Source organism: Eptesicus fuscus, chromosome 1 (assembly GCF_027574615.1).
Source record: "Eptesicus fuscus isolate TK198812 chromosome 1, DD_ASM_mEF_20220401, whole genome shotgun sequence".
In the NCBI taxonomy this organism is placed as follows: Eukaryota; Metazoa; Chordata; class Mammalia; order Chiroptera; family Vespertilionidae; genus Eptesicus; species Eptesicus fuscus.
In genome coordinates this window covers 92,396,351-92,468,439 of record NC_072473.1, presented here as the reverse complement: position 1 = coordinate 92,468,439, position 72,089 = coordinate 92,396,351, and the positions used below count along the sequence as shown (strand labels likewise).

Sequence of the window (72,089 nt, the reverse complement as noted above, 5' to 3'; positions counted from 1 at the left end):
TAGGATTATTATAAAGATAACAGAAAACTAGTTGAATCACCTTTGGGCTAAAAGGCTGCTGAGGCAAGTGAGCAGGCAAGGGCCTTAGAGCTCCCTGACTCCAAGGAGATGGGAAGTGAGACCCAAGCTCACCAAGGAAATTAGAGGCATGTGCTGGACATGAATGTATGGCTGTGAGTCTAGGCTGAATGTCCTGCACCTGGTGAAGCTGGCATTGTCAGAGCCCTAATCCCAAAAGCCTCTGAACAGAACTGAGAGTGTATAGCCAGGGCTAGGTGGGGCGGCTGGGGTGTTGCCTGAACGGCTGCTCGAAAGAAATAAAGAACCTCTGCCAACATTCTTCCTTTCCCTGCCAGGGAAGGAAATGAGGGAACTGGGCTTCATTTACCTATTTTAGGTTCCAAAATTTTTGACGGTTTTTAGGCAGTAAATGAGCAGCTGATTTTTTTAATTGAAGGAAAGGGTTCAGGACATGGCCAAGTACACATCTTACACCATAGCCTTGAGTCCATGTCCTTCATTGAGAGGAGAGGACATCTCAGTTGACAGCATCCTGTAGCAGACCATGGGTAAAGGCAGCTCAGCTGCAAAGCCATTGTTTCCTGAGTCTGTGCCCTAAAAGGGAAATGTCACCATGTCATGCAGAGCTCTCTTCTGTGAGGTCCATATTTCCATTTGTCCCCGAATACTATTGAATTTTGGTCCCAATTATAATAATAAGTGCATATACACTAGTTTCTTTTATTTAAGAAATAAGGAAACAGTAGAGCAATTAAGATAATCAATTGCTTTTGACATTTCAATCGCATAATTTTCTCAATTTGTACCTTGGCCTCAAAACTCGCTGTGTCCCAGAGTCCTGCTCCCAGAAAGATTCACACAGCTGTTTGTAAGCATGCATCACCTGCTCACACCTGCTCCCAGCGCTACTACCCTCACTCTTCCTTGCTACCTCCCTTAAGCAGCAGCAACCTCAGCAGAGTCCCCATGTTCCACACTTATGAATTTATAAGACTCATGCACCTGTTAGTGCATGTGACCTTTCAACAGCCCTGGGTGGGTGGCAGATCTGGATTCTTGAGCCTCAGTTTACAGAAGAGAAAACTAGGACTTAGAAAAGTGCAATAGCATCAACAGCACACACCTCAGAGGTGGAGAAGCTAAAGGTCAAGGCCAGGCTCTCTGCCTCCCTGCTGCATACTGCAACCTCAGGAATGTTGGGGTCTCCTAGAGATTAAAAAAAAAACCTTGTATTTTGTTATTGTTGCTGTGATCAAGGCTTCCTCAGAATCAAATACTACATGGTAAAAGAACACGTTGATATTTGGACATCCATGTTCATAGTAGCATTATTCGCAATGGCAGAAGATAGAAGCAACACGTGTTTATTGACAGAAGAATGGACAAACAAAAACTGGTCCATCCATATAATTAAATACTATGCAGCCACACATAGGAAGGACATTCTTTTTTTAAAATTTCTTTATTGATTAAGGTGTTACACATGTGTCCCTATTCCCCCATTATCCACTCATGCCCTCACCCCCCTGTTGTCTGTGTCCATTGGTTAGGCTTATATGCATGCACACAAGTCCTTTGGTTGATCTCTCCCTCTTACCCCCACCCTCCCCTAACTTCCCTCTGAGGTTTGATGGTCTGATCAATGTTTCTCTGTCTCTGGACCTGTTTTTGTTCATCAGTTTATGTTGTTCATTATATTCCATAAATTAGTGAGATCATGTGATATTTATCTTTCTTTGTCTGGCTTATTTCACTTAGCATAATGCTCTCCAGTTCCATCCATGCTGTTGAAAATGGTAAGAACTCATTCTTTTTTATAGCAGCATAGTATTCCATTGTGTAGATGTACCACGATTCTTTAATCCACTCATCTGCTGATGGGCATTTAGGCTGTTTCCAAATCTTAGCTATTGTAAATTGTGCTGCTATGAACATAGGGGTGCGTATATCCTTTCTAATTGGTGTTTCTAGTTTCTTGGTATATTTTCCTAGAAATGGGATCACTGGGTCAAACGGGAGTTCCATTTTTAGTTTTTTGAGGAAACTCCATACTGTTCTCCACAGTGGCTGCACCAGTCTGCATTCCCACCAGCAGTGCACGAGGGTTCCTTTTTCTCCGCATCCTCACCAGCACTTGTCGTTTGTTGATTTGTTGATGATAGCAATTCTGACAGGTGTGAGATGGTGCCTCAGTGCCGTTTTGATTTGCATCTCTCGGATGATCAGTGACTTTGAGCATGTTTTCGTATGTCTCTTGGCCTTCCTTCTGTCTTCTTTCAAAAAGTATTTATTTAGGTCTGTTGCCCATTTTTTTGATTGCGTTGTTTATCTTCCTTTTGTTAAGTTGTATGAGTTCCCTGTAAATGTTGGAGATTAAACCCTTATAGGAGATAACATTGGCAAATATGTTCTCCCATGCAGTGGGCTTTCTTGTTGTTTTGTTGATGGTTTCTTTTGCTGTGCAAAAGCTTTTTATTTTGATGTAGTCCCATTTGTTTATTTTCTCTTTAGTTTCCATTGCCCTAGGAGCAGTATCAGTGAAGAAATTCCTTAGGCATATGTCAGAGATTTTTCTGCCTGTGGATTCCTCTAGTAGTTTTATGGTTTCCTGTCTTATGTTTAAATCCTGTATCCATTTTGAGTTTATTTTTGTGTACGGTGTAAGTTGGTGGTCTAGTTTCATTTTTTTGCATGTATCTGTCCAATTTTCCCAACACCATTTATTGAAGAGACTGTCTTGACTCCATTGTATGTTCATGCCTCCTTTGTCAAATATTAATTGAGCATAGTGGTTTGCGTCGATATCTGGGTTCTCTATTCTATTCGATTGGTCTATATGCCTGTTCTTGTGCCAGTACCAGGCTGTTTTGAAAACAGTGGCTTTGTAATAGAGCTTGAAATCTGGTATTGAGATCCCACCTACTTTGTTCTTCTTTCTCAGGATTGCTGTGGCTATTCGGGGTCTTTTTTTATTCCAGATGAATTTTTGGGAGTTCTTTCTAGGTCTGTGAAATATGCCGTTGGTATTTTAATGGGGAGTGCATTGAATCTATACATTGCTTTGGGTAGTATGGACATTTTAATGATGTTGATTCTACCAATCCATGAACACGGTATGTTCTTCCATCTGTTTATGTCTTCCTCTATCTCTTTTTTCAGTGTCCTGTAGTTTTCCACGTGTAGGTCTTTTACCTCCTTAGTTAAGTTTATTCCTAGGTATCTTAATTTTTTTGGTGCGATGGTAAATGGGATTGCTTTTTTAGTCTCTCTTCAAAGGAAGGAAATTCTGACATATGCTACAATATGGATGAACCTTGAGGATATTGTCCTAAGTAAAACAAGCTAGTCACAAATGACAAATACTGTGTGATCTCACTTACATGAGGTCCCTAGAGACTCAAATTGTCAGAGACAGAAAGTAGAATGGTCATTCCCAGGGACTGAGAGAAGGGGTGATGGGGTGATGGTGTTTAATGGGGATAGATTTCAGCTTAGAAAGATGAAAAGAGTTCTGGAGATCGATGGTGGTGATAGTTGCACAATAATGTGAATGTAATTAATGCCACTGAGCTTAAAATATACCTGAGTGTTCACATCTTCTCTTTTCCACTTATTCTATCACCTCTCTGTTCAAAACCTTTTGTGTCAACTCTCTTCATGGAGAATAAAAGCCATACATACACCTCTGATCTCAGTCTGCAGACTTACTCACTTCTTTTTCCTTTTGTGCTTGCCACACTACAGCCAATCTGACTTCTCCAGTCTCCTGCCTCAGAAGTTAAGAGCTTAGGTGCCAGTGTTCTGGGAGTCAAGCTGGGCAAAGGTGGTAGATACCTCTGCTTTCAGTATTCAGGCCACATATATTTACAAAATCCACTATTTGAGGTAGAGGCTATTGTCCTCAACCATTCCTGGTGTCCTCCAGTACAGAGATACTCTGTTTAATTCTCTCCAGAGCATAACTTATCCACACCCCAGTTCCAGAGATACCTGGCCCTGCCTATTAAGGATTCTGTGATGTAAATTAGATTGGTTCTTAGCTGTCTCCACTGTCAAACTGGATTCAGCTTCTTTGAGTCTGTTAAGTCAGCTATCCCTGGTCCATCTCTCAGCTTTTACAACGTTGCTATACTTGTCTCCCTTTCTATTCTTCCTTCCATTATAAGTTTATGTATTTAAAGGAGAGAGTCAAATTAGAGGTACATGATGATACCACCCTCTTTACCTGAAGCTTGAGCTGAGTAAAAAAATGACTAATAGATGCAAACCAGAAGGAAAGCATTTAGATAGAGGAAGCAGCATTAGTAAGATATTGGAGATAGAAAACAGTGTGGTGTGTGCAGGAAACCTAGGGCATGGAGGACCTATGCTCTTCTTAGTCCTTTATGGTGACCTTCCTTAAAGAGCCTCAAAATTGGTCATGAGGGGTTTACGAAGCTGAGATGATGGCTGGTGGGGATCAGACCAGTATTGTACTCTGTACTAGTAGCACGTGCCTCCACTGTCATCTCAGGGGCCAGGAACCACTGGTCACTGGTGTGGCTTGAACTCTAGGCAGAAAAATACTAGCTGAACCATCAGTTTCCTGAGCAAGGACTCAGGGAACGGCCCCAGGAACAGTTAAAAAGATGAAGCATAGTACCAGGAGAACATCAAGCCATCCACATGGAGGAGGCAGATCCAGAGTAATGACGATACTGTCAAGTAGGCATGGCCTGGCCACAAGAAATTCAGAAACAGGTAAGTTCAGAATTTTCTTAACTGTTATGGTTGAAGCTTATATACAGGGAAAAGGTTTGTGGGAAGAGAAAGAACAGATAATAATTTGATATTTATTGCCTGATATTTTAGAGAATGTAAAAAAACAAAACAAAAACACCCCCCAAAACTAAATAACCAGATAACTAGTAAAATATAGAGGGCTCTCTAATCTTTTAGTTGGTAAATGGAATTTATAAAGTTTAGGAAAATGAAAATACAGTTTATTCTGGACCAGCCAAATAAAATGCATCTAGCCAATTCCTCAGCAGATAGGAGGGCCAAGTCATTATATTGGCTTTGAAAGGACTCAGGCGATGGAAGAGGGCTGTGCAAGAGCATGGCATGGTTATTACTTTAGAGAAACTGGACTGCATTCGAAGATATGGCCTCAGTCCTGGACACAAAATTCAGTTATAACAACTAGAGCAGGAAGGGGACTTGCTCTCCAAGGGCACCATGCTTAAGGCTTGGGCATAAGGTAGGAGGGAACTGGAGTGGGAGCAAGGAGGACTTGATGCTGAAGACTAGCTGTTGCTGTCCCACCTGCCTCAGGACACTGGCATCCCATTACTAGGTGTGTGCCCAGGTAGACCAAGCTCTGGGCAAAGCAGAGCTTCTGAGGCTGCCATTTGGACAACTACCTCTGTTTGTTAGTTTTCTAAAGCTGCCATAACAAAGCACCACAAACTTGGTGGCTTAGAACAACAGAACTTTATTATCTTATAGTTCCTGGAGCTACAAGTCTGAAATCAAGGTGTCAGCAAAGCCACACTTTAAAAATTCTAGGGATACAAAGGATTGTTAAAAAATATTATGAATAACTCTATTCCAACAAACTGGACAACCTGGAGGAAATGGACATATTCCTAGAAAAATACAACCTTCCAAAACTCAATCAGGAAGAATCTAAAAATCTCAAAAAGCCAATAACTATAGAAGAAATTGAAGCAGTCATTAAAAAACTTCCAACAAACAAAAGTCCGGGGCCAGATGGCTACACAGGGGAGTTTTACCAAACTTTCAAGGAAGAACTAAAACCTATCCTCCTCAGACTATTCCAAAAAATTCAAGAGGAAGGAACACTTCCAAGCTCATTCTATGAAGCCAACATCACCCTAATACCAAAACCAGATAAAGACAACACAATGAAAGAGAATTACAGGCCAATATCCCTCATGAATATAGATGCCAAAATCCTCAACAAAATTCTAGCACATCGAATCCAGCAGTACATCAGAAAGATCATACACCATGTCCAAGTAGGATTTATCCCGGGGATGCAAGGATGGTACAATATCCGCAAATCAATAACTGTGATACATCACATTAACAAATTGAGAGATAAAAACCACATAGTCATATCAATTGATGCAGAAAATGCATTTGACAAAATCCAACACCCATTTTTGATCAAAACTCTCAGCAAGGTGAGAATAGAAGGATCATATCTCAACATAATAAAAGCCTTATATGATAAACCCACAGCCAACATCATACTCAATGGGCAAAAACTAAAACCATTTCCCCTAAGAACAGAAACAAGACAGGGATGCCTGCTTTCACCACTCCTGTTCAACATAGTACTGGAAGTGCCAGCCACAGCAATCAGACAAGAAGAAGAAATAAAGGGCATCCAAATTAGAAAAGAAGAAGTAAAATTGTCATTATTTGCAAATGACATGATACTATACATGGAAAACCCTAAAGACTCCATCAAAAAATTATTAAACTTAATAAATGAATTTGGCAATGTAGCAGGATACAAAATTAATGCAAAGAAATCTATGGCATTTCTATACACCAACAGTGAACTTACAGAAAGAGAGACTAAGAAAACAATCCCATTTACCATTGCACCAAAAAAATTAAGATACCTAGGAATAAACTTAACTAAGGAGGTAAAAGACCTCTACTCAGAAAACTACAGGACATTGAAAAAAGAGATAGAGGAAGACATAAACAGATGGAAGAACATACCGTGTTCATGGATTGGTAGAATCAACATCATTAAAATGTCCATACTATCCAAAGCAATGTATAGATTCAATACACTCCCCATTAAAATACCAACGGCATATTTCACAGACCTAGAAAGAACTCCCAAAAATTCATCTGGAATAAAAAAAGACCCCGAATAGCCACAGCAATCCTGAGAAAGAAGAACAAAGTAGGTGGGATCTCAATACCAGATTTCAAGCTCTATTACAAAGCCACTGTTTTCAAAACAGCCTGGTACTGGCACAAGAATAGGCATATAGACCAATCGAATAGAATAGAGAACCCAGATATCGACGCAAACCACTATGCTCAATTAATATTTGACAAAGGAGGCATGAACATACAATGGAGTCAAGACAGTCTCTTCAATAAATGGTGTTGGGAAAATTGGACAGATACATGCAAAAAAATGAAACTAGACCACCAACTTATACCATACACAAAAATAATCTCAAAATGAATAAAGGACTTAAACATAAGACAGCAAACCATAAAGATACTAGAGGAATCCACAGACAGAGAAATATCAGACATATGCTGAAGCAATTTCTTCACCGATACCACTCCTAGGGCAATGAAAACTAAAGAGAAAATAAACAAATGGGACTACATCAAAATAAAAAGCTTTTGCACAGTAAAAGAAACCATCAACAAAACAACAAGAAAACCCACTGTATGGGAGAGCATATTTGCAAATGTTATCACTGATAAAGGTTTAATCTCCAACATTTACAGGGAACTCATACAACTTAATAAAAGGAAGATAAACGACCCAATAAAAAAATGGGCATCAGACCTAAATAGATACTTTTTGAAAGAAGACAGAAGGAAGGCCAAAAGACATATGAAAACATGCTCAAAGTCACTGATCATCCGAGAGATGCAAATCAAAACAACAATGCGGTACCATTTTACACCTGTCAGAATGGCAATCATCAGTAAATCATCAACAAACGACAAGTGCTGGTGAGGATGCGGAGAAAAGGGAACCCTTGTGCACTGCTGGTGGGAATGCAGACTGGTGCAACCACTGTGGAGAACAGTATGGAGTTTCCTCAAAAAACTAAAAATGGAACTCCCGTTTGACCCAGTGATCCCACTTCTAAGAATATATCTCAAGAAACTAAAAACACCAATCAGAAAGGATATATGCACCCCTATGTTCATAGCAGCACAATTTACAATAGCTAAGATTTGGAAACAGCCTAACTGCCCATCAGCAGATGACTGGATCAGAAAACTATGGTGCATCTACACAGTGGAATACTATGCTGCTATAAAAAAGAAGGAATTCTTACCATTTGCAGCAGCATGGATGGAACTGGAGAGCATTATGCTAAGTGAAATAATCCAGTCAAAGAAAGATAAATACCACATGATCTCACTCATTTATGGATAATAAGAAACATTATAACCTGATGAACAAAAAGATTGATACAGAAGCAGTGAAGCATCAAACAGATTGTCAAATTACAATGCGAAGTTTGGGGAGCGGGGGGGGGGGGGGAAGATAAGAGATCAACCAAAGGACTTGTATGCATGCATATAAGCATAACCAATGGACGCAAAACTCTGGGGGTGAGGGCATGTATGGGAGTGGGGTGGGGGGCAATGGGAAGATATGTACACATGTAATACCTTAATCAATAAAAATAAGAAAGAAAGAAAGAAAGAAAGAAAGAAAGAAAGAAAGAAAGAAAGAAAGAAAGAAAGAAAGAAAGAAAGAAAGAAAGAAAGAAAAAAGAAAGAATTCTAGGGAAGGATGCCCCAGGCATCCCGTGGGTTGTGGCTGCATCACTCCATTTTCACATCAACTTCTCCCCTGTAGGTCTTCTCCTCTTTTGCCTCTTATAAGGACATCCTAATTCCTGAATTATCTCATCTTGAGGTTCTTAATTACATCTGAAAACATCCTTTTTCTGAATAAGGTCATATTCACAGGTTTGGGGTAAACATATCTTTTATAGGGCTACAACACCCAGGATTTTGAGTCCTTATCACACATTCCTCTGGGTGGCAGATGAATTGTCACAGTTGCTGTTGTGGTGCAGCTGCACAGAAGTTTTTAGAGTATTCAAAGACCTTGTGGAGAACCAAGAGTATTGCTCAGTGGGCCACAATGGGAAAGGAGGCCAAGGGCCCAAACATTTCAAGACAATTGCACTTCAGGTGCAGATCAGTGAATTTTCCTTCCTTCCATTAGTCTTTATCTCTGAGTTCCCACAAATCAGCTGCTTTGATTTTTCCACTTTTTCGCGATTCACCACATCTTGTCCTGGGAATCAGTTGAGGGAGACTGACTCCCACTGATTAGTGCATATCTTTTACAAATGGTCTCCTTGTTCTTCAGCCTGGTGCAGAATAAGCACCAAGAAATATTTGCAAAAGACAAAAGTAATAATAGAAGAAAGGGAGGAAGGAAAGCAGTCTTCCTTTGTCCCTCCAACCTTCAGCCATTCAAGCTCCCTCCTACTACATGTCTCTCCTGGACCATATCTCTGAAAGCCCCATCATACTGCAATTGGCATGTTTGCTATAACTGACATGAACCACGGTGAATGCTTTTTTAAAAAATAATCTTCTGAAAGAGGAATTGTTCCTTCATTCATAACTAAAAGTTTTATTGGGGAGGGGAAATTATCTGCACCTACATTTCTATTCCTTCTAAATTAGGGAATACATACAGTGCAAGGAGCCTTGGCTTGGGAGTCAGCAGAGCTACGTTCTAGTCCCAGCTGGGTCTCTACTAAGGTATGTGACCTTGACCAAAACTCATTCCCTCTCTGAGGTCCAGCTCTTTGAATGTGAAATACTGGATTAGGTTAAGTAGTCTCTGAGGACCCTTCTACAACCACGGTTCTTTACATCTCCTTTCATGATGCTCCTGGAAAAACGTTGTACTGGTCGAAACCAAGCTGAATTTAGGCAAAGATGTGAATTTCAATGTCTCCTACACTGGGAATTAACCTCACTCTACTACCCCACTGGTGCCCCCAAAGCGACAGTCATTTGGGATGAATAATCATTTTCTACAGTGGGTCTACCTTGATTTAAATCTCAGCCCCAAAACTCCAATAGCCTTGCTTCATAAGACACCTCACACCAACGAACAGACCTTTCCTCTGGGAGAGAAAGAGCAGAGACTGAAGCCAGAAGAGCCATGTGCATGACTCTAATAACTCTTCCCACATTCCAACCATTCACACACACCCATATACACAGCATACACAGAAATCTTTCTGGAGCCAATTCCTGGAGATAGTTTACAATTTTGTGTCCAGTTATCTGAGCTTGATTCACCCTTTTACAAATAAATAGATGTTTTCTTGTAGCTAATTTTTCTGAGTGTTCTTTCAAAATTGAAGTTGGTAATATATATTCACCAAAGAGGGAAATACTATTTATCTTTTACAAACTCCTACAAATTACATCCATTAACACAGATGAGAGAAAATCAAGATGCTGTCAATATTTTCTGTATAAGAAAACCATACAAATGTTTCTCTTCAAAGCTGTCATGACAGTTCTCTTCCCATGGGCCTTTGCATGTGGAGGAGCATTTGCTTCTACAAATTCAAAGGGCTCTAAGATGATTAGGAAGTGACACCTGGATTTCACATCCACCTCTCATCACTTTTGAGCTTCATGACCTTGGGCAAGTCATTTTCCATCTATAAGTTTCAGTTTGCTGCTCTGAAGATGACATCATGGCATACCTGGCCTGGCTACCTGCTCAACTCACAGGGCCACCAGGACCATTATACAGGAAATCACTGTATCAACTGTCCATCATTGGTCACTCTATCATGTGATCCTCAAAGGGAGAGCACTTGCAGGGCCTCTGAGTTATTTGTCTCAGGGATACCATCCACATCAAAAACAGTATGAACAGTGCCCCCTGAAGTTGTGCCACTGGGAGAAGTGCTGGCCTGTACCACAAACTGATGTGGACAGAGCTGCTTCTGGAGACCGTGGTTGAGTGGAGGAAGAAACAATGTGATTGGCATATGAAGAATCTAACTGACTCTTATACTTGGATAGCACTTGGATCTCTGTAAAGTGGCTTAAAATCAATTATTTTATCAATCTAGGTACCCTGTGAGGCAGAGCTTATTATCTCCATTTTTGAGAAGAGAAATGTAAGGATCAGAGGGATTTAATGTCTTGTCTGAAGTCTACAGCTTATAAGGGACAGTTGTGGAGCTTACACCTCAGTGTTCGGGTTTCTGGAAGCTCTTACCACAATTCAAATAAGCTTTGAGTTTGAGGTTATCAAAGATAGAAGTGTGGACAATGCCATTTTTACATGTAAGCTTAGAGGAAAATTTATCCACATGTTCATGTATTTATTTATTCATCTAATATTTATTCAGAAAATATTAACTATACGCTTCTGCTGTGCCAGGAGTAGCACTGGGCTCTTCACATTCTTCATTTAACATGGGGGTCAATCAAATAAAATGTCAGGGGTTTTTATTTTTTATTTTTAGTCAGCATTTAAACTTGTAGTCAGAGTTTCAGGACTTGGTTTTAGGATAATGTGAACATATGTTTGCAAGGGAAGGATTTTCTTTGAAATTTTTATCTTCTTTATTTTTCAATATGGAAAGGCTCTCTTTATAGTGATTAAAAGCACAGACTTTGGATTAAAATTGTCTGTGTTCAAATCTTAACTCCATGACTTCCTACCTATGTGACCTTAGTCAGGTTAATCTGCCTCTGTTTTCTCGTGTGTAAAATGTTTTTTTAAAAAATATATATTTTATTGATTTTTTACAGATAGGAAAGGAGAGGGATAGAGAATTAGAAACATTGATAAGAGAGAAACATTAATCAGCTGCCTCCTGCACACCCCCATACTGGGGATGTGCCCACAACCAAGGTACATGCCCTTGTCAAGAATCGAACCTGGGACCCTTCAGTCTGCAGGCCGATGCTTTATCCACTGAGCCAAACCGGTTAGGGCGTAAGATGTGTTGTGTTTTTTTTAAAAAAAAAAAACCACACAACAACAACAACCCAGTATTCACCTCAGAAGACTGTAGGGAGAATTAAATGAGTTTGTATTTGCAAAAGGCTTAGAATAATGCCTGGCGCATGGTAAGGACTATATGCCATATTTTTCGGCGTATAAGATGACTGGGCATATAGAAGATTTTCCTGGGTTAAAAAGTCGTCTTATACGCCGGAAAATACGGTAAGTATTTGCCATAACTGCTATTATTGTCCTTGCTGATGAGAAGGTGGGAAAGAAATATGGACATTCTCAGGAAAAACTAAGGGGAAATGGGAAGTGTAGCAAAGTGGTACAATTAGACATAATTAGATAACTTATTAAAGTATCTACAAGTATCCCAACATCCAACAGAAGTAGCAACATATTCCCTAGAAACAGATGCCTGCTGTCTTTCCTGCCTTTCATTCTTTTATCATAGAAGGTGAAGCCCAGCCATTAGAAAGGAAACAATCAGCAGAGGCTGCTTTTGACATATGCAGTGCAGTGAGGAATATAGCAACTCAGCTGGAGGATTTCACCTGGAGCTATCATGCTCAAAGCTATGTCCTCTCTGCTCCCTACCCATCTGTGACATATTGGATCACAAACTTACTTAATATAAAAAATACAAGTTTCTTCCTTCATTCAGCTTTTTATGTCTCAGTAGAGTTCTCAGTATGGTTCCTCTTTTTGAATCCATCACCCCTGTGGAAAAGAGGAAAGAGAACTAGACTGCCCAGGGGATGAGATGATTTGAGATTGAGTACTGGCTCCACCACTGGCTGGCTGTGTGACCTTTAGCAAATTGTCTTCACTTTCAACACCTCCGCATCACATTTTTAGTAGAGTTTATAGCTTATGCTCAGCTCTGATGTTGAGGATTTTAGTGATGAACACATCTAAGGTACCTTTTGGGATGAAGATTTCTCCTATCCAGACTCACTCCCAGGTTTCCTGCCAGGCTGAAGTAATTGCTTCAGCAGATTCCCCCATGCCTGTATTTGTATCACTTTTCAAACATTGTCTAATCTTGTATTCCAATCACGTCTTCTAGTCCTGTTGGACTACTCTGACAATAAGGGCTGGGTCTGATTCCTCTCTCTGCCTTCACCTTCTCCTATAGTACTTGATAAATATTTGTGGTGTAAATGACTGAATGAGCAAAGCCTAAAATGCACAAGCTCAAACTGTGGTGTGGTATGGACATCCTTGGCTGGGAACAGACTGCTTAGCTGACACTGGTGTTTTTGTTGTCCATGTGACATTGAGCCCAATCTGTCACTCTAGGTCCTAGAGTCTAGGCCTTACTTTCTGCATTTCTGGCATCCCTATGGCTTCTTCTAATCGATCTTCTGTGTTTTCCTCTCTCAATATGAATCCATGTCTCCTGTTCCAGTGATCATGCATCTTTTAAAAATGTTTTTATTGATGTTTATAGAAGGAAGAGAGAGAGAGAGAGAAAGAGAGAGAGAGAGAAGCATTGATGAGAGACAAACATCATCAATCAGCTGCCTCCTGCACGCCCCCTACTGGAGATTGAGCCTGCAACCTGGGCATGTGCCCTGACGGAATCAAACTGTGACCTCCTGGTTCCTGGGTCGACGTTCAACCACTAAGCAACACCAGCTGGGCTTCTTCCAGTGTCTTTGAAAGCTCTTTATACACACACTGAGTGTCAACTGAGGAAGACTTGGGCTCTCTTCTGAGATGGCCGCTCTGGTCTTTCTCTTCCACAGAGAAAGCAGTTCCTTTCTTGGAATTCAGTCACCAGATAGCAGTTTGCAAACCCCTGAACATGTTGACCCCATAGGCAAAGGACATCTTCCTACCAAGATCCATTCTTCTTCTCTGACCTCCACCTCTGACCCAAGTGGTTGGTAGACCAGTCAGTGATTCCCAAAATTGGCTGCATGTCAGAATTCCCAGGATCACATACATAAGAATGGAGATAACTCTAGTCTTCACCAAGCCTCAGTCTCCACCAAATCCAGCTTTCTGGTGATATAACCAGAGATCTGTATTTTTAACAAGTCCTTTAGGTGATTCTTACCATTTGGACACCGGGTCACTAGTTGCCATTTGGGACTCATTGGCCCATATCACTCCTAAATTTATAACATCCAGGATGACAGCTTCTTTACCTTACTTGTTCTAAAACAAGGTAAAATAGACTCTTCCCTTCTATCCCATGCCACCCCTCAGAGTTCACTGTGGCCAAGACATAGCATTTGTGCTCTGTACTCAGATATGTGGTCCAGCCACTCTTCAGGGGAAACAGGGGAAAAAACTTGGGTTACCCACAAATGTTACATTTTATATTATATGGCAGCTTTGGCTGGTGGTCTCAGGTTACAGAGGGATGAGTTCTTACTATATCTTTGCGCAAATTTTAATTAAAGTTTACCAACAAAGACAGGTGCTCTGCAATGAATGGCTGTCCCCAGATATCATGTCCTGTCGTCCAGCTCTTTAGGCTGCTCACATTTGAAACCATCACTGCATATCACAAGAGAGTGTTCTGAGAATGTACACTCTCCTGGCCATGGATATATCTGTAATGGAAATTAATGGAACCTGTTTTTTAAAATATGTTTATGAGAAATGCACCACCTCCTCCCATATAACGATGTTTAAGATGGGTGTGTTTTTTGGGGGGATGGGAGAATGGGCAGAATTTAAGTGAAGAGGACTTTTTCAATTGAATTTATTTGGGTGACATTGGTTCGTCAACGCAAAACCATATAGGTTTCAAGTGAACAACTCAATAAAACATAATTTGCACACTGCATTGTGTGCCCATCACCTAAATCAAAGTTTCTATCTCCATTTCCCCTTTGCCCACCTACCCCTACCCCACATCCCTATTTTCCTCTGGTTGTCACCACACTGTTGTCTGCATCTATGTGCTATATATGTATGTTTTTTAGTTAATTCTTTCGCCTTTTTTCATCCAGTCCCCCAATCCCTCTCATCTGAGATTCGTCAGTCTGTGCATGCATGACCTATTTTGTTCATCATTTTATTTTGTTCATTAGATCCCACATATAAGTGATTTTGATCAATGATCACAAAAGTAAGTTTGGCAGCACTGGCAGGGAAGGGCAATGAACCAGGAGTCTGCAGGGCTGAGACACAATTCTAGTTCTGCAACTAGTGTGCTTTAAGGCCTTGGGAAGGCTCCTTGCCTTCTTTAGCATTTGATGAACTCATCTGTAAATCTGTCCTGCATGAAGTATAAGGCAAACATCAATTCAGGCAGAACTGTCCCTGGTCTATCATTGGCCCTCATCCCCTCTGCAGCCTCTACTTCAAGACAGTGACCCCACACTCCACTTTCATAGGGACAGTGCACATTATTGTTTCAGAACCAGCACTCATCAGCTCCTCTTGGGAAATCAAATGAAGGCTTCTTGAAAGCTAGCGAGATACTGCAGGCAAGCAACAAAATGGGAACTCATGATGCCTCCCCATTGCCTGCCATCAGCAGAAAGACTGATTCTCAGACACAGAAAAACATGGCATGGAGTACCTATTTTCTGACCCCATCTCCCCTGCAAAACGAAACAAAACAAAAACCATTCACAAGGCAACCCTGAAAACAAAAGCTAGCCTGAAAGTTATGTCTTCTAGAAAGAACATTTTTTTCTGTTTTTATGTTTAGTGATGAAGATGGTGAGTTGGGGTGGGGGTGGGCATTACTGGTATTCAGAGAGGAGAGTGTACATTCTCAGAACACTCTCTTGTGATGTGCAGTGATGGTTTCAAATGTGAGCAGCCTGAAGAGCTGGATGACAGGACATGACATCTGGGGACAGCCATTCATTGCAGAACACCTGGGCCTGACTCATGTATAAAAACCACCTCAAACTTCTTGGCTCCCACTGACAACCTGGCACGCACCATTATCCCCAGATAATGACCTGAAGATTGTTCCACACAGAGGGGTGTGCATCCAAGTGGAAAGGGGGACCTCTGAGCCACATGGCTTCTGCACTTGCCTTTCTCAGAGGCCACTCTTCTGTCTCCACCTTTCCCTCTCTTTGCTCTCTCTGTGCCTAATATTAGATGTGTTGAGAAGGTGGTCAAGTCAGAAGCATTATCAGAGCATTTGCTTCATTTATTTTATTCCCTAATCATCACAGAACATAGCAACTCAAGTGCTGTCTTTTGAGTTAGCCATAGCAGTTCTCCTAGAAGTACCCATTTTATTAAACAAACATTTGTGTTGTGTTGAAGTTGGCACAAATTGTAGGAAGACTGCTCAGCTTATAGGAATCTGTTAGGTTTTCCTTTTGCTTTCTAATTGATCTACAGGTTAACAACAACAGGCTCATATATTTACATGCCGTTTTTTCTGTGTGAAACATAAATAATAGCTTTTGTTCTGTTTGTTTGTTTGTGGGGTTTTTTATTTATTGTCTAAAGTTTTACATATGTCTCCTTTTGCCCCTGATTGACCTCCCCTGCCCTGCAGCCATTCCCACCCCAGGCAAGCCCCCACCGCCCCAGTGTCTGTGTGTTTGTGGGTGTGTGTTTTTTTTGTTGTTATTAATCTTCACTCGAGGATATTTTTCCATTGATTTTTAGGGAGAGTGAGAAAGACAGAGAGAAACATTGATGTGAGAGAAACGCATTGATTGGTTGCCTCCTGCATGGCAACTGAGGTATGTGCCCTTGACCGAAATTGAACTCAGGAACCTTTGGTCCTCAGACCAAAGCTCTATCCACTGAGCCAAACTGGCTAGGGCAATAATAGCTTTTGGTTCCCTGATTAAGTTGAGGAGAAAGTACTCAAGTTTTCCCTGTTCAGACCCATAAGAAGAGACCAATTCCAGACACAGACACTGCACATACCTCAAAGAAGTGAAAGTTTACTATGAATTACTAGTTTGGAGATCATATTTGTCACATGTTTTACTCAGAGAAGGAGTTGATTAGAAGCTAAAATTAATTACAAGCTGGGATTAACCATTTGCTTTTATACCATGGCTGAAATTGATTTTTTAGCTGTAGTTGCCTTAATGCTTTTATGCCAAGGTTTTTCTTTACTATACTGCTAATTCCAGGAAATTCTCCCCAGTGAATGGAGATGTCTGCCCACTCAGTCATTCAATAAGAAACCTAAAGCAATAAACTAAACACTGTCTTGGATTAGCAGAACCACGTCAGAGTAGAAGATGTTTAATTCTTAATCAGAAATGGATTAGATCGCTTCAGAGGTTTGAGGGTAAAAGCTGGAGCAGCTACAGAGAGGGTAATTTACAGTGGCTGAAATGTAAAGAACAACAGGAACAACAACCACACAACAACAAATGAAGGAGCTCAGTTCACAGCCGGTTTAACCTGAAGCCACAAAGGAAGGTGGTCACCCAAAAGTGGATGCACTTTTTGACTGCCTTGTTATTGATGATATAGATTGTTCAGTCAAAAGAAGGCTACACTTTCTGCACTGAGCAAACACCATTTGGAATACTGTGAGGTGTTCAGGGATCACTCCCTTAAAGAGAGTGGAGCAGCCGGACTGTTGCAAGGTCCAAGAGTGTTACTGAGCATATCAGAAAGTGTGAGGTTCCATAGGAAACCCTGAGTTTATTTATATTCATTTTTCCATCTAAGGAACACACAGTAATAAAACAATGCTAAGTAGTACAAGGGAGGCCCAGGGAAAGTGTGAGGGGCTTTCAGGGGAGGAGGGCTCACGTCCACCTCGCTGGGCTTTGGTAATTGCTCTCTCCTCTGACCTCCCACAGCACATTGTTTACTTCTTTCCCTGAGTGCTTGGTAAGCTGGACTGCAATTGTCTGTTTATGTGTCTGTCTCTCCAATTAGACCTTGAGCCCTGGGAGGGCAAGGGGCACGCTTTGTTCAAATCCCTATTCCCAGAGCCAGACACAGTCTCTGCACACAGAAGGGCCTCAGGAAAGCTTTGCTGAACCAAACAGGAAAAACAAGTTTCTCAAAGATCAGCACTTTGGTTTTCTCTATAAGGAGGGAGGTGATTCATTACAGCCAGAGAAGCAGAGGTCTGAAATATCTGTGGTGTCCTTGTATCATTTCCCCAACTTGACTGTGGGATCCCTTAGTGAGGGTTGTGCCCCTTTTGTCTCTGCATTCCCTAAGTACCAATCCTTGTGTCTTCCCAGCTCAGGAGCTCACCAACATAAACTACCAAGCTAATGGGATCCCTCCCACAATTTCTTAGAAACATGGATAAAACACAACCAAAATCTGCTTTGAATACATAGTCAACACCTCACAGATTACTTGCTTATCAAATGAGAAAAAAAATGTAACTTTACAACAGAGAGATTGGGCTATCATCACCTTAACTCAGATCCCTAATAATGGGACAACTATACCTTGTGTCCCTCCTATTGTGATACAATAGGAAGGACACAGCACCCCTTATGAAATATTTTTGCCAAACAAATCAAATCATTGGATCTGACTTTTGATTTACAGAACATATAGAAACAGGATAAAGTTAAACAATCACAAAGAAATAATCAAACAAAGCCAGAATACTGGACAATATACAGCACAAGTAGCCTGGTTTCTTCCAAAAGTCAATTTCATAGAGATGATTACAGACTAAAACAGAATAAACAGATATAACAAAAATGCAACACGTGATTCTTGTTTGGATCTGGTTTTTTAAAAGCAGCTATAAAATGTAGTTTGCAAACAATTTGTAAAATGTGAATATTACTTGATAATAGGTTGATTTTCTTAAGTATAATAATGATAAAGTTATATAGGAGAATGTCTTTATTTTTAGGAGATGCAAACTGAAGTAACTGGGAGCAAGACACCATGATTACTGCAACTTATTTTGAAATGGTTCAGAAATCTAACAGATGAAATAAATGTGGCCACAAAACACATACTTTTAAATCCAAGGTCTGGGTATTTGTTTATTTATCAAATAACTCTAAACACCCCAAATACAGAGAAATATTAAAGCCAGAGCAGTAAAGATAAACTAATCCTGGTGTAACCCTTAGGGAATTTGAACCTGATATAAGTCCCAGAGCCTGGATTTTGGGTCCCAAGCATAGAGAAGAGATATGTCCAAGGAGAGATGTCCATGTTAGGCAAGGGAGTTAGAACTGAGCTCTTTGCATAAAGCCCAGAACCTTCATGTATCCCCTTTCTTCACAGACTAGAAAAAACATGATCATCCCAGAAAAGAATTAAGAAAACTTAAAATCAACCTAAGCTGTGGATGAAGAAAAATGTCCCACATGAAAAATCAAAACCCCCACAGTCCACATGTCTCATGGATATGGGGTTATGATTTATACTACTTGCATGGGACATGGACCATAAGTCAAAACATTGTTATAAAAGTTGGTCTAGAACCATCAAAACCCTGGGACCTTGAGAAAAAGAAAACACTAAGCTAGTATACAATGACACTTGCACAAAGCAGGACACATTCTCTGACATAATGAACAACCCTCACCACATATGACTTTACCCTAAAATTAAAACTTCAAAATACAGTAAATCTTCATAAGGGAGAATCAGCAGATACAACAACAAATTTAGCACTCTAAAATTCTTGAAATAATAGAATGATCTGAAAGAAAGTATAAAGTAAGTATGTTTAAAATAAATACAGTGATAAAAAAAAATAAGCCATAGTGAAAGAACAAGGCAAAGTGGTTAAAAAAAAAAAGAGTTGAGAAATAACCAGGTAGGACTTCTCAAAATGAAAAATGTAATTTTTAAATTTAAAATCTCAGTGGATGAGATAGCAGATAGGACACTGCTGAAAAAAGAAAAAGTGAGCTAGAAGATAGAGCTAATGATATAACCCAGAATGCAAGACAGACATATACCAAGAAATAGGGAATAAAAAGCATCATTATGAAATTTAGAGAACAGAATAAAAACAGGCAACATATCTAATAGGTGGTTTAAGAGGAGAAGATATAGACAATGAGACAGAGAGAGAGAGAGAAAAAGAGAGAGAGAGAGAGAGAGAGAGAGAGAGAGAGAGAGACAATATTTGAAGTGATAAAGTGATAAAGGCCAATAATTAAAAAAGATACAAGTCCTCAAATGGAAGAATCACACTGAGTCCTAAGGAGAATAAATAAAAATAAATTTACCCCCAGACACATTATGATGAAATTTTAGGACACTGAAGAGGAGAAAAAAAATCTTAGTAGCTTCCATAAAGGAAGAAATAGATACTGCCTTCACAGAAATAATACTTGAATGGAATCATCACAAATAGAATGTAAATGACAGGTGAATATCTTCAATGTTCTCAGGGGGAAAATGTCAACCTTGAATTCCATATTAAATTATCATTCTGAAGCAGAGAAAAATAAAGATATTATCTAGCAAATAAAGTCTCAATAAAATTAGCAAGTCAACTACAGCAATTATAAAAAGCATAATATCTCATGACCAAGTGAGGTTTATTCCAGGAATGAAAGGCTGGTTAATATTAAAAAATCAACCAATTTAATTCACCATGCTAACTGAATAAAGGGGGAAAATCATATCATCTAAATAATTCAAAAAAAGAATTTGTAAAGTTCAACACCAATTTATTATTTAAAGTTAAAACAACTCATAAAACCAGGAATAGAGATAATCTCATAAAAGCTATATATTCAAAACCAACAATAAATACCATTCTTAATGAAATAATGAATGCTTTCCCCTAAGATCAGCAACAAGGCAAAAATGTCAATTCTCACCATTTCCATTTGGTACTGACCTAGATGTTCTAGAGTACAAAATTTCAAGAAACTGAAATAAAAAAGAATAGAAAAGAAGTAAAACTATTTTTATTCACAGAAAAAAAAAATGATTGTGTACACAAAAATTTCTAAGGCATGTAAAAAATTATTAGAACTAATAAATGAATTTAGCAAAGTCCCAGATGCAAAACCAACATACAAAATTATAACAGACAATACATAATATACTAGCAATGAACACTTAGAAAATGAAAAAAAATTAAAAATATCATTTACAATAGAATCAAAACCCATATAAAATACTTAGGAATAAATTTAACAAAAAGCATACCAGTCTTCCATATTAAAACTATAAAACATTGCAGAGAAAAATTAAAGATGATCTAAATAATTATACAGATATACCATACCCATGGATTTGAAGACAATATTATTAAGATACTATGTCTCCTCAAATTGACCTAATGATCCAACACAATTGTAAACACAACCTCAGCAAACTTCTTTGTAAAATCTAACAAATTTATTCTAAAATATATATGGAAATACAAAGTACCTAGAACAGTCATACAAATAAAGACAGAGAGTTTACTGTTTATTCTTGGATTTAACATTTATTTTTGACAACATACTGTATGCTAGGGTGTTATATACCTTAAACACAAAACAATAAGACAAAGACATAGATCTTTGCTCAATGACCTACTAAAATATGAACTTCAGCAAGGAAATTAAACTTAGGAAGAAAGAGTGCAATTAAAGAAGCAAGGATGTGCCAAGAAACTGGTAAACATCCTATATAATAAAAGGCTAATATGCAAATCGACCGAACGGTGGACCGACCAGTCACTATGATGCACACTGACCACCAGGGGGCAGACGCTCAATGCAGGAGCTACCCCCTGGTGGTCAGTGCGCTCCCACAGAGGGAAAACCAGAAACCAGAGCCTCTCCCGCCTCCATGGCAGTGGGCCTAAGCCATCAGTCAGACATCCCCTGAGGGCTCCTGGACTGCAAGAGGGTGCAGGCTGGGCTGAGGGACCCCCCTCCCCAAGTATACAAATTTCATGCACCGGGCCTCCAGTATTGGTATAAGTACAGTCTATACAAAGTGATTGCAAATGAAAACTATTGTGTTGCCTTCATATATTGGACGTTACATTGGGCAGGTCCAGAAATAAACTGGGATGATTCAGGGATAGAAGTCCGCAAAGGGGCTCTGGTCTAGTAAAGGACACAAACAAGTAAACAGAGAAATCTAATGGAGGTGCCTTGGTAGACCTCTACATAGGCAAAGAAAGCCCATAGTAGAAGAGGGTCTGTGCCACCTGGGAAGGTAGAGTCAGGAAAAGCTTCATGGAGAAGATGATGCTTCAGTTCACTTAAGGAACTACATGTTATTTGGGTACAACTGGAGTATCAGTTTGATGGTGGTGAGGTCAGGAGAAACAATGAGACTGCACAGGAAGTAAGAGGCCATATCATGGGGAGTTTTCTGTGCCAGGACAAGGGATTTAGACTTCAGTCTTTAGCCTGAAAATATTTCCTTGGCTGCCTGCTTTGTGAATTTGAGATAAAGATAGTAATAATAATAAGTATTACTATTATTATTATTTGTTAATCTTTACTCAAGGATATTTTTCCCATTGATTTTTAGAGAGAGTGGAAGGGAGGGGGAGAGACACAGAGAGAGAAACATCACAGTGAGAGAGACACAGTAATTGGTTGCCTTGGTTGCCTCCAGCATGCATCCCAACCAACAGGGACGGGGGATTGAGCCTACAACCAAGGTACATGTCCTTGACTGGAATCAAATCTGCAACTGACCCTTTAGTCCATGGGCTGACGCTCTAACCACTGAGTCAAATTGGCTAGGGTGGTGATTATTTTAACACTAGAATTTAAAATAAAATGAGCACACACACATTGCTTTACAGTTTATAAAGCCCTATATAAACAATCTCTTCCTTTGATCTTTATAGCAACCCCATGAGGTATAGAGTCATCATTTTCATGCTGAATAAAAGAGGTTCAGCCAAGTTAAAGGGTTTTGTCAAGGACATGTAACTTGTAAGTAGGCGATTTTGCCCTAGATGCTGGCATTTTAGATAACCTCCCCCCTCCCTTGTGTATTGCAATGTCCCTATATTAAACCACCACCTCCAAAATAACACTTACTCCAGGAAAGTAACAGACTGAACTAGGTCTGTATTTGTTTTGAAGATGTTCATAACTGAAGAATCCATGAACTCTTTAGAAAATCTTTTTAGTGTTCCTGGAGGTCAGAAAGTTCTCCCTTATGTTTAATCAAAATGAGGACGGTTTCAGTGAAAGCCCACTTCCTCTTATTTGATTTTTCATTAACAAGAGGAACACCTTGAGAGGAACCAAGATGACGGCAAAGTTAAACAAATAAACTGCTGCCTCGCACAACAATTTCAAAAATACAACTAAAAGACAAAACGTCTAGCACCCAGAACCATGGGAAAGCTGGCTGAGTGGAATATTTACAACTAAGAAGAGAAAGGAGCACAAACGCTGAAAAGCTGAGGTATGGAGGCACGTGAATCGGGCTGGTGGCGGGTGACTGGGCGCGCGGATTTTCTTCAACCTGAAGGGAGACAAGCTCCCAATCACTCTGAAATCCAGTTTCTGAGGACATGTGGGGTACCCAGATGCCTAAGGGGAGAAGCTGGACTCTCGGCCATCGGGTCAGAAAGTGAGAGTGACTTTTTTGCAGAGGTGTGCCCAGCAATCAGTGTTTACTGCGCTGGAGCGCAGGACACGGGGACTTGGAAACGCGGAAAGGCAGAGATGGCTGACGGCAGCCATCGCCGTTTGCCACGCCCTAGCCTAGTGATGCCCAGAGACCCCGCCCTGCCCTGAGACCCCGCCCCGCATATTCTACAAACCCACCCAGGCTCCACACAGCGGCTTTTGCATATAAATGGCCTGTTCTGTGGCAGCTTAACCAAATTAACTGCAGCTCCAGTCAGACTGCTCCAAAACCGCCCAAGCAAAGAGGAGAAAACTGTAGTTCTTGCTGTAGCTCCTGCTGGGGGGGCCTCAGACAGTAGCTGACCTGCACCCCATTGGAGATACAGACACTAGTGTATCTAGTGGTTGGTGTGAGATGACACCAGATTTCAACCACTTTCATAAGGGACACATTCAAGAGGTAGACTCAGAGAGCACCAAAGCCCTGCTGTGTCTCCAGCACAGCATTTCTTCCAGTATAGACACAGCGGGTCCTCACTAGCCAATTGGCCTGGAGGTCAATTCCTCCCAGTGACACCAACAACAATCAAGACTTAACTACAACAAGGCTGTACACACAGTCCACAAAGGGGTACACCAAGAGTGTCCACCTCAGGTAACTGAGAGGCTGACCCTTTGAACCAATAGGACACCTAGTACACAAAGCTACCCAACCAACTCAGGGAAGCAGCAAAAATGAGGAGGCAAGGAAACAGATCCCAAATGAAGGAAATGGAGAACAAACGAATGGACATAGAGTTCAAAACCACGGTTATAAGGTTTTTCAAGAATTTCATGGAAAAGGCCAATAAATTTAATGAGACCCTCGAGGATATGAAAAAGGACCAACTAGAAATTAAACATACACTGACTGAAATAAAAAATATTATACAGAGACCCAACAGCAGACTAGAGGAATGCAAGAATCAACTCAAAGATTTGGAATACAAAGAGGCAAAGGACACTCCTCCAGAGAAGCAAGAAGAGAAGAGAATTCAGAAAGTTGAAGATAGTGTAAGAAGCCTCTGGGACAACTTCAAGTGTACCAACATCAGAATTATGGGGGTGCCAGAAGAAGAGAGAGAGCAAGACGCTGAAAACCTATTTGAAGAAATAATGACTGAAAACTTCCCCCACCTGATGAAAGAAACAGACTTACAAGTCCAGGAAGCACACAGAACCCCAAACAAAAGGAATCCAAGAGGACCACACCAAGACACATCATAATTAAAATGCCAAGGGCAAAAGATAAAGAGAATCTTACAAGCAGCAAGAGAAAAACAGTTACCTACAAGGAAGCACCCATATGATTATCAGCTGATTTCTCAACAGAAACTATGCAGGCCAAACGGGAGTGGCAAGAAATATTCAAAGTGATGAATAGCAAGAATCTACAACCAAGACTACACTACCCAGCAAAGTGATCATTCAGAATTGAAGGGCAGATAAAGAGCTTCACAGATAAGAAAAAGCTAAAGGAGTTCATCACCACCAAACCAGAATTATATGAAATGCTGAAAGGTATTTTTTAAAAAGAGGAAAAAGAAGAAAAAAGTAAAGATAAAAATTATGAACAACAAATACATATCTATCAACAAGTGATTCTAAAAGTCAAGTGAATTAAAAAATCTGAGGAACAGAATAAACTGGTGAACATAATAGAATCAGAGGCATAGAATGGGAGTGGATTGATAATTCTCAGGGGGAAAAGGGTGTCTGTGTGGGGGGTATGGGAAGAGACTGGACAAAAATCATACACCTATAGATAAGGACAGCGGAGGGGAGGTAAGGGCAGAGGGGGTTGGGAACCAGGTGGTGGGGAGATATGGGGGGAAAAAAGGTGAAACAATTGTAATAATCTGAACAATAAATATTTATTAAATTTTAAAAAAAAGAAAGCAAAAAAAAAAGAGGAACACCTTGATCTGGGTCCTTCTTTTATCTGATTTCAGGAAATTGGAGTGCAGATGCTCTCAAGTGGACAATTTTGCTTGCTACCTCACTGACTTTCTTCCCTTTTAATATGTACTATATTTTCTTTACTGACTTCCTAGGCACTCTTACTCCTTGTCATCTTTCTCTAAGTTTAGAGTTTGACATGTTGTTTCTTGGAGCAATTTCTTCACATCAATCAATCATTGAATATTTCTGAAACACCTATGCTAACATCACATTCCTAAAAGCAGCAATTGACTTAGTGTTAAGTGGCAGAAAGTTTTAGAAAAGTAATGACATGCCACTAAACATTCTAGATCAATTCCAGATAGCTTGAGTGGGTGAAAAATCTCTCATCAATTGGGGTCCCTAAATTGGACAAAGTTGTATCCTAGCTGTTACATAAATGGATCCACAAACCACAATGTATGATTTTCCTGCTGTATAATTAAGGATTCACAGTCACTTCTACTTGTAAATTGGCACTCTTGTATTTTCTTGTAAAGGTCAGGAGTATTTCTTCTTGCAGACAAATTGATTTCTTCTCCCTCCTCCCACCCACACTAGTTTATTTTCTTTTTTAAATTATTTTTTTAGAGGGAGGGAGGGGAGGAGAGAGAGAAGTAGAGATAGAGAGAGGGAAGAGAGAAATATTGATCAGCTGCTGCATGGGGATTGAACCCGAAACCTGGATATGTACCCTGACCAGGAATCGAATCTGCCACCTTTTGGTGTACTGGACGACACTAACCGAGCCACACCCACCAGGGTCACACTCGTTTCTTTTCTTAGCTTCCATGTTTTGGAGAAGGATAAGAACTACTTTTCTTCCAATCCAAGACTTACATTCCTCAGATCATCTTTTTTTCCCATCCTTTCATCTTTTTATCCTTTTTCCCTCTCTGCTCTCTTTCTCTTTCCTTCTACCCTCCACCCCGCTTCCTTTGGTTCATTTATTCATCACACACTCATTAAGCACTATGTTTGAGATACGGGGGTTCCAGAGGTGGATTAGACAGAATCCCAGCTTTTAACTTCACTTCAATCTATAGGATAGACAAATAAGTTAATACACAGTGATGCTATGAAATGGTAATGCTATGGTCAGGGAAAGCAAAGGAGTTGGTGAAGAGCAGAGGAAGGGTCAAGGAGAGATGGGGCATAAGGATCCCCACAAGTCAGGATCCTCTGAAGAAGAACAAGCACTACAGTTATCAACCACATTTTTCTCTACTTCAATAAGCATTTATTAGTGCCTCTCCCTTTCCACCATATAAAGGGCAAAGTGATAGCTTCTGTGGGAATTGCCAAGGTGAGTAAGGCAGAGTTCTTCCCTCTTGGGGCTCGTAATCTATTAAGGGAGACTATCAGGGACAAAAATAACTGGGATCCCTAAAAACTATGCAATGTGCCATTGGAACGCAAGGAAAGCAGAGTTTCATTCCTACTAGGGTGATATGGGAAATCTACAGCCAATAAGATATTTCAGCTTTTTTGATACTGAAATACGTTTTTCCAAAATTCAGCAAAGACTTGAAAAAAAGAAAAAGTATACTTGATTTGAGAAAGCCTCTGCTGGTCACTTTCATGCAACTTATTCTTTATCTCCTGCTATTATCTACTCATTCCGGCCTACATAGAGGAGTCAGCTAAACTGAGAATCAAGGGGGATTGAGAGTTACCTTTTCCATTGTCATCCATGTGTGAGGATTGGGGGAGCTTAGGGTAGTTGAAGCCTTGTTACAGGGACAACCTTGAGAATGGGACTTCTCTTTCTGTGACTTCTTTGTCAAGTAGCACTTACTGGTTTCCTGTCATTGTCTTATCCCTGACATAGATCTCAGTGACAAATGCTTGTCTAGATCAAAGGGAATCTATATACTATATACTATATACTATATACTATATACTATATACTATATACTATATACACTGATAAAAGAGTAAGATGCAAATTGACCGTACCTTCGCAAAGCCCACCAGCCAATCAGGAGTGAGTATGCAAATTAACCCAACAAAGATGGTGGGTTAATTTGCATACGCAGGCACCAAGTGGCTGGGGGCAGGACAGGATGCTTCCATCATCACCATGGCAACGACACAGGTGTTCCGCACCGCTCCAGCCACTCCAGGCCTCTGGGTAGCATGGGAAGGCAGAAAGGCAGCTCTAGTATAACATATAAAAGCCTAAGTGACCATTCGACTGTTCGACTGGTAGCTATGGCATGCACTGACCACCAGGGGGCAGATGCTCAACGCACAGGCATGGAAACATGGAACAGACTGATGAATCTCAGAGGGAAGGGGAGAGGAGGAGGGCGGGAAGAGATTAACCAAAGATCTTATATGCATACTAGAGGCCTGGTGCAAGGATTCATGCACTTGTGGGGTCCCTCAGATCTTTATTTTCAGTCCAGATCTCTCTCCTGAGAACTCAAATCCACATGCTGGTCATCTTAACTTGTATATCCTTTAAGCACCTCAATCAAGCTCAGATGCTCAAAACTGAGCCTTACTCAAGGAGTTTTCAGTCACTTGGGAAAACCTCACTTTTTACTAAGGGAGACTTCAAAGAGGAAGTGACTTACGAACTGAGCCTTCAAATAAGGGTATGATTTAATTTAGACTTGGTGAGAGGAAAGCAAATTCACTCAAGTGAAAGGCAAGTACACAGAAACAGGAAAGCTTCATGGTGTACAATAGAGAACCAGGGTTACATATCTCCAAATCTTCTTTCTTAATTTTCTTATTTCACTCTTCAGTAGACCTGTTCAACCTCAGGCCTCACTACCATCCCCCCTCCCTGGTTTAATGGTATTGCAACGAATAGAAGACCTTGTTCCTACTTAAAACCCTGAATGCTGCTGATCCTCATCAAGGATCACAGAATAACTGAATGACTGTACAGTACCATCTGTGAACATCATTCAATCCTTTCTGCTGTGATGATCCTATTGGGAAAAAAATGAACATAAAAGTTGAGTTCTATTTCAATGAACCTTATGCATAAATTGAATGACAGACAACCTGAGTGGTAACCACAATTGTTTATCACTTGCCTAATAAGTACCAAAGCGGCCCTGTCTTTCACAGTAATGGGTATGGTCTCAGGCACAATGATAAAACATTAATCCTAACAACACATGCATAAGCCAGTTGCAAATATTTTTAACTGTTTGAATTCAATCAAGGCATGCACTATTTTTCAAAGGACTGACTTGGGACCATCCTGAAGCTGATTTCTGGCTGGTTAGTTGATAAGACAGACAGGCAATGCTTTGGGGATACATTGCTGTTACACATAAAGATCAGCTGCAGAGGCCAAGAAAGTCCATGGCATTTCTTCCAAGAGGAAGAGAGTGATCCTTTCACTGTTGGATGAATACACAACAAATGACTCCAGTTCTTCCCCTGTGTTTCTCCATATCAATGAGTTCCAAAGGCTGGAGTTAACTGGTTAGCAACTCCAGGAGGTGGCAAGCTCCCTGTCATTGAAGAGTTCAAGCGGCTGGATAACCACGTGATAGGAACCTTAGGAGGGGACTGAAGCATCTGAATATCTAAAGGGTGTGACCTCTTGCTTACCTTAGACTATACAATTATACAGATGCATTCATTTCTAACAATCAATTGCACACTTGTGAAAATCTCCTCTAAATAGGGCCACCTGTAGAATGATTATTAGTTCTGAGGGTTGTGGGGGTTTTTTGTGTTTTTTTTTTTTTTTCAGTCCAGACACAAATTGAAACAGGGCTTCTGGGAGCAATTAGACAAATGGGGGAATTCTTGTGTGGCTTAGTCCTTAAATCCTTTGGAATCTCACTTGTTGGGCCTTTTCTTTTCAATATTGTGTGCTTGTTTGTGTCCTTTTTATTTGGCTGAAGATGGGAACAAGTGGGGGCCAATCAGGCAACTCATCCCCCAAGAGCAGGAAATTAGAAAATTGGGTGCCGACTTTAGGATTAACCGTTCCTTGAGGCCCAGGCTCCCCAACCACTTATCAATTCCGTGGGCATGCTGCTAGCCTTTTGCCCAGTTCTTCCAGAGGAAAAGCCTAACTATAGGTTAGTAAAAAACTGTATTTTAGCTGAGCCACAAGTTTTCCTTCTGTAAATTGGGCATATCCCTTCCAGCTTTGTCGCTCTGTGATTCTATATTTTTAAACATTTTGCAGTTTCAAGTTCTCAGAAGCTGTGTGGTTCTCCCTGATTAAATTTCAAAATATACCTGCCTGTTTTTATGTCCCAGCTGGTGGATACTATACTGTAGCAAATTAGTTTGCTTATTTCCTCCTTCTCTCCCTTTCTCCCTTCCTAATCCCTCCCTCTCATTCTTCATTCCTTCTCTCCCTTTTCCCCTTTTTTCTTTCTTTCTCCTTCCTTCCTTCCTCTCCCTTTATGCCCACTCCATACCTCTCTTATTTTGAAGATCAGTATTTCCACTGTATATCAATAATTAATTTCATGCATTAAACTGCAGTCTTCTTACACCCCAGTATGAAAAAATTATCTTAGAAGTTCATTGACCATGGTTGTTGTTTTTTTAAGATAGTGCATGGGATGGAGAGTCTTGAATTCTTCAAGGAACTCCCCCTAATTGATTGAAGGGTGGGCTATCATTTCCTGACCTATGACAATAAAAAGTCAAGGACAAGACAAAAACCCAGGTGATGACTGACATCTCTCCAATAGCACAGATGAGGAGTTATATATCCAAGCAGGAAAAACACACCTGCATGAGAAGTCCAAGTTATTCCATAAGAAAAACTCTAAAAATCAACATTTAGATTTAGATTTAGATTTAAGTGTAAAGGGTTGAGACAATGGAAAGCAGAGTGGAGAATACAACAACCTCTATGTGTGGTAAGCACCCTCTATCTACACAGTCATTTGTCCCTTTAACACTTATTGAAATGCCCACATGTTTTGCTCCTTGGAGCTAATGTTCTATCTTATTCATGTTATGAGTATATACCCGTGCTACATGAAACCATAGGATTTCAGAACTGGAGGGATAATATCCTCTTACTCCAGTGCTTTTCAGATTTTGTATGATGACCCATTAGAGGGTCATAAAATTATTTTAGTGGGTCATGACTAGAAATTTAGAAAAGTAAAATATCAAATTGATCTTATTTAATTTCATGAAATTTATTATAATTCTACATACATATATATGTGTGTATTGGGTCATGATATACAATTTATTTTTTACTGTGAGTTGGTATATTAGTTATCTATTGCTACATAACAATTACTTCAAAATCTACTTCAAACAACAAGCATTTGTTATCTCACCATTTCTGAAGGTCTGGAATTCAGGAGCAATTTAGCTAGATGGTTCTGGTTCAGGGTCTCTCATCAGGTTGCAGTCAAGATGCCAGCCAGAGCTGCTGCAGTCATCTGAAAGCTTTATGGGAGGAGGACTTGCTGCCAAGATGTCTCACTCACATGCCTAGAAAGCTGGTGCTGGCTATTGACTGAAGACTCCAGTTCCTCCTTGTATGGACCTCTTTATAGGATTGCTTGAGTGTTCTTGGAATATGGTGCTTGCTTCCCCCAAAGGAAGCAACCCAAGAGAGCAAGGTAGAAATAACAATGTGTTTTATGACCTACCTTTAGAAATCACATACCATCACTTTTGCCATATTTGGCTGGTGATACAGACCAACAGTGATACAGTGTTAGAGAAGACTATAGAGAGGTATGAATACTAGCAGACAAGGCTTAGGGGATATAATAAAGGTGGCTGCCACAATTGGAGTAAAAAAAGTTTGAGAACTTGACTTGTCTAATCACCCACTTTATGCATAAATCTCAAACTGTCACCAAACCCTTAAGACTGACCATTTATATATAGGTTTTACTATTGTAATTACAAGATACTTAAAATGTTAATGTGGCCTATAGTCAGTGATTAATGAGTAGTTATGGAGGCTGCTTACTACAAGCACATTATAATGAACAGGAATTTTAGCTAGTCTTTTATATCTTGATCATTGTAGTAGTTTAACTGGTCTCCCTGTTTCCATTCTTGTTCCCATCAGTCTCTTCACCCTACAGCAGTCAGAAGAACCCATTAGTGTTTTTAACTTTTTATTATGGACATTTTAAAACATATAATGAACCCTCATATATCCATTATCAGCTTTAACAGTTATTAACCACTTGCTTTTGTTTCTGGGCTTCTCTCTCTCTCTCTCTCTCTCTCTCTCTCTCTCTCTCTCTCTCTCTCCCTCCCTCCCTCCCTCCCTCCCTCCCTCTCATATATGTCTGTCTGTCACTGTCTCTCTGTGTCTCTGTCTCTGCCCCCCCCCCAATAGTTTGGCTGGAGTATTTAAAAAAAAAATCTGGCATATTATTTACCTGTAAGTACTCCAGGATATATCTCTAGTAGATAATCTTTTTAAGAAAAACCATAACCACAATCCTATGATCGCAGCCAACAAAATTAACAATGATTTCTTATTATCTAAAACCCAGTTCATGTTTACTATTCCTTTATTGTCTAAATAACTATTTTTACAGTTGATTTGTTCAAATCTGGATCCTACCATATTACATTACATCTTCTTTAGTCTCTTTTAATTTATAACAGATATCCCTCCTTTTTTTAATACCATTTTTTACTTATTAGAGAAACTGGGTAATTTGTCTTATAGAATTTCCTGCTTTCTGGATTTGGTAGATCAAGCATTTAAGGTGTTTATTCTTCTTATTGCCTGTAAATTAGTGATAAAGCCAGAGGCATAATTATTCAGCCTGACTTGTTTTGCTAAATATTTTGTTTGTGAATTCAACCATGTTGTTCTGTGTAGCCACAGTTTATTCATTTTCATTGCTGTATATACCAATGCATTTTTGAAATATTTCTCATTTGTGAAATTCTGAAGACTTGAAAACACTGGTCTATGTATTCTTAACATAGGAAAACTTTTTCCCCTTAACTTTTTATATTTGACACTATTTCAAACTTACAGAAAAATTGCAAGAATAATACAAAAAATTTCCTGTATGCTTTTCATCATTCTTTCTCCCTCTCTTTTTCCCTCCCGCTCTTTCTCTGAGATAGACTATTTTTATTAGTTAATTCCCCCCTGTAATAGTTTGTTAGATGTGTATTTATATACTGCTCTTGTTTTACTCTGGTAAAATATACTTAAAAATTTACTATTTTCACCATTTTAAGTGTACAGTTCAGTGGCACTAAGTACATTTATATTGTGCAAGTCACTACACTTTTAGTGGTTGCCCTGGAGTTATGTCTTTGAACCATCAAAGATTAAGATAATGTGTTACTTTTACTGTTTTTTGAACAAAATGATGGCCTTAGAACACACTAATTTTGTTTACTATCATCCACTCTTTGTGCTTACTGCTGTTATATATTTTAACTATGTATGTTTTAACTACTGTAGCGTTTTATTATTATTGTTTTATAGAATCCATTTTAATTTTGCTGACCTTTCCTATTGCTCTCCATTTTTCCTGTAGTTCCATGCTTCCATCTGTGATATTTTTTTCTGTTTGAAAATTCCCTTTAGTGCATTTTTGTTGGTGATAAATATTCTCAGGATTTTTTTATTTTATTTTTTTTATTGATAGTAGTTCACTATCAATAGATATTTCTTTGATTGATTTTTTTATATAGAGAGTCGAAAAGAGGGAGGGAGAGAGATAGATAGAAAGATCAGTGTGAGACACATTGATTGGTTGCTTCCCACACACACCCCATGAGGGCTAGGGATGGAACCTGCAACCTAAGTACATGCCCTTGACTGGAAATTGAACCCTCAATCCTTTGGTGCATGGGTAGATGCTCTAACCACTGGGAACACCGACCAGGGCTCACCTTCATTTCTTTATTTTTTTTTTTAGTTGTGTATTTTTTTGTTTTTGTTGTTGTTGTTGTTGTTTTAAATTTCTTTATTGATTAAGGTGTCACATATTTGTCCTCATCCACCCATTCCCATCCCACACCCCTCCCCACGGATGCCCCCACTCCCCTGTTGTCCTTAACCATTGGTTAGGCTCGTATGCATGCACACAAGTCCTTTGGTTAATCTCTCCCCCCTACCCCCACCTTCCCCTACCCTCCCTCTGCAGCCCGACAGTCCGATTGATGCCTCCTTGTTTCTGGGTCTGTTCTTGTTCATCAGTCTATGTTGTTCATCATTTCCCCTAGATGAGTGAGATCATGTGTTACTAGAAATATACTTATAAGAACCGAATGTGAGATGAGCAATAATAGTTATGCTGACAGGCAAATGAATCAGTCTGTAGTGAGTTTTTTTCTGGACCAACAGTTCTTTTGAGACCCAATTTCAATGTCCACCAGTTCCTTATGTGTACATGTCGGCACTGACTTTTCAGCTCTGGATGGTGGACAAATGTTGGTATTGCAGGTCCGACTCCCTCTGGTTTGGTCTCACCCGGACCCAGGGGCACGGCTTCACCTGGACCCAGGGGCGCGTGGCCTCACCCGGACCCAGGGGCGCGTGGCCTCTCCAGGACCCAAGGGCACAGTCTCACCCAGACCCGGGATCCAGCTTCACCTGGACCCAGGGGCGCGTGGCCTCACCTGGACCCAGGGGTGTGTGGCCTCTCCCAGACCCAGGACCCAGCCTCACCTGGATCCAGGGGCGCACGACCTCACCCGGACCCGGGATCCAGCTTCACCCGGACCTTGGGGTGCGTGGCCTTGCCTGGACCTGGGGGTGCGTGGCCTCACCCAGACCCAGGACCCAGCCTCACCTGGATCCAGGGGCACATGGCCTCACCCGGACCCGGGATCCAGCTACACCCGGACCCAGGTGCGGGTGGCCTCACCTGGACCCAGGGGCGCACAGCCTCTTCCGGACCCGGGACCCAGCCTCACCCGGACCCAGGGGTGTGCGGCCTCACCCGGATCCAGGGGCACGTGGCCTCGCCCGAACCAGGGGTGCGCAGCTTCACCCGGACCCGGGACTCAGGCTCACCCTGACCCGGGTCCCAGCCTCGCCCAGACCCAGGGGCGTGCGGCCTCACCTTGACCCGGGACCCAGTGGGGCTTCGTCTTCTTGATCCCAATTCCTGTCAGTCAATTCCCTCTCAGCAATTCCTTCGGCCATTTTCTCAAAGCTCCGGGGTGGCTGCCGCGCAATTCGTTGGGCGGCGGGCTTGGTGAAGCTCCAGTGCACCCGGTGCGTGGAGGCGGCTGGTCCGAGGTCATTGCGGCGGCACTCGGGTCTGTAGCGGCAACCAGTCGCCGGGCGAGTGCTCCTGGATCCAGGACCCAGCGGGGCCTCGTCTTCCCGATCCCAACTCTCATAGGTCAATTCCCTCTCAGCAATTCCTCCGGCCATTTTCTCAAAGCTCCGGGGCGGCTGCCACAGAACTCGCTGGGCCGTGGGCTCGGCAAAGCTCCAGTGCGCCTGGTGTGCGGTGGCAGGCTGGTCCGGGGCTCGGGTCTGCAGCGGTGGCCGGTCGCCGGGTGTGCGCACCTGGCCGCTTCCGGGGCACTGAGATTCTCGAAGGACTCGGAGGTCAGCAAGCACGGGGTCTCCCACCTCATGTCCCCCAGGGGCTCGTCTGTTCGTGCTCGGCAGCAAGTGGAGCCATCCCCTCAGCCGGAGACCTCCAGGGGAACTGCGCCGAGCACGTTCCAGGCCGCCATTGTGTCGCCAGAGCCGTAGTTCTTAAAGTGTGATCTTTGGCTCACCGGCATCAGCATCATCCCGCGTCCCCCTCTCTTTTATTCTAGTTGTAGAGCATCCACTCAGCCAGCCCTCTGGTGGTTCTGGATGGTGTCTGCTCTGTTTTCCCATTGTAGTTTCAAAATTGTTGTGGTAGGCAACAATCAGGCGTCCTCCCTATGCCTCCATCTTGGTCCTCCTTTGTGTAATTAAGTCTTGATTATTGTTGGTGTCACTGGGAGGAATTTTCCTCCAGGCCAATTGGCTGTGAGGACCCACTGTGTCTCAGCCCCTCCGAGTTTGCGCTTTCCTCTTCCCTCTTAGTTGTAAATCCACCATTCAGCCAGCTCTCCTGTGGTTCTGGGTGGCAGACGCTCTGTTCTCTAGTTGTATTTTTGAAATTGCTGTGCAAGGCGCAGTTCATTAGTTTAACTTTGCGGCCATCTTGATTCTCTCTCACCTTCATTTCTTAAGGAAAATTTGTTTGATATCATATTTGAGGTTGATAGTCCTCCCTCCCCCCAAGGCTTTGAAAATGCCATTCCCTTCTCTGTTGGCTTTCATTGTTTCTGCTGAGAAGTCAGCTATCAAGCTTGTAATAGTTTCATTGAGGCAATGTGTCTTTTTGGATTGTTTTTACTATTTCATTTTGTCTGTGGTTTTTAACAAAAATAAAACTGCTTCAATTTTTATTATAATGTGCCTAGGTGTGGCTTTCTTTGTGTTTTTTCCTGGGGTCAGTGGTGCTTCTTGAATCTATAGCTTGATGCCTTTTGTCAGTTTTGGAAAACTCTTGGACATTATTTCTTCAAGTGTTTTTATATCTCCTTGTCTCTCTTTTTTTTCCTTCTGGAAAAAAATGCATAATACCTTTTAACCATGCCATGTATAGCTTTTACATACTTTTCTGTATTTTTCACCCTTTCATTTTTGTACATGCTTCAGCACAAATGTTTTTCTTCCTAACTTTTTTCCATTTTACTGACCTTTAGCTATGTCTACTCTTCTGTTAAACCCATATATTAAGCTGTTAGTTTTCTGTTATTGTATTTTTTAGTACTAGAGTTTCCATTTAATTCTTTAGCCATGACCATGTTTGGTAGCACTTTTTAAAAAATCTGTATCATCTGTAGGTACCAATTGTTTATCTTTTCTCTTGTTTTTTGTTCATGTGATTTTATCTCCTGGTATTCTTGATTAATTTTTATTGAATACCAGGTATTACTAGTATATACCAGTAGAGAGAGATAAACTGAGGAGCTGGATAATGGCATCTTCCTAAAGAGAGGATTTACTTTGATTTTTTTTGCAGGTTGTGGGTAAGAGCAAATCATCTAAATCTAAGGAGGAATTGAGCTAATTCAAAGCTGTGTTTAAATCTTTGTGAGGATTAGTAACTTCCTGTTCACTCCTACCTAATACCAGTTGTAGCTCTTTGGAGATCTCAATTTAGAATCTGTTTATCAGACCTCTCCTCTTGGGTGAGTCCTGACTGCCAATGTTTGTCCCTTCGACTCCAAAAGGCTATGGAACTCCTGCTCAGCCCCCCAGTGTCTTAGCCACTGCTTACAATAAGTAAATACCTTGAGAAGAAAAGTGGTGGCAAACGTCATGCCCACAACTCTGTGTCTCCCTTCTCTTTGGCATCTTGGTTTCTCAAGTCCCCACTGCATTGGTAGGTTCCCCACTGTCTTCAAATAGATTTTTTTCTCTCATATTTTGTTCAGCTATTCTAGTTGTTCACAGCAGAAAGGTTCATCTGCAACAAGCAATCCTGGCATTATTAGAAATGAAGACCCTCCTATGTCCTTTGACTTGACTCTAGTAATTTTTGATAATTCTAGACACCATAAAAGGTTTTCATCTCATGTTGTATATTTTCTGCCAAAGATCTGGAATCAACCTTGTTTTTCCCCAAGGAGCCCTGGCATGTTTCAGTGGGAAATAATATTTAAAGACCACAAACTGGACATTAAGAATGTTCATTACTACCGGGTTGCATTGTTTCCTTGCTTTTTCAGTGGATAGAGTTAGGAAATATGCACCTTTTAGAAAGTAAAAGTAAAGGATTGATACTGATAATTTCAATTCTTAGGAAGATTATTTTACTCAACGTCTGTGTTTTTTTTGTGTGTGTGTGTGTTTTTTTTTAATATATTTTATTGATTTTCCACAGAGAGGAAGGGAGAGGGATAGAGAGCTAGAAACATCGATGAGAGAGAAACATCGACCAGCTGCCTCCTGCACACCCCCCACTGGGGATGTGCCCGCAACCAATGTACATGCCCCTGACCGGAATCGAACCTGGGACCCTTCAGTCCGCAGACCGACGCTCTATCCACTGAGCCAAACCGGTTTCGGCGTCAACGTCTGTGTTTTTATACTATCTCTTTTATGCTGAAAATTGTTGTTCCTAATAACATTAACATTATTACTTATTTGCTTTGTGTGTATATAAATATATACATACCATATTTTCCAGCGTATAAGAAGACTGGGCGTATAGAAGATTTTCCTGGGTTAAAAAGTCATCTTATATGCCGGAAAATACGGTATATATGATTTGGTTTATTCTAATATGTGTGTGTTAAAATGACAATACCATCATAAATACTAACAAAAGACTGAATACAATTTAATTTTTCTTTCTTCTTGTCTTCAGTATATATTCCACCAGGGATATGTAGTCAAAATATTGTGTTTTAAAATCTTCAAATTATTCTGTGTTGTATGATTATGCCATCAACTTGATAGACAGGTTTATTTCTTTGAATTTTTCAATTTTAAGGGATTGATTTTTTTCCCTCTTTGATTTAATTTTGCTTTAAAATTATATGGAATATTAAACAGTTCTAAATCTGAAACTATGAAACAAGTTATATTTAGAGAGATTTAACTTCTATCACTGTATTCTCTCCCCATTCTTTCTGTTCATCTACAGGCAGTGGCTTTTACTTTTTCCTTTAATTTTTCATACACACACACACACACACACACACACATATATATTATATATATATATATGTATATATATATATATATATATATATATATCCAAATCTCCATTTTCTTTACACAAAAGATTGCATACTGTATGCATTATTCTGTGCCTTGTTTTCTTTACTTAGCTATATATCCTTTGTAGATATTTCTATAGTGGCTACTGACCCACCAGCTCCTGCATGCCCCGTGTCCCCAGTGTAGGCCCACAGACCAGGTCACATAACTGACCAAGTCTTAGTTGTCTTTGGCAAAATGAAAAATCCAAGAACAATACACATTGGTTGGTTCATTAATTAAACTTAATTAAATGAACAACTTAAAAATTAAAAAAAAAGAGAGGAAGGTTTGTTGGGGGAAATAGTAGTGGGGGCAGAGAGGAAGAGAAAAATAATACCAGGTTCAGTTTAGAATCCAGGTGGATAGGACTTGGTGGTTATTGGATATGGCAGATGATCAAGATGAAGAAATAGAGGCTGACACCACATTTCCAGTTTGATTAACTAAAAGAAAGAGTGGAAGAGGAGTTCATTTCTGAGGAGAAAGATGTTTCATTTGGGCAAGTTGGATTTGAAGTGCCTGTAGAACTTCTTGATAATGATGACAGCTATTATCTTTAGGCTTATTATGTATGTCCAGTGCCCTTTACACATAATAACAACAAGAGCCATACATACCTATTACAGCCACCATCTCAGGTAATCTTGTTATCTATCTGTGTTCTGGACCTCTCCACTTGGATGTCTAACAGGTATCTCAAATTTAACCTGGCCAAAACCCAAGTCCTCATTCCCAAGAATGTGAGTATGGAGAGGTAGTATGGCATGGTAGTTAAGAATACTGACCATAGCCCTAGCCAGTTTGGCTCAGTAGATAGAGCGTTGGCCCATGGACTTTGAAGGGTTGTGGGTTTGATTCCAGTTAAGGGCATGTACCTTGGTTGCAGGCTTGATCCCCTCAACCAATTGATGTGGATGTGTCTCTCTCACATTGATGATTCTCTCTGTATCTCTCCCTCCCTTCCACTCTCTCTCTCTCTAAAAAAAAAAAAATCAATGGAAAAATATCCTCAGGTGAGGATTAACAACAACAAAAAGAACACTGACCCTAGAGTAGATTGCTTGGGTTTGTGTCCCATCTCTACTAATTTACCATATGACTTTGGCAAATTATTATCTGTGTCTTAATTTCTCATCTGTAAAATGGGCATGATAACAATGGCTCCTACCTCATAGGGTTGTTAGGAGGATTATATCTGTTACTGTACATAAAGCACTTACACAAGTCCTGACACAGAGGAAGTACTATAATTTTTCTAATACCACCCTTAAATCCATTTCTCCTCAGGCATTCCTTGGCCAAATTCAAGCCAAAACCTAGATCCTATCCTTGATTCTTCTCTTTTCCTCCCTCTATAAATGCCACCCATCAACAAGTACTGGGGCTACCTTCAAAGTATTTCTCAAGTCCCAGAGGAGCTGCCTCATCTCCTTCCTAGACGACTGCAACAGCCTTCTAGCATCTCTCAACTCATCCATTCCTTTACCTCCCAGCGCAAGCTCTGTTTCAGCCCATGAAACTTTTCAAAGCACGTTCAAAGTGAGCACAAATCTACTCTCTTGCCTGCTGTGAATCGTTTGGCACCGACCCTGTCAGGCTCCAGCCTTCTCCTTTCCAGACTGCCAGCCACACTGTGTAACCTACACCTGGATACACATGTTCTCTTAATACTCCTGAGAACGTGACCTATCTTTCCATCTGGAAAGCTCTCCTCCACATCTCAGCTTGATGAACTTGCAGCACAATGTTTTAAAATCTTCACATTTGGCACTACTTGATAGTTGTTCATCAGAGAGGGATAGAAATCTGCTCAAGTTCCCACAAAGGGCTTTACCACTTGTTTGTTTAACAAACATTTCTTGAGCTGCATACCAAGCTCTGTCCTTGGACTTTTAAAAGGTGGAGATGATTTTGTCTGGAGCTTCCTTCCCTAAAGGAGTCCCTGACTGTGAAAGGCCTTGTAAAGTAGCTCAAAACTGGGAAGATCTAGGTATTTCCAGGAGCATCTCAATGAGCATCTGCTGGTGTCCCTACTAATCCTACATAGTTCCAGCCCCTGTCCTTCCCCTATCTTGCCTGGTCCTCAAGGTCAGCACACAGGCAAACTGGCCAGAGAACTGTCAGTACTGCTTCCACTGGGGTGATTTATAGAGCCTTGGCTGTTGTGCCTTCATAATGGCCTTGCTCCTGAAGACTTGGCCATGCTTACATTTTTTAAGAAACAGAATGTAGTTCTGTACCAAGGACAGTGAGGAAGCCAAGCTGGTGGCCTCTTCCTGCATCCCTTTGCCCAGGCTATTAGAACCCCAGGGTTCCCAGAGAACCCTGAAATGGCTTCTTCTAGCATGCAACCGCCATACAGCACAGAATGGCTCTACAGTGCCACCCAGAGGCCACCAGTGCCAGCCAACAGAAAGAGTTTTGACTCTGAAGGGAGGGAGTTTTGATTCCAAAGGTGGGTTTTGGGGGTTTACAGGACAGTGGCTGGTACTTTGGAGGTCTGGAAGTGGTCCGAGCTGAGTTATATCTAGAAAAGGTCATTTCTCGGTGTATGGCTGCACATCCACTCCCCTCAAAGCCTATCTCCTGTATCTGCCTCTTCGCCTCCTTTGTACTTATGGCCAATGTGATACAAAAGGCTCTGGAGAAACCCAAAAGCCGACTCTGAACTTCTAGTCTTGAACAAATAACAAAGGAGAGAAATTCCTGCCACATACCCATGTGCAAGAGATGTTCAGTAGATGTGATAAAGATAGCATTCCCAATAAACAGGTGGAGAAACTGCCAGGATGGGTGGTGGGACAATTAGCTAGCCATTTCAAAAAAGGACATTTAAACCTCCATTTCACTTCATACATTCAAGTAACATCCAGATGGACTGAAGAGTTTAATGTCACACTAGATGAAAGTATTGGTAAATATTTATATAGTCTTGGAGTGGGCAGCTATTCTAAATATAACACCAAACACAGACACTATAAAGGAAAAGATTGATACATTTATTTCAAAGTTTAAAAACTTTTGTGCATTAAAAAATCATAGCCCTGGTTGGGTGGCTCAGTTGTATGGAGTGTAGACCCATTCACCAAAAGGTGGCAGGTTTGATTTCTGATCAGGGTATATACTAGTTTTCAGGTTTGGTCCTGGATGGAAGACAACTGATCAATGTTTCTCTCTCTCTCTCTCTCTCTCTCTCTCTCTCTCTCTCTCTCTCTCTCTCTCTCTCTCTCTTTCTCTCTCTCTCTCTCTCTTTCTCTCTCTTCCCCTCTCTCAAATCAATAAAAACATATCTTCAGATGAAGATTTAAAAAAATCATAGACAAAGTTACAAACTAAATAACATACTTAGCAAAATGACATATATGAAAGACAGTGATTAATATCCTTAACATATTAGGAGCTTTTACAAATCAATAGAAACATCCCAGTGGGAATATTGGAAAAATACATGAACAAGCAACTCATCAAAAGACAAACAGGTGACAGAGAAACAGTAAGAAATGCCCAGCCCTAATAGTAATCATTAAAACGACATAGAGATTATATATTTTTTTCAACTACCAAAGGAACAAAATTTTCAGAGTGGAACTAACTCATGGAGGGGATAGATGATGTGAAGACCAGATTGGCCCACACACTGCTGAGGGAGGGAGCATTGGCAAGGCCTTTCCAGAAGGCAATTTGATGTCATAGATTAAAATCCTTAGCAAACATTGCACATCCCGGTATACAGAAGTTTCATTTTTAGTAATTTATCCTAAGGATATAATACTATAAGTGTGCAAAGATTTAACTGCCCAGGGATGTTGACAGTAGCTTTTTTTTTTTAAAGGGGGGGACATAAAAAGAAAACAACTAAATAGAAAACCATTTAAAATGATTTTCAAAAAATGTATTCTCATTGATTTGGAAAGATGTCCATGCTATATTATTAGGTGAGAAAAGCAGGTTAAATGAAAATAGCATGCATAAGTTAATCCCTTTATGTAAATAAAAGTAATATATGCATTACATGTTTACAAAATAGATTGGGCTATGCAACAAAATATTCACAGTGATTGCCTCAAGTCAGGGAAGGAGAAGTAAGGATTATACATGAGTTTTTTCTTTTGCCCAATTGATATTTCTTTTCATTTCAATGTAAAATATTCATACTAGTTCTTTTGCTGCATTTATTTTTTTACTTTCTTAGATTAAAAAAATGTTTTTATGTTTACTGTCCACATTTTACATAATTAGTAACTGTAAAAATTCAAACCAGACAGAAATATATAGACACTTTCCATATCACCACTCCATTCTCAAGAGAGGACTGTTGTGGACATATATTTTTCCAGACATTTGTACACACATATAAAGATATGTATGTATATTTTAATACAAATGGGATCACACTCTATACACTGTGCTGTAACTTGCTTTTTTTCACTAAACAATATGTCATGGGCATAGTTCTATGCCAATACATATAGATTTACCTAAGCTTAAAAAGTATGCATGCCCTTCAATAGCTGCATATTATTACCCCATACATATAAACTCAAATCTTTTTTTCTAATTGCTCTACAATGATAATGTATTGCTTGTATGATGGAAATGAAAGAAAATGTTTTCTTGAAAAAAAATAGGGGAAAAAAAGGAAAAGAAGAAAGGAAGGAAGGGAAGGTGAAAGGCAATTTTGTTTGTTAACTTTAACTTTCATGTGGATTTGGGGGTTCTTCTATTTGGGAGATATTTGTGATTCTAGAGAATTGTTGGGGTTGATGAGGTCCACAAGAAAGACCAACTTACTCCATCCTACCTAATAAAATGGTAATATGTAAATTACCATCACTCCGCTATGCCCACGATTGGGCCAACGGGAGGCACAGGGGGCGGGACTTGGGGTGGCCCGGGTAGCCGATTGGGCCAGCGGGACGCTGAGCTCGTGTTGCCAGTGGCGGTGCGAGCTCAGCGTCTGCGCCATGGCTGTGCTGTGGAACAGAAGGGCCTCTGGGGCAGCAAGCTCACGTCCCTCCGCGGACTATCAAAAGCGGGGGAGCACAGCTGCTAACTGCTAGTATGGGAAAGCCACATCAGCGTCTTCCGTCTCTGGACTGCTTCTCTTCTGTCTTCATGGCTGGAGTAGTCCTGTCGATTCCTCTCTTGCTGGAATCCACATGGTCTCGGAGTTGTTTTCTGAAAATATACAAACATATTCTCGACCAAAAGTTAATAAAGGAATATTTTCTATAAATTTGACTGGGGATCCTTTTTCAATTTTTGCCCAAATGATTTTCCTCTTGCTTGTTTTGTCACCTTGTGTGTTTTTCATGGGTGTCTTGCTTTTAGCCTTACAATTAATTTTCTAAAGTATTAATTTTCTAGATGTAATTTACTTACATGATATTCCTCTACTATACCCTCCTTTTTTGATTTAAATGTTAGGAGGCTTTTGAAATTTTATAATGTAGTCTTGATGGCTTTTAAATTTTAATTTTTTGCACTATAATATTACTGTTTTAGGTTCATTATATGGTGCACAATTTTATCATGAGATGAAGTACCAATAAAAATTTTAGTTGACACCTTTTTGTCCAGTACAATTAATTTTTCTAGAATATTCGCTTGTTTCAACTAGCCAATTTAAATTTGCCTGAAAACTTCACTACTATTTTACTGTCAAATTTATTACTCTAACAATAATCTTGTTTTACCCTGTAAATATTGGTGGAAGGGATTATTTGCCTTCTTGAGTAGGTCCTGAGCATTCCTGGTGGTAGGCTGGATTTAGATATCATAAACCCACTTCCCCACACCATGGGTACAAGACAACTCAAACAATTCTTGTTGGAGTGAGAGGGCAGCTGCTGTCAGCCAAGTCTCTGTCGGTCACCTGGGTCCTGATCTGAGCTGGGCATGGGAAGCATGAAGCAGCCATGGGGGCAGGAGACCTCCCTCAGAAGGGGCTAGGATTCAGGCCCCTGCGATGTTGGGGGGGGGTGAGGGTCTGTGCCCCACCTCTGTTGATCCCCAAATTCTCTCCTGATGGCCCCTCTGCAACTGTGCCTGTCTTAGGTTGTTCCTTCCTTGAGAAATCTTACCCGTCTCTGGCTAACCAGCCATCCTCCAGGGCCAAGCAGGGTGACGTGAGGTTCAGTTTTGTCTCCTTGGTAGCCTATGCCCCCATGGCCTCCATGCCCAGCACCTGCCTTGGGATCCCCTCGCCTGCTGGCGGGGCCCCAGCACTGATCACATATCTTTTGGAACCCGGGTTTCTTCTCCAGGGCGGGCTCAGTTCGCCCCACTGGGTGAGAGACAGATCCATGGCACCAGTCATCACGAGACTTCAACCTCGACATGAACAGAGAGCATCACTGCAGATTGCCCAGGACCAAACCAGACAGAGTCGGACCTGCATTACCACCATTTGTCCACCATCCAGAACTGAAATGTCAGTGCTGACATGTACACATAAGGAACTGTTGGACATTGAAATTGGGTCTCAAAAGAACTGTTGGCCCAGAAAGAAACTCACTGCACACTGATTCATTTGCCTGTCACCATAACCATTATTGCTTGTCTCATTTTCGGTTCTTATAAGTGTATTTCTAATAGCACATGATCTCACTCATCTAGGGGAAATAATGAACAACATAGACTGATGAACAAGAACAGACCCAGAAACAAGGAGGCATGGATCAGACTGTCGGGCCTCGGGGGGAGGGTAGAGAAGGGTGGGGGTAAAGGGGGAAATCAACCAAAGGACTTGTGTGCAGGCATATGAGCCTAACCGGCAGTTAAGGACAACAGGGGGGTGGGGGCATGTGTGGGGAGGGGTGTGGGATGGGAATGGGGGGACGAGGACAAATATGTGATACCTTAATCAATAAAGAAATTAAAAAAAAATACTCAGACATTCATAAAATCATTATAAAAATGAATAAAGCTCCTTCAGATAAAAAAAAAAAAAGCAGGGGAGCTGGGTGCCTGTCTGCTCCGGCACCAGGCCTTTTGGAAGCCTCCGCCGAGCTGGAGGCTTCCGAAAGGCCTGGTGCACCAGCGGACAGGCACCCAGCTCCCCCGCGATCGAAAGCGAAAGCGTGTAAAGGATCCTACACATGCATGATTCAATCATGCACTGGGCCTCTAGTGATTAAATAAAAGAATTCTAGAGGCTTTGGGATTTCTGGTGGCTTGTACAGTCCAAGGCTCCAGGCTTGGAGAGAAGGTCAGTATTAGAGCAGAAGTTCTAGCTGGACCTCCAGTGACATTGAGGGAAAACAACAATAAAACTAGTAACAAAATCAATCATTACAAAAATTATGGCAACAAAACAAATCACATTTGAATCTCCTGCCTAAAGGCAGGACAAACCCCCTTTAAAATGCTCCCTCACCCACACCCAAATGACCTGTCCTCAGGATATGACCACCAGAAGCTTGCTGTAAGATGGCCCAGTGTCCTTGCCTTCTATAAAGGAAGAAAAGGAGACCCAGAGAAGAGAAGGGCTAATGCCAAGGCCAGCAGGGAGTGGTAACAGAGATAAGTTTATGACCCAGTAAATCTGATCATGATTCTTTCCTTTTCTTCCTTTTTTTTTTCTTTCTTTTACTATTTACAAAGACTATTTTAAGGACAAAACTTACTTTTCCATCATAAATGTATACATGCTAATTATGTAAAATGTGGACAGTAAACATAAAAACAAAAGTAAGAAAAAGACATAATTCCACCACCTTTCTGTGGTAGAATGTTCCGTAGTCTCTCTGTAGCTCCTGCCTGTTATCTATATTCTGGTAATTTTTCAGTTTTGGGTGCACTTCTTATTTCCAAGCAAGCCTATGTATGGGTAAATGTATTTTTCTTTCTGTTCTTTCACATATGTGGATTCAGTACAAACAAGAGCACACTATAGTTTGTGCACTTTACCATCTTTTTAAACTTTTTATTGATTTCAGAAAGGAAGGGAGAGAGAGAGAATCATTAATGATGAGAGAGAATCATTGATCGGCTGCCTCCTGCATGCCCCACACTGGGGATTGAGCCTGCAACCCGGGCATGTGCCCTGACCAGGAACTGAACCATGACCTTCTGGTTCATAGATTAACACTGACCTTCTGGTTCATAGATTAACACTCAACCACTGAGCCATGCCAGCTGGGCTCACCATCTTAAATTTCTTTTTTTTAATTTTCTTTTTTTGACTCTTTTTAAATTTCATTTTTCTATCACAGTTTACTTTCAATGTTATTTTGTATTAATTTCAAGTGTATAACATAGTGTTTAGACAATCAATCATATACTTTACAAAGTTTTCCCCTGACACCATACACAGTTATTATAATATTAATGACTATATTTCTTATGCTGTACTTTACCTCCCCATGGCTATTTTGTAACTACCAATCTGTATTTCTCAATCCCTTCACCTTTTCACCCTAACACCAACCACCCTTTCCTTTAGCAACCATCAGTCTGTTCTCTGTATCTATGAGTCAATTTCTGTTTTGTTTTTTCATTTATTTTGTTCTTTAGAATTCACATAAAAGTGAAATCACACAGTATTTGTCTTTCTCTGATTGACTTATTTCACTTAACGTAATAACCTCTTGATCCATCCATGCTATCACAAATGATGAGATGTTACTCCTTTTTATGGCCGAGTAAATATTCCATTGTATATATATGCCACAAGCTTCTTTTATCCATTTGTCTATTGATGGGCAAGTGGGTTGCTTCCATGCTTTGGCTATTGTGAATAACACTGCAATGAATATAAGGGTACATATATTCTTTGATTTAATGTTTTGGGTTTCTTCGGAGCTCTAGCTAGTTCCAGAAGTCGAATTGTTGGGTCATAAGGCAGTTCCATTTTTTTTTTTTTTTAGGAACTTCCATAATGTTTTCCATAGTGGCTGCACCGATCTGAATTCCCACCAACATGCACTTCACCATCTTTAAATCAGTGTTTGCTTTGTGTTCTATCCACTGCAGCCCCAGGGGCCAGATTTCGTCTTGGGGATGATACACTTTATTATCTAGAGGTTTATCTTTCAACTTTGTCTGCAAGTGTAACATTTAATCATTGAGCATTATAGCTTTATCATTTAAGTCCTGCTTAGTGTTTGTCCTTGGTTCTATGACTATGAGCTCTGGAAGAGTAAGTCCCTTGCACATAATAAGTGTCTTGCACATAATAAATGTCTATGGGCAAGTCCCTTCCTGTGTCAGGCCTCCATCTTTCCATCTATAATTGGCAGAAATGAATTAGATGATATCTAAAGGTCCTTTTAGCTTGGACCTTCTATACTTCAACATTCCTCCATGCCTAGGATAATGGCAGATGTCCTAGTGCATTCCACAAGCATTTACTGGGTGCCTTTCATAGGCAGACTTTGTCCACATCTGCAGGTCTTGGTAGATGCCAAGATGAGGCTTCCCTGTGGTAGCTCTTGGGGTCTGATCTCTAGGTGCCTCCCAGGTGCCCTTTGACAATGGCTAAGAGCATGGAATCTGGAGTCAGATGTGCCACCACTGATGACTTCTCTACTCTGAGCCTCGGGGCTTCCTCATAAAGTTGTCATTATTTTCCAATCAAGTATCACTGGGCTCCCCTCTCCAGGATTAGGGTAACTCAGATTCAGTGGATGACTCATGACTGGAAAGCATCCAGAACAGTTCCTGCTCAGAGTAAGTGCTCTAAGTGTTTGTTAAATAAAATATCTAAGTGTCTATATCAAACAAGTGCCATCACTTAATGTGCCGGAGGTTTGAGACACCAAGTTCCATAAAAAAAACGAGCAGTATTCTATTTGTTTGCTTTCTGCCAAGTCAGAATTCCACACAGACATTTAATTTAAAACACTAGAAAACTTGTTGAGACAGTTGCAGATGACCTGTAGCAGCTGAAAGTGGTGGTTTGAGGACAGGCTCTGTGCCCATGATGGCCCCACCCAGGAAATGAATATCTGGAAAGCAGTTCATGTTTCTCCATGTACCGTTGCCTGTGTTGTGGAGAGGTACTAGGGGCTGTGCATCTGCATCTAGAAACACAGATTGTTGGAAAAGTACCACCCAAGGAATCTGTACCATGTTATACGTCACTCAGGTGGTCCCTGGAGTGAGATGCCTTCCTGTTTTATAATAGCAAAGGCCCTTTACTTACATGGGAAAGACACCAGACATAAACCACAGTTAAAGAGCCACTGGGAAAAGGAGGCCCAGAAAGAAAGCTTACATTGTTGGCCCCAGGATTTCACTGAAGAAAAATGTCTTCAAAGGAAGCTGTCCATAGTAATTATTTTAGAAGATGTCAATGAAATTGTAGAACATAAAGGGAAAAACAGAAATACTGGTCCCAAAACAATTTTGATCAAATGAGAGGAAGAGAACAGAGCGCCATACTCTGGTTGAATAGCTGCATTGCCTACTTCTGTCACATTTTGTCCTTACTGACTTTGCACTCAGTGCCCCACACTACCATATCTTAGTTTATCCTTCTGGCAGCCTAGGGAGAGGTCAGTGCAGTCCTGTGGGGCCTCTGGGGAGGGATTAGTATCCCCATTGCAGATGTGGATTAGACTTTCCATCTGTTTGACTATATGGGTTCCTGGTGGAACAGAAGGTAGGGCAAGAAAGGAAGGCCCCTCACCCAGATAATTTCGTGGACAGAAAGATTTAGGGTACAAATAAAGGTGGAATGCAACAAACTTTTGGTTCTGAAAAAGAAAAAACCCTTTTTCTTTTCTTTTTAAAAAAAATTCTTTATTGACATATGTCTCCTTTCCCGCCCCCGCCCCATTGACCTCTCCCTGGCCACCCCCACCCCCCAGCACATGCTCTCAACCCCCTGGTATCTGTGTCCATTGGTTATGTTTATATGCATGCATACCAGTCCTTTGGTTGATCTCTTACCCGCCCCTTCCACTGCTTTCCCTCTGACGTTTGACAGGCTGTTCGATGCTCCTCTGTCTCTGGCTCTATTTTTGTTCACCAGTTTATGTTGTTCATTATATTCCACATATGAGTGAGATCATGTGATATTTATCTTTCTCTGACTGGCTTATTTCACTTAGCATAATGCTATCTAGGTCTCTCCATGATGTTGCAAAGGGTAAGCATTCTTGCTTTTTTACTGCAGCGTAGTATTCCATTGTGTAGATGTACCACCGTTTTTTAATCCACTCATCTGCTGATGGGCACTTAGGCTATTTCCAAATCTTAGCTATTGTAAATTGTGCTGCTATGAACATAGGTGTGTATATGTCCTTTCTGATTGGTGTTTCTGATTTCTGGGGATATAGTCCTAGAAGTGGGATTTCTGGGTCAAATGGGAGTTCCATTTTTAACTTTTTGAGGAAACTTCATACTGTTCTCCACAGTGGCTGCACCAGTCTGCATTCCCACCAGCAGTGCACGAGGGTTCCTTTTTCTCCACATCCTTGCAAGCACTTGTCTTTTGTTGTTTTATTGATGATAGCCATTCTGACAGGTGTGAGATGGTATCTCATTGTCGTTTTGATTTGCATCTCTCACATGATTATTGACTTTGGTCCTTTGCCTGTTTTTTGATTGGATCATTTATCTTTCTTTTGTTAAGATGTATGGGTTCCCTATAAATTTTAGAGATTAGGCCCTTGTTGGATATAACATTGGCAAATATGTTCTCCCATGCAGTGGGCTTTCTTGTTGTTTTGTTGATGGTTTCTTTTGCTGAGCAAAAGCTTTTTATTTTGATGTAGTCCCATTTGTTTATTTTCTTTTTAGTTTCCATTGCCCTGGAAGCTGTGTCGGTAAAGATATTGCTACAACATATGTCTGATATTTTGCTGCTTATGGATTCTTCTAAGATCTTTATGGTTTTCCATCTTACGTTTCAGTCTTTTATCCACTTTGAGTTTATTTTTGTGTATGGTGTAAGTTGGTGGTCTAGTTTCATTTTTTTGCATGTGTCTGTCCAATTTTCCCAACACCATTTATTGAAGAGACTATCCTGACTCCATTGTATACTATTGCCTTCTTTGTCAAATATTAATTGAGCATAATGGCTTTGGTTGATTTCTGGGTTCTCTGTTCTGTTCCATTGGTCTATATGTCTGTTCTTGTGCCAGGACCAGGCAGTTTTGAGAACAGTGGCTTTGTAATATAGCTTGATATCTGGTATTGTAATCCCTCCAACTTTATTCTTCTTTCTCAGGATTGCTGTGGCTATTTGGGGTCTTTTTTTATTCCAGATGAATTTTTGGAAAGTTCGTTCTAGGTCTGTGAAATATGCCGTTGGTATTTTAATGGGGAGTGCATTGAATCTATACATTGCTTTGGGTAGTATGGACATTTTAATGATGTTGATTCTACCAATCCATGAACATGCTATGTTCTTCCAACTGTTTATGTCTTCCTCTATCTCTTTTTTCAGTGTCCTGTAATTTTCCTTGTATAGGTCTTTTACCTCCTTAGTTAAGTTTACTCCCAGGTATCTTAATTATTTTGGTGCGATGGTGAATGGGATTGCTTTTTCAGTCTCTCTTTCTGTAAGTTCACTATTGGTGTATAGAAATGCCATAGATTTCTTGGCATTAATTTTGTATCCTGCTACATTGTCGAATTAATTTATTAAGTCTAATAATTTTTTGATGGAGTCTTTAGTGTTTTCTTTGTACAGTATCATGTCTTCTGCAAATAAGGATAGTTTTACTTCTTCTTTTCCAATTTGGATGCCTTTTATTTCTTCTTCTTGTCTGATCACAATGGCTAGTACTTCCAGTACTATGTCGAACAGGAGTGGTGAGAGTGGGCATCCCTGTCTTTTTCCTGTTCTTAAGGGAAATGGTTTTAGTTTTTGCCCATTGAGTATGATGTTGGCTGTAGTTTTGTCATATATGGCTTTTATTATGTTGAGAACCGGAAAACACCCTTTTTCAATTAAGAAAGAGAAAATCAAGGAAGTGGAAGAAAGTAAAGAGAAACAGCAATGGACATTTTTTTCCAGTACCTCTTTCGTTTAATAAGAAAAAAATGTGGATTCTTTTAGGGAAAAAAAAACCCTAAAGTATTCTCATAGCTGCCTCAGGAGTAGATCTTAATCCTTCCACACAGAGAGATGACTTCATATCTGCAGGCCATTTGGACTAACCCCAATCTGATTCCATTACTCCTTTTCTCTCCAGTTCTTCTTGTGGCTTTTTGTAGATTTTCTGGAAATTTTGAGTGGCCCCTGTGTCTGTGACTAAGGGGATCTGTGAGGTCTTGGACTCTTGCTCTGATGCCTCTCTAGGCAGTGAAGGGAGGGGCTCCTCCTCTTGGGAAACCTACTCAGCCTTCCAGGAGACCAGCTCTTACTTCTCCTGTAGCACAGTGTGGGAGAATGACGGGGCTTGTCCAAGTCTCGGTAGCTTCTCCAGTGGTGATCAGGTGATGGTAGCCTCCATAACCAACAACCAAGGGGTCCTGGCTGCTTATCACTAATTCATCCAATTAAGCAGAGACAGGGTTGAATCATACATGAGTGTTCATTCCAATAATGCTGGCAGTATGGGAGAGCAGTAGGTCATCCACAAAAATTTGCTTCACCTCTCCCCATAAGCTAGCTGCTTATATTGGGTAGAAGGGCAAAGGTTACCTGGGAAAGTAGGAATTACAGGCATGGGGAAGTAGGCACAATATAATCATTACAGGTTACAAGTCATGCGGGCTGGGGTGGGTGTCACAGAGGGCGGGTGCCTCTGGGTGCCTCCTTGCGCTCCGGGACCAGATAATAGGCAATAGGGGCTGAGGGTGATAAAGAGCTGGTGCCTCCAGGACTAGACTGTTTCCGCTATGAGGTTGTAAATCTTTCCATAGTGATAGGCAGTTCTCAGGAAAGGAGGATAGACTGCATTCCAATGTTAGCTCCTATGTCCTAGGGTGTACAACTCTCAGCCAGGTTAGAATGTGCTTTCTCTAATCAGAACAGCACCATCATGGTTAACAGAGCATGATTAATATTTCTTATAATTGTAGCTTGTCCCCAATATTCTATTTCTGCCCCTGACACCTCTGCAACTTCTCATCCTCTTCACTCATGTCTCATCCATGTCCTGTTCTAGAGCACTAACCCGAGGTGCCAATTGGTCAATTTTCTCTAGCACATAGCGTTTCTGTAGCTGGGGCAGAATAATATCGCAGACTTTCTCACTGTGCAGAAATTCATCAATGAATTAGTCTACCTGCATCAGTTCAAACTCCTCATTTCGGTTCTGGCTCTTAATTTTTCTATAGTCATTGTTCAGAGGCTCCAAGAATTTGTAGTAATCAATTGCAGTGCCTGTCAGTCTCATGTAAAATACTCCCAACATGCAAACGTATTTGAAGTCTTCATTTTTTATAAACTCAGCAATGCTATCCTCCAGTTGAATCTGCAGCAACTTCAAGGTCAAAAACAGAAAGGGAATTGGCCTTAGGTTGCCACCCACAAACCTTAACTCCATTGCTTTATCGACTACCAGTTCAGCCATCAGTCCAAAGCACTCCTCTTTCCAGTACTTGGACTCATAGATTCGAGTCCAAATGATCTTCTCCAACAGATATTGAGGGTTGGTGCCGTGGATGCTATCCGCATCCTTTACCATGCGGTTCGACATTTTTAGAACCTGGTTCCACATTAGGCATTCTTGGATGTGCCCTGACTGGGGATTGGACCACAACCTCTGCATATCTAAACGACTCTCCAGCCCACAGAGCTACCAAGCCAAGTCCAGATGGATTGATTTTGTAAATTTTCTGGTCCCCATTTATCTCATCTCAAAGGCACATACTCCGTCCCTCTCTCCATTCCCACCGAGACCCCACCCCCAAAGTGAGTTATGAGTTATGGTGAAATCCACTACCTACTGAGCTGCCACCAATGTTTCCCACCCCCACAAGCTTGTTGTCTTTGTTCAGAGCCAGATTTCTCTTAAACCTTTATGTGGTCGAATTCATCATTCATTCACAGCAATGAACATTTACTGAGCACTTACTATGTGCCAGGCACTGTACTAATCTCTTTATATGAATTATCTTAATATAGTCATATTGTGTGAGGCACATTCTTGCACTCAATTGTGCACCATAACATAAAAGAAAAACCAACACACATTCAAATTTGTAAATAATTTTTGTGAGTTTATTTGAGCCAAACTGTCGACAATTGCCAGGAAGCAGAATCTCAAAGTATTGAGATAGTGCTCCAGAGAATGGTGTTTTTTTCCATCTATTTTTTATAAATTACCATCAAAGGAGGAGACATAAGTAGGTTAGGTGAAATCCATTGGTGATAGATTAGGGAGGTGGGAGAAAGGAAAGCAGGGAAACCTCTGAAATTGGATAAAAAAGTAAAATGATGGACACATGCTTCTTTTACAAAGGTGGAGATAGAACAGTTAACAGTGAAATTAACATGATAACAATGACAATGAGGGAATTTCTGGTCTGCACCCTAGTGCCATTTGTTGTGCCCCGAGGGCTACAGAAAAAACTAAGTTACAAAAAGACAATATGCTCAGTAATGATCAAAGTTGATCTTTGTCAGGGAAGATACTGGCCTAGGACATGACTACCCACTATAAACTGCTTTTTTATTTAAAAAGTTTAATTTCAGACCATCCTTTGTGGTTATTTTAGGTCTATGAGTTTTCAGGCCTTCTCTGAGTTAGGTTAGCATGTAGCCCCTTTTTGTCCACAGTGTCAACAATAAAAATAAGGGGGTAAAAGAGAAAATCAATTTGAGATCATTGCAAGTCCATGTGACTGGTTATTACAGTGCTTCAGAACCAGTTCAGCACCTTGGGAGAGATTATACAGAAAAGAACACCCTTTGAGTACAAAATTGAGGCAGTTTTTATGCAAAAATATTCACTGAGCCTTTCAGAGACTAAATACCTCTCCTTTTCGAAATTATGTCCCTTCCATTATCTCATTCAATCATCACAGCAGTCCATGAGGGATGAAAGGCAGAGGTGATTATCCTCATTTGGGAGATGAGCAGATTGTAGCTGTTTCTGCCAAAGTGAGAAGGAAACTGGTCTTGCAAGGCGTGTCAGGCCATAAAAACTGTGAACAGTGCACTGCCCTGGGCGGGGACAGGGGGAGGTTCGTTATCGCTGGCCCCAGGACAGATTATCAGATATGGCCTGGGGATCCCCAACACCTGGGGGCCTTCCTGTAAGCCCACGAAAGGGGGCGGAACCATATCTGCAAGACGAAGACCCCAGAAAGTTACAAAAAGTGAAGCCCTCTGCGTGTTTCTTCACTCTGATTTGGAAATTATTCCCGGAGTCCACTAGTGTTAATAAACTGAGTCCCTCCCTTTCTCTAGGAAGCGTGCTTGGTATTTCTTTGGTCTTCTGAAACATTTGGTTCCCTGAACCAGGAAACTAACCGCATTTGTCTCTTACCTCTGGTGAGTGGATGGGGTTTGGGGCCTGGGGGCATGGGACAGGCCTCCAGAAGGCACACGCTGCTGATTTTAGCAGAATTGAACCAGGGGCGGGGGCGGGGACGGGACGGGACTCCAGGCGCTCCCAGACCTCAGCCCAGGACCCGTCTGGCATCTGGAGAAAGTGGACGGACACCTCTGGACCTGTCGACAGAATCGGTAAGGTAAGGTCCCCAGTCAGTCAGGCCCACTCCAAGTGAGTGGAAGGGGGAGCTTGATCACCTCCCCGGAAGTCATAGGACTTCGTCAGGTAAATCAGGAATCAGGACTCCGGAGGTGAGTGAATTCAGATTCCATTAAGGAATTATGGGTTCACTCTTCTGTTTGTTTGTGTGTGGGACTAGCCAATTTGCTACCAAGAAGGGGGGCTGGACGCAGTCTTAACTCCTCCGGTAGGTTCTCACTGAGACGTTGGCCGAGAATTCTGTTGTGGGGCTTGGGTGCTGAGAGTGCCCCCATGCCCATCTGGGGAGTTGGGCATTATCTGCTCAGCTCCAGTCTGGGCTAGTCTGAGAGAGTGTGAGTACGGATGTTTGTCTGTCTTGGCATAATTATCTGCTGATTAACTGGTCTGTGTGAAAGCTAAAGCTACTTTGATTTTCTGTTTGCTCATCTGGTTAAAACGTTTGATTTATTGAAGGTTGAACCCGTGATGGTCTGCAAAAGTCTCAAGCAGCGCTGTTGAGTTAGTTTGCTCTCTATCACAGGGATAGTTGATAAAAATTTCTGTCTATGTTTGTGTACTAAGGGCTTTGGTTTGCTCTGTGATTTTGCTATGTTAGGTTGAAATTTTGGAATTCTGGGGTAGATTTAAAGGTATTTGCAGCTTTTCTTGTCTCTTTTGGCTGGCTGGGACTTTCAGGGTCGGGGCTCACAGCTCTGCAGGGAGGAGAGATTTTACCCGCCCTGCCCCTGCCTGTGCTGATTAAGGATCTTTTCTTTAAGGAGACCCTCCAGGCTTTTAGTAAATTTCCCTGCACCCTTGTCTGTCTCTTGATCATCATGGGTTTGGGACAAAGTAAACCCACTGTTCTCAATTGCATGTTGGAAAATTTTGAAAAGGGTTTTATTGAGGACTATGGTATTAAAATGAACCCCAAAACACTGAGGAAATTCTGTGAATTAGAATGGCCAGCCTTTGGGGTCAGCTGGCCCCTGAAAGGCTCTTTAGATGTAGGACTGGTCAGGGCAGTCTGGAATGTAGTCATGATAGACCCCGAACACCCAGATCAGTTCCCTTACATAGACAGCTGGTTAGGAATTGCTCAAACCTTGCCGCCTTGGGTCCGGTTCTGTAAGGTTTTAGTAGTAGGAGAAAAGAAACAGATCTCTCAGAAGGGAACCCAAGCCCTTGTTCTGCCAGGATCTCTTGAGGAAGTCCCGCTAGTTTTACCATCTCCATATGTGCCACAGGCAGCACCAAGTGCTTCCCCAGCTGGTCTGAAAGGTCCAGAAACATCGCCCCCTTCGTCTCTCCTCAACCAGGCTCTCCAGAGCCAGTTGGGCAGCGTTTGCATTCAGCCGATCAAGGGCCCAGGCCACAACCAGCACGTCAGATGCCTCTAAGGGAGATTCAGGGTGCCAAAGTAGTTGGCAAAGATGGGACCTTGCAGGAGGGAAGGCCAGTCTATTATTATCAGCCCTTTACAACAGTGACATCTTGAATTGGAAGCATCACACCCCAGCTTATTCTGAAAAACCTCAGGCTATGATAGACCTCTTAGAAACCATCTTCCAGATCCAGAAGCCCACCTGGGTGGACTGCAAGCAGCTCCTTTTCACTTTCTTTAACGCTGAGGAGCACAGGAGACTAGTAACAGAGGCTCGGAAGTGGCTCCAGACCCAGGCCCCGGCAGGAATATTAGATACAGACAGATGAGCCAGGAAGGCCTTCCCAGATGAGGAATCCGATTAGAACCCGAACTCAGAAGACGGAAGGGCCAGGCTAGAAAGATATCGGCTGGCCTTCCTCCAGGGGGTCAGGGCCGGAGCCAAAAAGCCCACCAATATGGCTAAAATTTCTGAGGTTTTCCAGAAGCCTGACGAAAGTCCAGCAGCTTTCTATGAGAGACTATGTGAGGCATACCGGATCTACATCCCTTTTAGACCTGAGGCCCCAGAAAATCAAACCATGGTAAATGCCGTTTTTGTAGGCCAAGCCCAGCCTGACATCAGGAGAAAATTACAGAAACTGGAAGGGTTTGCAGGAAAGAATGCTACTGAACTTCTAGAGATAGCTAACAAGGTTTTCATCAATCGAGACAGTGCAGCAAGGGAGGAGGAAGAAAAGAGAATACAAAGAAGGGCCAATATAATAGCAGTGGCTTTTAGAGGCTCAGGCTCCCAGACAGATCAGCAAGGATACAGACCAGGGGGAAAAGGAAGAGCGAGCCTGAGACGAGACCAGTGTGCCTATTGTAAGGAAACAGGATACTGGAAAAATGAATGTCCCAAACAGCAAAGTAAAAAGACTGGGCCCCCTTTTCCGCCCAGTTGCTATCAACCAGAGCCACCTGAACCAGTTCTCAATGGGCTAGCAATGGCTGATTCCGACTAAGACAGACCGGGTTCACTTTAGCTAGGCCCCCACAAGCCCATGGTCAGAATGAAAATTGGGGGCTAGACTGTGGACTTTATGGTTGATACGGGAGCTGAGCACTCAGTAGTCACACAGAAAGTAGTGCCTCTCAGGAAAGGAGGTCACCATTATTGGAGCTACTGGGGACCAGACCCGTAGACCATTCTGCCGCCCTCGCCAATGCCAACTTGGCGGTCATCAAGTAATTCATGAATTCCTGTACTTGCCAGACTGTCCAGTGCCTCTAATGGGTAGAGACCTTTTAGCCAAAATGGGGGCAGAAATCACTTTTGCTCCAGATGGCTCAGCACAGCTTAGCCTAGGTGAGGAGACCTCCCCAATGATCCTGTCCTTAGCAGTGCTGAGGGAGGAAGAATGGAGACTTTACAGCCCCCAGTCAAAGGCCTCACCATTAGAACCTGAATTAGAGAAGTAATTCCCGCTGACCTGGGCAGAAGGGAATCCTCCAGGCCTGGCTAAGGACCACGCCCCAGTGCTAATCAAGTTAAAGCCTGGGGCACAGCCTGTTAAAATCCTCCAATATCCAATTCCAAGGGAAGCACGCCTAGGAATCCAGGTCCACTTAGACCGGCTGCTCCAGTGGGGACTTGTTAAACGATGCAGGTCTCCATGGAACACGCCTCTCTTGCCTGTCAAAAAGTCTGGGACTAAAGACTACCACCCAGTGCAGGATCTACGGGCTGTTAATGAGGCTCTTATAACCTTGCATTCAGCACTGCCGAACCCCTACACTCTTTTGGACTCATTTCATCAGAAGCAGAATGATTTACATGCCTAGATCTGAAAGATGCCTTTTTCTGCCTTAGATTAGCTCCTTCCAGTCAGCATCTCTTTGCTTTCGAATGGGAAAACCCAACTACAGGGGCCAAGGAGCAGTTCACCTGGACCAGACTGCCACAAGGGTTCAAGAACCCCCCTACTCTTTTTAGTGGAGCACTAGCATCTGATCTGTCTAAGTTCCCAGGACAGGACTTGGGGTGTGTTCTACTCCAGTATGTAGACGACCTCCTACTGGCTAACTCCACACGAGCTCAGTGCTGGGAGGGAACACGAGCCCTTCTGAGACTGTTAACTGAAACAGGTTATCGGGTGTCTAAGAAAAAAGCACAGATTTGTCAGAAAGAAGTCAAGTATCTAGGCTTGCAGATCACCCAAGGAAAATGAAGGCTAGGGACTGAAAGGAAGCAGTCAGTATGTGCCATCCCGTCCCTAGCACCTGGCGGCAGATTTGGGAATTCCTGGGAGTGGCAGGATTCTGTCAAATTTGGATCCCAGGGTTTCAGACCTGGCTAAACCTCTCTATGAAGTTTAAGAGGAGAAGATAAGGCACCCATTGACTGGGGTCCCGAACAGGAGAAAGCCTTCGTCACCATAAAGGCAAAGCTCACTGAGGCCCCGGCACTAGGGCTACCAGATGTGACACAAGACTTTAATCTTTTTGTTCATGAGAACAGCGGGGTAGCCCTGGGAGTTCTAACCCAGGAGTTTGGACCCTGGCAAAGACCAGTAGCCTATCTCTCCAAGTGGATTGACCCAGTTGCCTCCAGGTGGCCCCCATGTCTCAGGGCCCTTGCAGCCACGGCATTATTAATCAAGGAAGTGGATAAGCTTACCTTAGGACAAAACTTAAATGTAAAAGTACCTCATGCTGTGGTCACCCGGATGGAAGCTAAGGGGAAGCACTGGCTGACTCATGCTCGAATGACTCAATACCAAGGCCTGTTAAGCAAGAATCCACGGGAAAGATTAGAAGCAGTAAGAACTCTTAATCCTGCCACCTTTCTACCTGTTGCTGAGGGAGCCCCTGAGCATGATTGCCTGGAAGTCCTAGAGGAGGTTTACTCCAGCCTGCCAGATCTAACGGATAGGCCCCTGCCAAACCCGGACTTGGTATTGTTCACAGATGGCAGCAGCTTCTTAGATGAAGGAAAAAGACGAGCTGGATATGCAGTAGTATCAAACTTTGAGACAATTGAGGCACAGGCCCTGCCTGAAGGATGGTCAGCACAGAGGGAAGAACTTTGGGCCCTAGTAAGAGCCCTAGAACTCAGTAAGAATAAGTGTGCCAACATCTACACTGACTCGCGCTATGCCTTTGCTACACTGCATGTCCATGGGGCCATATATAAGGAAAGGGGGCTCTTGATGGCCGGAGGAAAAGGAATCAAAAATCAGAATGAGATTTTAAAGTTACTAGAAGCAGTCTCAGAGCCCAAGGAAATAGCCGTCATCCATTGCAAAGGTCACCAGAAAGGGAAAGACTCAGTGTCAGAAGGAAACCAACGTGCTGATGCCGCAGCCAAGCTGGCTGCTAAAGAACAAGTGGCACCGTCACGGATCATGTTGGCCCCCGAATTACCTGAACCTCCAAAGTACACTCCTCAGGAAGAGGAATGGGCCCAGCAAGAAGAGGGCAAGAGAACGAAGGAAGGCTGGTGGATACTCCCAGATCATAGGGTCTATGTCCCAGAACAGGTAGCCCATAAGGTAGTCCTCCAGTATCATGAACTCACTCATTTAGGGAAGACTGCCGTAGAAGCTTTGTTAGGCAGGTACTACCTAATTGCCTGTCTACCCTCCTTGTGTGCCTCAGTCTCTCAGCGTTGCCTCCTCTGTGCTCAGAACAATGCTAAACAGGGTCCTGTGCGACCGATAGGAGTTCAACGCTGTGGGCAAGCTCCTTTTGAGGACTTAGAAGTAGATTTTACAGAGAGCTCTTGTACTCTTCACTCAGCTTCCCGAATGTTAATAGTTACCTAACCATAGTACAATTATCAAAATGGGGAAACTGACATTGGTATGATACTATTAACTAAATTACAGATATTATTCAGATTTCAACATTTTTTACATGCAGGCTTTTTTATTTTGGTATACAGTTCTTTGAAATTTGATCATATATATATATATTTGTTTAACCACCATTATAATTGATGTACTCGATTGAACTCCCCTCCCCTCACTGCTTATGCATTTGTATATCTGATCCTGTGATTCTCCTGACATGGTTGCTTCATGAGCGGTAAAAATTCAACTTGCTTAATTGAAATGGTAGATGCTGAAGAGTCAAATAGAATACTTGCGTAGCAAAGCAGGGCAAAAAAATTAAATTAAGAAATATATTTTCAAGAAATGTTCATCAGTACTAAGATTGCAAATATATACCTACAAATCCCTTTAAGCTACCCCAGAAGAGTTATTTGGTCTATATGCAAATATCCCAGATTAAGAAAATCACATTTCTAGAGTTAGAACAGGCAGATTTCTAATACAGTATTCTTTTGGAATGACATAAATCAGTTAGGACTACTGTCCAGATATTTTAACTATCCTCAATGGTTATTTTTTCTTCCTTCCTTCCTTCCTTCCTTCCTTTCTTCCTTCCTTCCTTCCTTCCTTCCTTCCTTCCTTCCTTCCTTCCTTCCTTCCTTCCTTCCTTCTTTCTTTCTTTCTCTTAATATTATCTTCCAATTCTCTGTTGTATATACAAATTTAAAATGTTCAATGATGAAAAATAAAATATTAGTCTTTATATAAATATGAATTACTTGTCTTAGACTCTATGCTTACTAATTTTCATAATGGACTATAAAGTCTTTCCAATATCCCTAAGTTAATCCCATCTTGCTTTAAATTACCGTGCTTTCAAGGTTTGCCTCAGATTCTAGTCAAGGCTATTAAAAAATATATTAAGTAAAACACAATTAAGGACAGTTGTTTTTTTAAAGTAACAGAAAAGAGTAATAAAATATTTCTTAGTATTTTACCTTGAAAATTCTCAGGATTACTTTATTCAACTCACTCAGTTAAAATTTTATACTATACAATATTAACAAGTAAATTATTGCAATGACCTAATCCAGCACTACCTGAAGCAATGACTAAAACTTTCTAAGGAAAGATAGCTAAACAAGATACAAATAAATACAAACCATAAGGGAAAAGACTGAAAAAATTAAATATGCTACAATAAAGAACTTCTGTTCATCAAAATAATCCCATATGTTATTTACTGAGACAACATATGGTATGGCGCCTTTTTAATAAAAGTAATAAAACAAGGAAAACTAAATATTTAGGCATTCATAAATATGTAACCAAAAATTTAACAAGCAATTAAATAAGAAACTAAATTTTGAATAATGATTAGCAATGAGCAATCTGGCTGTCTTAGAGACACTGAGTTTCTTGTTTCTGGAGGAAGAATAGACACTAGATCACCACTTGGCAGTTCTGCGATGATGCGAGTCTCCACTGCTCCACTCATTTCCAGGGCAATATTTGCTCTAACTTGTCTGATGGGGTTCATGGCCTTTTTTACAGGAGAGCTATGAAATGATGGCCACCTTGACCAGGCCCTCAGATATGTGGAAAGCCAGATGCCAGTGACATGTGATAAAGTACATGCCAGTGACGTGCTCCCATGGTAAAGTGGGTGGCAGGAGGCTGCCAGGGTACCTTCTTGGCATAGGACTTTCCAGTACTGAATTTTTAACTACTATTCTCATGCAGTCACATCTCGGCCTGACCAGGAATCAGAGGACTGAGCACATAACTTTGTCAAATCACGATTTTCCAAAGAACACCTATTTCTTGGCACAAATTTTGGCCTTCTTGTTTGAGAAAGGCCCTGAACAGCTCCAGGAAGCCCGCTCCTTTCTCATGGCCTCTTGCCTTCCTCAGACCTGGAGTACCAGCTTGTCCACCACAAGGGGGTGCTGGACATAATTCTTTGAAAGAAGATGTAGATTCCCTCAGGCTTTACACAATGGGGTACTGAGAGCCTTGAGGGTGGAAGGCAGGATGAGGAGGAATGAAACTTGGCCCTTATGCATTTTAAGTGCACTAGGTCAGCTCTGTACTGCCAAGATTCTTAGGGGAATCACTTTGGAAACATCTTCTAAATCCTTTTCTTCTGGCTTTAATAATCTCTCAGCACTGTTTAGGGAGCAGAGAAACAGAAGAGAGTGGGGTGAGGGGAGCCAAAGAAGTGGCCCTAGCAGGATTCTCAGTGCAACTCTGACTGAGGGCACATATTCAGGCCCTGTGCTGTGGTAGTACAGAGATGAAAAAGGCCCCAGACATGTCCACCTCTCCCGTACTAGTGTACAGTCTAGTGGGAGACACTAGAAGCCCAACCAACTAATTTTATTCAAAGAATATTGGTAGTGCAGCTCAGGCTGGGTGTGACAGCTTCCATAGGTGGGGAACACTTGGAGACTCAGATTTCACCCTGCACTCAGACCTCAGGGGCCTTAGCCCACCCAAGCCTGGCCCCTGCCCCACCCCACTTGCTTGGCTCACAGAAAGACCACCTAGAAACCTGACCCAGAGATCTCAGCGCCTAGCTGCAAGCTCAGTGATGGGCAGTGTTTCTGAACCATGGGGTTTGATGGAGCCCTGGTTTTACTTTCTGGGTGCTGGCACTCTCTTCTTCACTCAACCAACTGGTCTCAAGTCACCTCTGCCCCTAGCCCTTGTTGAGCACAGCATGTGTATATCTTGGGGTATGATCCTAATCACATCAGTCCTTGGGGTTTTCTTGCCAAGTACCCCTTCCCATAGCACAGCCTGAGGTGGCAAGCCCATCTGGAAAGCACTGGAGCCAGGATCCTTCACTTTGGGACCCTGCTGCATGTCACGGGCCATGGTTCTTCTGACAGTAACAAACCCCATGATGTGCCAGGGGATTTGAGACCCTAGGCTGACCCTGCATCACGCTGGGCAGGGGTGGGGCCTGGTTTACTGCTCCCCAGCGCCTAATTTTGCTTTGCAAGAAGGTCCACCGGCTCTACTTAGTGCATTACAAGTCTTAACTCCTAGTCCAGGTGGGTGAGACTAATCCTCAGTCATGGACCCCAAGCATTCCCTGACTCCATTAGCAAGACCCTTCATTAGCTCTAAGATGCTAACTTAGCTCTCCTGCAGATGGAGATGGGAAAAGTGGCCTAATGTAAATTTTAGGGAAATGGTTGAGAGTCAGGAGATAAGGGGCCCTATGGGGTCTTCACTAAGGTGACCAGATTTTAACATTGGTAAAGCGGGACACCGTTGACCGGGGGGTGGGGTTGGGGGGGGTGTTCTTGATTAAAAATGTGGTCTATATGGAGCAACAAAAATTTTCATAGAACGCAAAAATAGTATTGTAATATATTGTTTTAAATTTCAACATAAGTATAATTTCCTCTCTAATAATAGACAAATATGCAAATTGACCATACCTCCGACACGCCCACAAGCCACACCCATCATCCAATCAGAGCGAGTATGCAAATTAACCCAAACCAAGATGGCTACAGCCACAGAGAGCAAGGTTTCCTAGGTAACAGAGGAAGCCAAGCTTTCCACCTGCCCTAGCCAGGCCTAAGCCTCCACTCAAGCTACAAAGTTTCAATTATAGAAGGTAAACAAATTCAAACAAATGGCGGCAGAATGGAGCTTAAGAGAGCAGGCCAGGGTTGCCGCCGGCAACAGGGGAAGCAAAACTTTTCGCACACCCTGGCCAGGCCCACCCGCTTAAGGCAACAAAGTTTCAATTATAACCCCAACACAAATGGCTGCCGGCCGGCCTCGAAGGGAGCCCCAGGCTTGGCTCCGCTCCAGGCTACAAAGTTTCAATTGTAGAAGGAAAATAAATTCCAGATATCAGGGCCTCCACTTGGGTCGCCAGGGGGCGTGGCCGGCCTGCAAACCACCACAGGCCCCTCGCTCAGGCCGCCCCACACCCCAAGGGAACCCCCACCTGATCCGGGACGCCCTTTAGGGCAAACCAGCTGCCCCCCACCCCTGTACCAGGCCTCTATCCTATCTAATAAAAGAGTAATATGCAGATTGATCATCACTGCAACACACAATATAGCTGCCCCAATGTGGTCAAAGATCCTGCCCCCATGTGGACACAAGATGGCCACCACAAGATGGCCAGCAGGAGAGGGAAGTTGGGAGGCACCCTGCCTGCAAGGGAGGGCAGTTGAGAGGGACCAGGCCTGCAAGGGAGGGCACTTGGAGGTGATCAACCCTGCAGGAGAGGGCAGTTAGGAGTGACCAGGCCGGCAGAGGAGGGAAGTTGGGGCAAACAGGCTGGCAGCATAGTGGTTTAGGGGGTGATCAGGCTGGCAGGCAGAAGCGGTTAGGGGCAATCAGGAAGGCAGGCAGGCAAACAGTTGGGAGCCAGCAGTCCTGGATTGTGAGAGGGATGTCCGACTGTGAGAGGGATGTCCGACTGCCCGTTTAGGCCCGCAGTCGGACATCCCTCAAGGGGTCCCATATTGGAGAGGGTACAGGCTGGGCTGAGGGACAACCCCCCTCCGTGCACGAATTTCATGCACCGGGCCTCTAGTACAAATATAATAAATAAAAAATTATGTATAGTATTATTTTATTCTTTGGCATATTTCTCATTTGAGTGAATTTTTTTTTAGTAGATTGCTGTCGTTGTTTAAAAGGTCATGAATTTGCCGTAACGTAAGTCGTAAGTGTCACTTTCAAGGCTGGTGCTAGACTTTTTGCCGCCACTATAAAATATAAATAATACGAGTACTGTCAGCTAAATTCAAGAAAATTTATGTATTTATGAAATAAATAAATTACTTACCTAAATTATCTGAATAGCTGAGTTGTAATGACATCACTTGTTTAACTAGTTTACTAGCACGCAGTACGATGTGTATCGTCTGAGAGACAGTTACAAAATGTTTTCATCGTTGCCAATCCCAAAAAATGCCATTGTTCATTAAGTCCAAACAATGGTGGTCGAATTCTAACAACTGATCAACAATGCGAACTTTGATAAGCAGTTCTCGATAATCAGTTCTCAACAATTATTTGTTATTATTAAAGTTTAACATTATAAAATTAACAAAAATAATATAAAACTCATATCCTGGCTAAATAGCCGCATGGCCGCCGAAAACCGTATATTCCCTTCCCGTTCTCCCGCCATTCCCTAGCTTGTCGTGCATTCTTTTAAAAAATCGGGACTTTTTTAAAACGCCGCGGGACGCGGGACAAATTGTTAAAAAAAAATCGGAACTGTCCCGCCAGAAGCGGGATGTCTGATCACCTTAGTCTTCACCCAACTTCCAAATTTTCCTTAGCCTCAGTCTTTCTATCTGTGAAATGGTGATGGTAAATAAATTGTAGGGATTGTGAATAGTCTCTGTAAAAAGAAAAACCTGACACAGGTTTTGGAGGTAATGGTGGTGGACTGAGGCAATGAAGATGAGATAATGGATTCAAGGAAAAATTCTCTCCTTAAGTAAAACTTGCATTTCATTGCCCAGGGGGTCCTAACAAAATAAGTTTTTACTAAAATAACCCCCAGCCAAAACTCCTTGGTTATTTTTTTTTCTAGAAGTGGAACTAAGTTTTTATTTTTTTCACCAGAGGGCATATTTTATCCATATTTATTTTTAGAAGAAAAAAAAATCACACCTCTTTATAAAGAAGCCAGAGTTTGTCTTTCTCATTTTTTTAAGCGTGAGTTTTGTTGATTGTACAGTGAAGCTTATTTCTATTTTCCTCATGGCTTAGCTTTTAATATGCCAGGTTGTGCATGCATCAGTTTCAGAAAGTACCAGTTGGTGTTTTAAGCATGGCCGTTTTGATCCTATCCCACTGCCAGCCACCCAATTGGAGACTGCTGGGGGCTGGGGGGAGGGGGGGAGGGTCATGGTTTTGGGAGTCCATAAAGAAAATTGGGGATGTTGCCAAACTGACTTTGGGTGTACACTTTCCATATCACTGGGTTATGGAACTGAGGTTTAAAACATTATGGTGAAGAAAACACTAGACTGAGAGTTAGGAACTCTAAATTTTCTAATCCCTTTGCTGATCCAGTGAATTTGGGAAAGTCACTTCCCATCCTTTGATTTTCGTTTTCTCAACTAAAATGAAAAGGCCAAAATAAATAACTAAATAACTAAAAAAATAAATTAAATTAAATTAAAAAATAAATTAAATTAAATTAAATTAAATTAAAAGGCCAGACTGAGGCTCTTTCCATCTGAGAATCATTTTCTGATTCTCAAAGGAATAAGGGAGGCCCAACTTACAGTTGCCTGACATGCCATTTTATTCCCATGGCAACGGCTCTGTTTGGGCTTCACTGGCTTTTAGTTATTTAGCAGCTGCTGCAGGTAGGAGGTTTCAGGACTTTGGTGAGGGGCCCAAGTGCTGGCTAATTTCTTTCTTTCTCTTACAGCTTCTTAGTTTATCATAAAAGTTTGATCTCCACCTCAGTGAGCTCATAGTAAGTGTGGGTAGAGTGTAGAAGTCCGGAAGAAAAAAAAAAGGTATGAGAGTTTTAGTTTATTTAAATAAAATGATTAATATATAAATGAGATTAGCCAGGCATTTTGTCCCACATCAAATCTCATTTATGACTGGTTCTTGTCTAAGTTATCACGAAACTTGTCACACAGGCTGCTAATGTGCAAGTGTAAAAGTGCTGACCAGGAGGCAGGCCCCACCAGGTAAATGTATGACTTCTGACAAATCCCTTCTCTTTCCAGGACACAGTTTCCTAAATTGTGTCCCACCACCAATTCCTATGTTGGACTCCTAACCCCCAGTACTTCAGAATGTGATCTTATTTAGATTTAAGGTCGTTTTAGTTATAACTATTAAAATGAGGGCATGATGGAGTAGGGTAGGCTCCCAATCCAATATAAAATATAAAACGAAGAAATTTGGACACAGATACAGACACAGGGAGAATTCCCTGGGATGATAAATGCAGAGATCAGGGGGGATGCATCTACAAATCAGGGTTCACCAAACATTGCCAATAAACCACTAGAAGTTAGGTGAAAGGCACTGAATAGATTCTCCCTCACTATCTTCAGAAGGGACGAACTCTGCCAACCCCTTGATTTCAGACTTCTAGCCTCCAGAATTGTGGGACAATACATTTCTGTTGTTTAAGCCACTCATTTTATGGTAGTTTGTTAAGGCAGACCTAGCAAGCTCATACAACTACATCAGTGGTTTCCAATCTTTTCTCTACAAATAACCCTTTTGCTCTTTCCCCCCTTGTGGACCCAATTCATTAATTTAACAAATATACATCAGGCCCTTATTCTAAGCATTGGAGATACACAAAGTCACAAAGCAAAGACCCCTCCTCTTGTGTTCATTCTATGTTTTAAAATATTTAATCAGCCAAGTATACAATAGTTTATTTTGGTTTAGTAAAAATATGTGTATTTCCTCATGCAGTAACCAGTATTACCTTATCAATGTGATGTAATTAGTGCCAGACATCAAAGAAAGGTGATGTTTTAAGTAGCTGTTGATTCCTTATAGCAAATAAATACATACAATAAATACATTCATTGGTGGGTGCTTTTTTTAATATTGAAAATTATTCTCAGAACTCTCATTACTACATCTATGGATCCCTAGGGGTTCAAGGAACTCATTACTGGGTGATTAGCTAGAGCAGGGGCCAGCAAACTTTTCCTGTCAAGAGCCAGATAGTGAACATTTTAGGCTTTGTGGATGGTAAGAATCTCTGTTATAACTACTCAACGCTGTCGCTGTTGTAGTATGAAAGCAGCCATAGACAATACAAATGAATGAGCATGCTAAGTGTCAATAAAATTTTATTTATGGACAGTGAAATTTGAATTTCATCTAATTTTGACATGTGGCAATATATTATTTTTCTTTTCATTAAAAAATAATTTAAAATGGAATAAGCATTTTTAATTCATGGGCTGCAGAAAAACAGGTGGTAGGCAGGCTGGCTGTACATATTTGGCCAACTGGCCAGAGATTTGCAAACCCCAGAGCTAGAGTCTCTCTAATTCTGCCCTAGTTCTGGTATTAGCTGATTCTTATGCCCCTAAGAGTCTGCATGAGGCCCAGAGAGGGATTATTAAATTTGAACTCAAAGACTGGCTTTCTGCTGCACAGTACACAGTCCTTAACAAAGCTTTAAGCTGCTGGTTTAGTCATTATTTCAAATGTGGTGTTTGTGTCCATGTGGTGCAGAAAATAGATATGTGGTCAGTGGCCCTTTCCAGGAGTTGACCATGTAAGGGCTGTCCTCTTATTAGCAGCCAGTGACAGCCTAAGTTTGTCAAGCCTGACCCTAGGCTTACTCACCCTTTTCGTTTATACATTCTCGGGTTTCGAGGCCCGCCCTCCCGGGAGGCCCATCTGTCCCTTACTATTTGAGTCCCTGTTGTCTCATTGGCGGCTTTCGAAGCAGCTGCAAAATAGGTTTTTAACTTTAAGTGGACTTTGGGGTCATCAGCGTGGAGCCTGGAACAGTTACTCTCAGCAAGGGCTCTTTCAGCCCTGACATTCTATAGCTTTACGGGCTCCGGTGAGTGTTAACTAACTCCTCCCAGTTTCCCAAGGCTGGACTTTCACTGTGGGTAATAATTAATGAGGCATTTGCTCAAGGGCTGGGGAATAAAGTGCACTGCTTTTTTTTTTTTTTTTTTCTGTTGTAGTCATCGGAATCTGCTTGGTTGCCTAGCACCACACTGGTCTGCCTGGACGTCCCTCCTCTCGGCTCAGCTGCTCCTGTCGCCTCGCAACCGCAGCTTTGCGACAGGGGCTCGGACCGGAACCCGGACGGGAGGTGTTCGCTGACGCTCAGGGGGCTGCGGCAAGAGCGCCGCGAGCCCCGCAGAACCATGCTGCGAGGCAAGTCCAGGCTCAACGTGGAGTGGCTAGGCTACTCGCCCGGGCTGCTCCTCGACCACCGACCGCCCCCACCGGGGCGCACGCCCAGGAACCCAGTCCGGTAAGTCACGTGAACGCCGGCGCCCGCCGAAACTCGCGTCACCACAGTGCGCCGCGCATGCGCACAGCGTCCCGCCACCCAGCGCTTGCCGGCACTTCCGTCGCGGCCTACCTCTACCGCTCGCGGTTTAAATCAATTGAGAGTGGCTGCTGAGTCCAGTCCGCTTGCGAGGTCCTGCTGCGGGTGGCAACGCCATGGAGCGCTTTGATAAAGCGGCGCTGAACGCGCTGCAGCTGCCCGACGTCAGGTAGTCGAGAGCGGGGCTCGGGCTGGGCAGGGGGCCCCTGACCGCGAGCCGGGCCGGCCCGGGCCCGGAGCTGGGCAGAGCCGAACGGGCCGGCCTGTGGTGGGTGTGAGGTCTGGACCCTCGGGGCCCGGCTGTAGGGTGGGGGAGCGGGGAAGGAGGTTGGGGCCGGCAGCGTTTGCACGCCTGGCCTGGGCCCTTCGCTCGGGAACAAGGGACCCGGGGTTATGGGACGATATAGGCCGGCGGCGTACAGCTCTTCTGTCTTAGCATTTCTTCTCACTGTCGTCTATATTGCGTTCTTGCTGTCTGCAATCTCTTTCCCCACTACAGGGTGCCCCCTGAGGACAGGAGCCCGGCCTTCTTCATCTCCGTGTCCCCTACAGGGCCTGCACCATCGGGGCTTAATAAGTGCTGCATAAATGAATGAAAGGGAGTAAGGGCTGTCCCTGGTGTGAGACTGCTTCTGGTGGGGAGTCAGTAGGATGGGGGATGGTAGCTGAGCAGGAGTTTAAGGGAGCAGGTGGTTCTGGCCAACTAGCCCAGCCAACAGTACCTCTGTACCTCGGTAGGTTATAGGTTGGGAATGGATTTAGCTACCATTCAGTGCTGACCTATAGTGTGCCAAGCTCAGCATAGGTGCTTTATTACAAACATTATCAGAATGAAGAAAGTACTTAGTTTCCCTGGTTTTAAGGAAGATGAAGTTGACTCAGGGTAAGTGACTTGCCAAATATCACAGTTAGGCCACACGATAAGTGTTGAAGCTGGCATTTGACCTAGCTCACTGTGACATTAAATTTTGTTATTTTTGGAGCTTGTGCTCTTTTCCCCCCCTCTCACAATGTCAATATAGTGTTGTGTAGGGTTTTTTTTTTTATTATTACTTTTATTAGTAAGGATACCAACAGGTATTTTCATTAAGTACACTTAAAATACACTCTATCTCTCCTAGACTGGTTTTCGTGTTTCCTAATGGAAATTGCAGTGAAATCTACTAGGAGTAGAAGTCTTGCTTGCCACAAAAGGGGACGTTGTAAGCTCTGTTATCTGCTTAGTGTTTGCTGCAGAAGTTTATATGAAGGGGGTAAACTCTTGAGTGGTTTTAAAAGTGGGGCACAATAAGGTTCACCTGCATTATTTCTTTTGTGTGAGACCAACTTTAATTCTGGACTTCCACATTGTTCCTTTCTAACAAGTCAGTAACACCCAGTCAAAGACACATAGGAGAAATCAGTTGAATGCCATCAGTTGCTTTGTTTAAGAATAAATCACTGGTTGTACCCAAGCTGCCTTGTGCTAGCTAGCAGAACTGCCAGCTGCAGTGGGCTGTGTCTGGAAGCCAAGGAGAAAATGTCCTCTAAGCACTAGAGGAAGTTTGCTAGTTTTCAAAATTTTGTATGCCTAACTTTATACTTAGTCCCATATTTGTGAGGTCACAACCCAGAATAAGAGTCAAATTTTTGGAGTTTAAGGTAAAGAGAAAGGAGTTGAAGATAAACTACAAATTTTTAAGATATGTTATATGTGGAGTGTGTGGGGCTAGAAATTAACATGCAGAAAATAAAAGATTATGTTGGGTGGTAGAATTAGAAGTGATTTTGTTAGCTTTAAAACATTTTTATGGCATTACATCTTCTTTTCAATAATAACCTTTTCTCAAAACCAGGTCAGATAATAGATATTCAAGGGAAGTAATCTAAAGAATAAGAGAACCAGTTAATTGGCCCTTTCTCTAGATTCTTAAGCTTTGTTTCTTTATCAGGCTAAATAATCTGAACTTTACATCCCTAAAACCCATACTTGAACGCTCCATAGATACACCCTGAAAGTCAAGTTTTTTTGGAGGCTCCACAAAAAGAGGCCAAATGCTGACTGTGTTTTTATAGAACTACTGCAGACACTCATATTCGTCAAGAAGATTACACAAATAAATTCCTCTAAAAATTTACTACTAGGAAACAGTTTAAGGAAGCTCATGCATTTTAGTTGAGAATTGTATAGTGATCACCAAAGTGTTAAATGCTAAATTAAATGTTTAAAGATGATCTATTGAAGTATGGAAAGAAAATATTAGAACTTCTACATAAATCTTAATATCTTTTTAGTACCCATTTTGCATATGTGTTATATTTTAAAGACTGTATTAATAATATGTCTATAAACTATTTAAAACATCAAAATGCCTGTATGGGGTATGGGCTCATAACTTTTATTTAATGATGGATTGCACAGTAAAAAAGTTTGTAATAAACTTGTGATGTTCCCTTCCTTTTGGGGCTGTCAGAAACCTTCCTGCTAATTCTATATACAGTTATAAGAACTCCTTTGCCTGGGTTTTCTAGAGATACAGAGAGATGTGCAGGACTATATAGGAAGCAAACTGTCATATGAGGTATGAACAAAGTGTGATTGGATCCCAGAGAGCAATGACTCTTTTCAGGGTGTAATCAGGAAAGGTGCCTGGAGGGGAGAATATTTTGGGGGGACTTTGAATGCTGAGCTGTCTCTTTCCTAAAGGTAACACATAAAAATGAGCCTCTAGCTGAGGATTACCAGAAAGAGAATTGAATTTAGGTGTTGACTATGAGCATAAAGTTAGAAGTGTGCTAAGTAGTCTGAGGATGATTCGATTTAAGGAGAAAAAAGGACCTTAATTAAACTAATGATTAAAGCTATAGGGTTGAATTTTGCTAATTAATCAGGTGGTGTGTATGTGTTCAGGGTTGCTGGAAGCTTACTGAAGCTCAGTTTCAATAGTTTTGCTCATTTGTAATGCATAGGACAAATGCCGACATTAAAAAGTCGGTAAAACAGCATCAGGGCTTGGCAAACTTTTTCTGTAAAGGGCCAGATAGTAAATATTTTAGGGTTTTGAGGGCCTTATGGTCTACCACTCAGTTCTGCCTTTGCAGCTCCAAAGCAGTCTTAGATGACACATAAACAAATGGGTGTAGCCATGTCCCAGTTAAGCTTTATTTACAGAAATGAGTGTTGGTCCCTCAGGCCTTATTTTGCAGACCCCTGACATACATAATACACTGTAATTTGCCTTGTTCATTTGTCACATGAATATTTTGTGAATAATAGTCAAAATTCTTTTTAAGGTTTCCATATATTGATGTACATCAT

The 72,089-nt window shown here is 41.7% G+C and overlaps 1 protein-coding gene and 1 pseudogene across 1 annotated transcript in view; one reads left to right on the top strand and one right to left on the bottom strand.

Moving 5' to 3' along the window:
• Nucleotides 1–50,968: 50,968 nt before the first annotated feature.
• Nucleotides 50,969–52,521, bottom strand: LOC103301708 (pre-mRNA-splicing factor 38A-like; annotated as a pseudogene).
• Nucleotides 52,522–68,798: 16,277 nt separating this feature from the next.
• The window catches only part of VMA21 (vacuolar ATPase assembly factor VMA21), an 8,520-nt gene continuing 5,229 nt past the window's right edge, over nucleotides 68,799–72,089 (top strand). Inside the window, exon 1 of the mRNA XM_008158711.3 lies at nucleotides 68,799–68,960. Coding sequence (XP_008156933.1) covers nucleotides 68,908–68,960 — 53 coding nt within the window. The 5' untranslated portion in view covers nucleotides 68,799–68,907. The remainder of the gene's footprint in view (nucleotides 68,961–72,089) is intronic.